The sequence below is a fragment of the Capricornis sumatraensis genome, chromosome 2 (genome assembly GCF_032405125.1).
Source record: "Capricornis sumatraensis isolate serow.1 chromosome 2, serow.2, whole genome shotgun sequence".
Taxonomy (NCBI): domain Eukaryota; kingdom Metazoa; phylum Chordata; class Mammalia; order Artiodactyla; family Bovidae; genus Capricornis; species Capricornis sumatraensis.
The window spans coordinates 66,576,348-66,645,203 of record NC_091070.1 but is presented as its reverse complement, the minus strand read 5'-3'; the positions used below and the strand labels follow the sequence as shown (position 1 = coordinate 66,645,203).

At 52.1% G+C, this 68,856-nt stretch overlaps 3 protein-coding genes across 7 annotated transcripts; all 3 read left to right on the top strand.

Annotated features, from left to right (window-relative positions):
- The first annotated feature begins 10,089 nt into the window (after positions 1-10,089).
- Positions 10,090-21,848, top strand: IVD (isovaleryl-CoA dehydrogenase). 3 transcript variants are annotated; one of them, XM_068963819.1, is made up of 13 exons: positions 10,090-10,242; positions 11,754-11,882; positions 11,915-11,953; positions 12,069-12,120; positions 13,452-13,621; positions 14,210-14,303; positions 15,296-15,432; positions 16,706-16,802; positions 17,805-17,898; positions 18,367-18,448; positions 19,029-19,133; positions 19,238-19,310; positions 19,953-21,848. In XM_068963819.1, exons 1-13 carry the CDS (start codon positions 10,090-10,092, stop codon positions 20,084-20,086), a joined length of 1,359 nt encoding a protein of 452 aa, XP_068819920.1. In that variant the 3' UTR covers positions 20,087-21,848. The 3 variants fall into 3 exon arrangements, with proteins under 3 accessions (XP_068819920.1, XP_068819921.1, XP_068819922.1); XM_068963820.1 differs by lacking the exon at positions 11,915-11,953 and having other exon boundaries at positions 11,754-11,843; XM_068963821.1 differs by lacking the exons at positions 11,754-11,882; positions 11,915-11,953.
- A 17,372-nt stretch (positions 21,849-39,220) lies between these two features.
- Positions 39,221-60,452, top strand: BAHD1 (bromo adjacent homology domain containing 1). 3 transcript variants are annotated; one of them, XM_068964826.1, is made up of 7 exons: positions 39,221-39,311; positions 53,443-54,882; positions 56,826-57,205; positions 58,156-58,315; positions 58,712-58,788; positions 59,539-59,639; positions 60,109-60,452. In XM_068964826.1, exons 2-7 carry the CDS (start codon positions 53,457-53,459, stop codon positions 60,296-60,298), a joined length of 2,334 nt encoding a protein of 777 aa, XP_068820927.1. In that variant the 5' UTR covers positions 39,221-39,311; positions 53,443-53,456; the 3' UTR covers positions 60,299-60,452. The 3 variants fall into 3 exon arrangements, with proteins under 3 accessions (XP_068820927.1, XP_068820928.1, XP_068820926.1); XM_068964827.1 differs by having other exon boundaries at positions 56,823-57,205; positions 59,548-59,639; XM_068964825.1 differs by having other exon boundaries at positions 56,823-57,205.
- Positions 60,453-64,952: 4,500 nt separating this feature from the next.
- On the top strand, positions 64,953-66,789 carry CHST14 (carbohydrate sulfotransferase 14). Its single transcript, XM_068965760.1, has one exon. It carries the CDS (start codon positions 64,953-64,955, stop codon positions 66,081-66,083), a length of 1,131 nt encoding a protein of 376 aa, XP_068821861.1. The 3' UTR covers positions 66,084-66,789.
- The last annotated feature ends 2,067 nt before the right edge of the window (positions 66,790-68,856 follow it).

Genomic DNA, 68,856 nt, shown 5'->3' with positions numbered 1-68,856 from the left:
AATTGGAACTTCCAAGGAGAAAAAACTATGAGAGATTGGGAAAAAAAAAAAAAACACCTTGAGGGAATATCCAGATGAGTCTTGAAGAACTGAGTAGAACACTGATTGGGCTTGGTCAGAGGGTACATGGTGTTACTAGAAGTTTTGAAGAACCTTAAATGCCAAAGCAGGAGGTATAGATTTTTACCACTCAGGCCAGAGGTTTCCAAACTGTCTCAGTTCAGTGTTCCTAGTATCAATATTTTATGACATGCCAAAATAAACATGTAAAAGTTCTATTTTTTCAATATCCAAATAATAAGCCCTTAATGTCTTAACAACTTAATAGATCTTTGAAAAAAAATACACAAAAATCGAAAGGTATTTTTATTTTTAAATAACTGCAGTTATTACTAACAGGATGTTGGGCACCTTAGCTTCTCAGACCTTGGAATCAAACTGGACACCACCACCTTTCTTTCCTGTTTGTTACTGAGAAGAATATTGCATAATCTAATCTTGAAATTGGCCTTCTTCAAGCTAGTAGTTCACATGTTGTCTAACATGTATTACTATGATTTCCCCTAAAGTTTATTCTGTAGCATCCCAGGGAGCTTGCTGCCCAGTGGTGTCATGGATCACAGTCTGGGAACCATGAATCTAGGTTAATAATGACTCACTAATACATTTTGATCAGGTAATCATCATAAAGAATGTTTAGAAAAATTAATCTAGCACTGTATGAAAGATGGATGGCAGGATTAAGAGAATAGGGTCAAAGACATCAGGAAAGAAGGAATCAAATGTATTAGGACCATGACAGCAAAGGTATAAAGAAAGATTTGACCACTATGGAGAACAGCATGGAGGTTCCTTTAAAAACTAAAAATAGAGCTACCACATGATCTAGCAATCCCACTCCTGGGCTTATATCCGGAGAAAACCATAATTCAAAAAGATATATGGACCCAAATGTTCATTGCAGCACTATTTACAATAACCAGGATGTGGACGCTACCTAAGTGTCCATCATTGATACATATCTATAATAGAATATTACTCAGCCATAAAAAAGAATGAAATAATGCCATTTGCAGTGATGTGGACAGACCTAAACATTGTTATACAGAGTGAACTAAACCAGAGAAAGACAAATATATTGCCTATATGTGGAATCTTAAAAAAAGGTATGAATGGATCTATTTACAAAACAGAAATAGAGTCACAGATGTAGAAAACAAAATGATGGTTACCAAGAGAGAGAAAGGGTGGGGAGAGAGGCAGATTGGGGGATTGGGATGGATATATACACACTGCTATATATAAAATAAATAACTAATAACCTACTGTTTAGCACAGAGAACTCTGCTCAGTTCTCTGTAATGACCTACATGGGAATAGAATCTAAAGAGTGAATATATGTATATACATATATAACTGATGTACTTTTCTTATAGCAGAAACTAACAAGATTGTATATCAATTATACTCCAATAAAAATTAATTTAAAAAATTTGAAACACAAGAAAACTACAGGCATTAGTTGATGGCATATGGGTGTGGGGGGAAAAGAATCTACATACATAAAGGTTTTGAGCTAGGGTGACAGAATAAGAATTGGTTATACAATTAGGATGTAAAAACCAGCTTGCAGCCCATTCCCAGCCAGGTAGATCTGGGTTGGAATCCCAGTCTACTCACTAAAAACTGGTCTTTTGCAAATTCTCTCAGTCTAAGTTCTTACCTGTTAAGTAGAGATAATGTCTGTCTGAATGGATTGCTGTGAAAGTAAACTATGGCCAGCACCAAAGTCTGGTAGAGGTACTCAAATCCTGATGATTATTGATAAAGCTCAAAATGTATCTTGGCAAATGATAATCTTCTTAACTTGCCGTTTAACTTTCACTACCGTACACTATATCCTTCTTACTCTCTCTTCTCTCTTCTCTGTCTCTGGCTCTTTCTGCTTAGTTACCTGATTTTACCTTGTATTGGCAAGCCTCCAATACTCAATTTCCCTCTCAACTGGGAACTCTCAACTTTAACTGCGGCTCAAATTACAACCACCTTAAAAAACAAAGCACCCACTTCCATTCCCTCCAAGTTACTACCTACCCTCGATTAACAGTCAAAAGTCTCAAAACAAATAAATGAATATTTTTAAATTAAATTGTTTTATCATTCCAGGACTTTCTTGGCAGTCCAGTGCAAGACTTTGCCTTCTGATGCAGTGGATTTGGGTTCCATCCCACATGCTTCGAGGCCAAAAAAACCTAAACACAAAATAGAAACAGTATTATAACAATTTCAATAAAGACTTAAAAAAATATTCCACATTAAAAATAAAGGGAATTCCCTGGCGGTCCAGTGTTTAAGACTCTGCTCTTCCACTGCAGGAGGCCCAGGTTCCATTCCTGATTAGGAAACTAGGATCCCACAAGCTGTGCCACGCAGCCAAACAAACAAGCAAACAATCTCAAGAACTCACTGTTCTCTTCCCTTCCAATTTGGCTTAAAGGCAAAAACGATTTTATAAGGTACCTAGAGTTGGCAAGTTCAGAGGGACAGAAAGTATACATGTTATAGGTTACCAGGGACAGAGAGGAAAAGTGAAGGAGGAGTTATTTTTAACATACACAGTTTTTGTTTGGCATGATAAAAAAGTTCTGGAAATGGATAGTAGTGATGGCTGCACTATATTGTGAATGTACTTAATGTCACTGAACCGTACACTTAAATACGGCAAATTTTATGTATATTTTACCCTGGCTCAGATGGTAAAGAATCTGCCTGCAGTGCAGATGACCCAGGTTTGATCCCTGGATCAGGAAGATCCTCAGGAGAAAGGAATGGCTACCCACTGCAGTATTCTTGCCTGGAGAATCCCATCGGCTATAGATCAAAGAGTCAGACATGACTGAGTGACTAAGCACCACCACCACTAGAATTTTAAAATAAAATTCAATGAGGCTCAACAAACTGTACCAACTTGAAGCACAAAGGTTGACAAATTACTGCCCCCTCCAGAGATGAGCACCAGTCTGACAGGAAATCACCCTCTATGAGTACTGTCTCTTCTCGAACTTCACATAAATTGATGTGTCCATTTCATCACTGGTAAATAGAACAGAACAAATGTAAATTGCAATTGATCTTTTTTCTTGGTCAGTATTATTAGGGCTTATAATTTTTATGTTGATTTTCTTGTTTATCTATTTCACAATTTCTATTGTTTATTATTCATTTCCATCTATATTTGGGGTTATAATTTACTGTTCTTTTTCTTTTTCTAGGTTCTTAAAATAGAAGGATAGATAAATCCATGTCAACTTTTACCTTTTACAGTATATGCATTGCCAACTATAAACTTCCCTCTAAGGGCCAGGTAGTTGAATCTCGCAAGTTTTGCTAAGTCCTATTTTCATTATTTGTCTTTCCTTTATAAGCGTATTCTAATTTCCATTGTGATTTCATCTTTCTTCTATGGGTAATCTGGCTTCATGTCTCATTACTCTACAAAAGCAGTTTTTGATAAGGTTGTATGAAAGAAAATTTTATGGCAAGACAAGAAAAATTGTATATTTGGCTGAATCACATAGCATGTGGGATCTTAGTTCCCTGGGGCTAGGGCAACCTGGCATTGGAAGCTCAAGAGTCAACCACTGGACTGCCAGAGAAGTCCCAAGATAAGAATAAACAATATTTAAAAAAATGTTCTCTGCCCTTTAGCTTCCTCTCTCTGCTCTATTGTGCATTGTGTATCTGCATTTTGCATCAGCAAAACCTTCCCCATTGGCAGGAATGGGACACCACAGAGGCTGATAACTTAGGGCTCCAAGCACGCAAGACAGTCTAAAGAATGTCCCCGGGAGAAACTGAGACACACAACAGAGACACACTGACCCAAGAGTAATTCCTGCTCAACCACAAACAGCAATGTTCCAGCATCAACAAGACAACTCCTTAAAATAAAATTCCTATGACAGTGGACTGATCTGGATTATGTAAACTGCATAAACTGGATTGTGTAAACACATCATCTAATGATAATGATCTCCAAAGTTTTGGCACCAGGGTCCAGTTTTGTGTAAGACACTTTTTCACAAGAGTAGGGTGGGGGGTGTGTGTGTGTGGTTTTTGGATGATTCAAGTGCATTACATTTATCATGTACTTTATTTCTATTATAATTACATCAACTCCACCTCAGATCATCAGGCATTAGATAATGGAGGTTGGGGACCCCAGATCTAATGTATGGCCCTCTGTCTCAAAAAGTTTATGTAACTGACTTCTCACAGGCAGAACAGTTCTCAGAACCCAAATTTGAGGGTTACAGTCCTCAAATTTGGCTCAAATTTCTTTCATAGATTGACTCTTGATTAATTTTTCATTGATATACACTTGGTATAGTGGGCAGGATACCAGAGACACCCACCAGAAGATACCTGGAAGACACCTCAAATTGGCACTCAGTACCAGCATGGGTATTTTGAGCCTCACTAGCTTCTCAGCATCTCTCACCAGGTGTTCTGGTGAGTTCTCCTCATACATCCAGAGCTCATGTATGCATTGTGATGATCCTGAAAGTTTGATTTGGACTAGTTTTTATTCATCTTAAGGGGCACCCATGCACGTCCTAGGCAGAGTCCCAGGGGGATCTGCAGAGGAAGTCCAGGGAAAACATATGTGGCTGATTTGTGTTAAGTTCAACTTAAACTAAAGAAAAAGGGTAAATTGATACATGGTCTGAACAAAGTTTTTTGTTAGTGAAATGAGAGAGAGTTCTTCAGCTCTGAAGAATAAAGGGACATTTTGCTCCTATCGGCCACAGGCTACCCTCAGATGTGTCAATCCTCACCACGTGCAGTGGTCCTACAAGGGAACCTGCTAGGAACCCGCTATGACCATGAAGTAAATACTGCTCCTCTCGGGGGCACCACAGAGGCTGACAACTTAGTGCTCCAAGCACGCATGACAGTCTCAAGACTGTCACCAGGGGAAACTGAGACGCGACAGAGACGCACTGACCCAAGGGTAACTCCTGGGGAAACTAGTGCACATCCAGTCCATCACACTGTCCTCAGAAAATTGTTCAGCTGGTATCTCACACCTGAACCAGACTACCAAATCAATAATGGGAACTTGTGCCTCAAGGGCCCAGCAGCTCTTGGATGATCAGCCACCTATAGGAACTGCAGCTGGGTTTATGTATAACACCTAAGAAACTGACACTTGCAAGTATGTAACTTAATGGCAATGTCTGACCAAAAATCATTTGTTCCTGAGATGGCTAAAATGGGGCACTTTTGATTTACCTAAGTTGGTTTATTTGCACACTAAATTAGAAAAAGCAGGCTTACAATCAAACAGCTAGAATGGAGACATTTTAATCGGCACCTGGAAGCCTCAAAGTAAGGGAAAGATAAAATGGCTTCACTGCAAGAGACAAATCAGAAATTATCAGAAACAGTGACTAGATTAGAAAAGACCTCATAAGTCATCACTGCTTCTCCTCCTTTCTCTTCTCCTTCTTTGGCTGTTTTGTATCCTCTTTTTTTCTGAGCATCCCTATCCTGATCTCTCTGCTCTTCCACTGTAAGAAGGATCAAAAAGCATTGCTATTAAATATGTAATTTCCTTTATTCCTCTTTGCAATAGGTGGTCTTATTTTCATTTAAAAATGATGAAAGGAGAGACTTGCCTGGCAGTCCAGTGGTTAACATATTGGGCTTTCACTGCAGGGGGCACAGGTTCCTTCCCTGGATGTGGAACTAAAAGTTGCATGCTGCACTGCGGCCAAAAAATAGGGAAAAAAATAGAAAATAAAAAAATTTAAAAAATAAAGACAATGAAAGGGAATTCCCTGGCAGTCCAGTGGTTAGGATTCTGCACTCCCACTGCCAAGGGCACAGGTTGAACCCCTAAACTGTGAACTAAGATTCCACAAGCCGTGTGGCACAGCCAATATATATAGAGATATATACATGTATATAATGAAGTAAAGTCTGAAAAGATCCAAGAAACTTGTCTAAATTCCATATCTAGGTAGCAGGATTGCAACACTGTTCCTGGACTCAGGGCACTAAACTATCTGAGATGAATTGTTCAAGACCATTGACACCATCCCCCACCCCTAAACACACACATGCACACACGTGCACACACACACACACAACAGAAGTGGAACTGCAAAGCAGGGAAAGGGACAGAAGCTGAATTCTATCAGCTCTCCTCTTTCCCCTCATACATGAATCTTCCTTTCTGCCTCCCTGAAATGGAGTGTTGTTGCAGCAAAAACAGAGGTGAGTGAACAGCCTTTGGCACATAACAGCCAAACAGGCCTACAAGACTTAAACAATCTCCATTATTCTTTATCTGTTACAACTAGCAAACACTTGTAGCTGGACTTGTACTGCACAAAGCTAATGAATCTCTGACTCTGTATAGATTGCCCTCTGGACTTGGCATTCTTTCCCCCTACACTCTCTTGTAGCATTCTGCATTTCAGAAAGAAGGTCATGGGCTGATAACCTCAGGGACACAAGATCAGTTGCTAAGTTGTCTGATGCAAGCTGTGGCCATCAGAAACTCTGCAAGAGAAAAAAAATAAAACAAGACCTCCAAGACGATATAAAACCTCTCCCTATTCCCAAAAAGGGGAGCATAGTTCTTGAGGCACTAGTCTGCTGTGTTTCCCTTTTGCCTGGCAAAAATAATAAAGCCACTCTTTTCTGTTTCCTCCAAACCCTGTCTCCATATATCTATTTGGCATTGGTGGACAGGGAGCCAAGATTAGGACTCTGTGATGGGTACAAATCCTTTCTATGTCCCTGTTTCTTATTTGTAGTAAAGAGGCTTCAGCCTCCTAGACCTTCCTTGAGTGCCAAAGGGCAGGTTTAAACAGTTGCTAAACAGAAAAATCACAATAAACTGTGGAAAATTCTGAAAGAGATGGGAATACCAGACCACCTGACCTGCCTCTTGAGAAACCCATATGCAGGTCAGGAAGCAACAGTTAGAACTGGACATGGAACAACAGACTGGTTCCAAATAGGAAAAGGAGTACATCAAGGCTGTATAGTGTCACCCTGCTTATTTAACTTATATGCAGAGTACATCATGAGAAACTCTGGGCTGGAAGACGCCCAAGTTGGAATTAAGATTGCCAGGAGAAATATCAGTAACCTCAGATATGCAGATGACACCACCTTATGGCAGAAAGTGAAGAGGAACTAAAAAGCCTCTTGATGAAAGTGAAAGGGGAGAGTGAAAAAGTTGGCTTAAAGCTCAATATTCAGAGAACTAAGATCATGGCATCTGGTCCCATCACTTCATGGGAAATAGATGGGGAAACAGTGGAAACAGTGTCAGACTTTATTTTGGGGGGCTCCAAAATCACTGCAGATGGTGACTGCAGCCATGAAATTAAAACATGCTTACTCCTTGGAAGAAAAGTTATGACCAACCTAGACAGCATATTCAAAAGCAGAGACATTACTTTGCCAACTAAGGTCTGTTTAGTCAAGGCTATGGTTTTTCCAGTAGTCATGTTTGGATGTGAGAGTTGGACTATAAAGAAAGCTGAGCGCCGAAGAATTGATGCTTTTGAACCGTGGTATTGGAGAAGACTCTTGAGAGTCCCTTGGACTGCAAGCAGATCCAACCAATCCATCCTAAAGGAAATCAGTCCTGGGTGTTCTTTGGAAGGAATGATGTTAAAGCTGAAACTCCAATACTTTGGCCACCTGATGGGAAAAGTTGATTCATTGGAAAAGACTCTGATGCTGGCAGGGATTGGGGGCAGGACGAGAAGGGGACAACAGAGGATGAGATGGCTGGGTGGCATCACTGACTCGATGGACGTGAGTTTAAGTGAACTCCAGGAGATAGTGATGGACAGGGAGGCCTGGCGTGCTGCAGTTCATGGGGTCGCAAAGAGTCGGACATGACTGAGTGACTGAACTGAACTGAAACAGAAAAATGAGGGATGGCAGAAACAAAGGAGCAGTCAAGAAATTATAGTACAATAACAAAGCAGGGGACTGGTCCCTCCTCAAGGAATATACCTAACAATATCTTTGAGCTCTTCTGCTGGAACTAAGGCCACCCTTGTGGAGAACAGTAACTTTAGGCTGAGCACCAGATTTCTGGAATAACCCTGTTACCTCACCACCAACCGTTGAGAAGAAAGTCTGCACATAGTGGAAGATCAGGAAGACTCTGATCCCCATCCCCTGACCCACAGCCCCAAATGGTTAACTGCAGTTAGCTTCCCCGCTCTCTCCCTTTAAAAACATTCAGTTAGTGCAGAATCTTCACAGAGTTGGTTCTTGGACAAGAATCTGCCTTCAACCCAGGTTGCCCTCTGAATAAACCAATCCTTTCTATCCAACCAATGCAAGTCTTTCCAGTGGGGAGCAGCCCAACCTGAGTTGGGTCCACCCCTACCTCACCCCTGTTAAAAATAAGCCCTGACTTCTGTTCTTAGGTACATTAATTTGGAAGCAACTCCTTAACAACCCCTTTCCCATAAAATTATATCAAAGTCAAACTCTGCTACATAATAAAGCAAATTTTCCTGAGTTATAACCAGCATGCACCCTAGAGCAAGGGTTCTTCTCCTAGATTTACTCTGACAATGTATTGCCAAGGACGGGGCATTCTGTGTTTTTCCATTTGCAGTTTTGTTGTGGTTGGTAGGGCAGAAAGTGAAGAACTAAAGAGCCTCTTGATGAAAGTGAAAGAGGAGAGTGAAAAAGTTGGTTTAAAGCTCAACATTCAGAAAACTAAGATCATGGCATCTGGTCCCATCACTTGATGGCAAACAGATAGGGAAACAGTGGCTGACTTAATTTTTCTGGGCTCCAAAATCACTGTAGATGGTGATTGCAGCCATGAAATTAAAAGACACTTACTCCTTGGAAGGAAAGTTATGACCAAGCTAGACAGCATATTAAAAAGCAGAGATATTACTTTGTCAACAAATGTCTGTTTAGTCAAGGCTATGGTTTTTCCAGTGGTCATGTATGGATGTGAGAGTTGGACTATAAAGAAAGCTGAGCGCCGAAGAATTGATGCTTTTGAACTGTGCTGTTGGAGAAGACTCTTGAGAGTCCCTTGGACTGCAAGGAGATCCAACCAGTCCATCCTAAAGTAGATCAGTCCTGGGTGTTCATTGGTAGGACTGATGTTAAAGCTGAAACTCCAATACTTTGGCCACCTCATGTGAAGAGCTGACTCATTTGAAAAGACCCTGATGCTGGGAAAGATTGAGGGCAGAAGGGGACGACAGAGGATGAGATGGTTGGATGGAATCACCAACTCAATGGACATGGGTTTGGGTGGACTTCGGGAGTTGGTGATGGACAGCGAGGCCTGGCGTGCTGCAATTCATAGGGTCGCAAAGAGTCGGACACGACTGAGCGACTGAACTGAACTGAACTGTGGTTGTTAACTGTTTTGGCCCCGCCAGCCTCAAAAGTGAAAAAGTGAGTGTTAGTCGCTCAGTCTTCTCCGACTCTTTGCGACCCTGTGAACTCTAGCCCTCCAGGCTCCTCTGTCCGTGGAATTCTCCAGGCAAGAATACTGGAGAGGGTTACCATTCTCTTCTCCAGGGGACCTTCCCCACCCAGGGATCAAACCTGGGTCTCTGGCGGGCGAGATCCTATTTCTCCCACCAGGAATCGAACCTTCCTCGGTGAGTGAAAGCGTTGAGGGTCGTTCAGCGAATTCCCTGATTATGGTTTTAACAGTTGTTTTCCCACAGATCTCTGCAGTTAGGTACTGCTATTTTTAACGCCGCGGAGATACTGCATCCTCTACTCGAAAAGACTTTCTGCTCTTCCACTTTAAAAAAAAAACAACAACGCAACGCGGACAAGTCGCTGGCAGATCCAGCTTCCCCACAGAGCACAACCACCTCGCCGGGTTTGTGCCTGATTGGCTGGTGCCTGGATAGCTTGTCCTTTGGCAGTCAGCTGAGGATGATTGGCTCCTGGAGACTCCCCACCCCCTCGCCGATTGGGTGGCGGCAGCGAAGCCGGGGATTGGTGGAGCTCGCAGAGCTGGGTCTCAGCTGCCTGGGCTCCCGCTCCAGGGACAAGGCAGAAATGGCGACTGCAGCTTGGTTACTGGGTCGGCGTGTGGCGAGCTGGAGGATACGACCGCCGCTGCAGTCGCTTGCTGGACTGATTACCCAGCGGACCAATTCGCTGTTGCCCGTAGACGATGCAATCAATGGGCTGAACGAGGAGCAGAAGCAGGTAGGGAGGTTCACCCTCCTTCTGCCCCTTACCGTGGTCGGTGGTCACCCGGGCGCTTTTCTGTCTGGCGCTCACCCAGTAGCAATGAATGATCTGGGGACTCTGAGCGCGCCAGCGCGGGGGGTGGCCGCGGGCCCGAGCCTCCCGTCTGTGGAGGTATCAAGGCCTGGTTACGGAAGTTAGGCGAGGAGACAGGAGTGGGGGGAGCATGAGGGGATGTTTTGGTGAATCGGCAGAGGATTACCCTCGTTTGCCAATAGGACCCTCAGTCTCTCTGAAGTCCTCTTACACCTCACCGCTGTCTAAGGCTGTGGTTCTCAAACCTGGTTAGTCACCATTAAATCGTTTTCAAATACACACCTTGGGGTTGAGGGTGGAGTTGAAATGAACAAGGGAGTTTGGCTATTTCTTCGACCTATGGGGTCAAAGTACAAAGCTGAAAAAAACTTGAAAGAGGTTGTTACAAATGAAGCGGAACCAGAGTTATTCCTGGTGGAAGGAGACTGTTCACTTGGACACTGGCTTGAATTTCCAAGAAATGTGATTCTCCTGTGGTCCTCAGCAAGTGCCTAAGCTTGCTGAAGACTCCAAAAATCCAGTTGCATTAGGCAGCAGACCCAGCTTTGAATCATCTCAGGCAGGAAGTGCTCGATCCCAGCTCTCAAGATTTCCTGCCAGAAGGAGTTTCTAATCTCTTTTGTTGTTGTTATCCCTGTCCTTCAATATCTCCTGGAGCTTGCTCAAACTTGTGTCCATTGAGTCGGTGATGCCACCCAACCGTCTCATCCTCTGTCGTCCCCTTCTCCCGCCTTCAATCTTTCCCAGTATCAGGGTCTTTTCCAATGAGTCAGTTCCTTGCATCAGGTGGCCAGAGTATTGGAGCTTCAGCTTCAGCATCAGTCCTTCCAATGAACATATGCTATCTAGGTTTGTCATAGCTTTCCTTCAAAGGAACAAGCTCTACTCTCTTTGTGAATTATCCCTTTTAGTCAAAAGTTGATGAACAAAAAAAAAGCCTGACACGTGCCATGAACTGAAGGGAGCATGTCTGGAGCACAGTGAATGGGAGATGGGAAGGGTACTGGGGAAGGCTAGAAGAGCTGCAGGGCTTACCTCACAGGGCCTTCTGGTCCTGGATAAGGAGTTTGTCTTTTTCTTTTTTTTTTTTTACAATTAAAAATTGAAGTATAGTTAATTTACAACATTGTGTTAGTTTCAGGTGTATGGCAAAGTGATTCCATTATACATGTATAAGGAGTTTGTCTTTTAAAGACCATGGAAGCCCATGGAATGATATACATAGGGGAGTGGCATTTAAAAAATAGTCTTTAAAAAGAGAGGTGAGGATCACCTCTAAGGAAGCATAAACTAGTGGGGCCTCTCAGTTGGATGCTGTTTGGTGAGGCTATTTGTGTCCTGTTTCCCTGAAGGTGTCCTCAGTAGTGGAGACACTGTCCTCAGCGGCAATTATGTACTGTTTCAGCAACATCCATCCACCTCTCTCCCTCTAGCTTCGTCAGACCGTGGCTAAGTTCCTTCAGGAGCATCTAGCCCCCCAGGCCCAGGAGATCGACCAAAGTAATGAGTTCAAGAACCTGCGAGTAAGTTGTGAGGCCCAGACTGAGAGGGACGTGGGTGGGGCAGTCTGGGAGCTGGGCCGGGCTGGGCTGAGAATTGTACTGTTGCCTGGCAAGACTCACACAGTCTTCTGGTGAATAAAAGCCCCTAAGAATGCAACCCCTTTTTGGGAAGCCCCTGCATCTCACTGTTCCAGAGGTGCCTGGCACCTTCTCACAACCCACTGTGCGTCTCTGTTCTGTTGGCAGGAGTTTTGGAAGCAGCTGGGGAACCTGGGAGTCTTGGGCATCACAGCTCCTGGTGAGTGTGGTTTCTTTACGAATAGATAGCTTTTTTTTTTTTTTGCATGCCCTTTAACACATTCCCCAAAGAAGAAGGAAAGGAGAGGAAAGATCTTACTCAGAGTAACCCAGAGTCTCACCCAGACAAGAATGAGCTAGTCTGTTTCTTTAGGCAATGATGTTAAGAAGAGAAAGGATTTAGGTCAGTGTGGTTCACTTGGGTCACCCAGACTCTTGAACTCTGCACACTTAAGAAGTTCCCCCAAATGATCTGGGGAGTTTAGAAAAACCCAGATTGAGCAGTGATCTTAATACCCCAGGCTTACTGCCTCCCCTAGTCCCTAAGTTCTGCCCTACCAGTAGTGTGAAGGCAGACCCGCCCAGGGCAGTGTGTCCCTGTAGGGGATGCCTGTGTGTCCTCTGCCCACAGCTTGGCCCAAGAGCTTATTTGGAAGCAGATTGGGAGGTGTTTGGGAGAGGGACAACCATCTGAGCCTCCATGTGAGGTGGCCAGATGGTATATTTAATAGACTATCCCTTGGCCCGTCCAGAGTCTCCTATAGGCCTACTTGTTTCCAGGAGATGAGGGCAAGGAACTGGTGGGCTTTGTTTCAGATGTTAGCCTCTGATGCAAAGGCCAGCCTGGCTTACAGTGCCCAGTAAAGAGATAAGCCTGCAGCTTCACCAGCCAAAACCTGGATGGCCCACCCTGCTCTGGCCTGCGTTCACTGGGCATTAGAGTAACGGTGGACCACAATATTCTCCTTACACCGCCCCCTCACCACTTGGAGACAATTCTTGGGATTTTAAGCTGATTGTAGAAATTTTACATCATGAGTAATGATGTAATCACTTAAAAATTAACTTAGACTTATGCACTTCTTAAGCTCTCTGAGTAGTGGATGCTCAGGTCTTCTTGTCTTCATTAAGAGATCTGTCTGAAATACGGAATTCCCCAGTGATACACTGGTTAGGACTCCGCGCTTTTACTGCCAAGGGCCTGGGTTCAATCCCTGGTTGGGGAATTAAGATCCCAAAAACTGCATGGTGTGGCCAAATAAATAAATAAAATCATTTTTAAAAAGAGCTCTGTTTGAGATAAAGCAGGAGTTGCAATGACTGTTTTCTGAATCACACCTTAGTTGACCAGAGGCGGCAGAAAAAACTAAAACGAATCCTGTGAGCTTGCAAGCAGGGCCCACAGCCATCAGCCTATTGACTTTGCTAGAGGGAACTTGGAATAGGTGCTGTCACAGTATTCCTCTACAGCATGTAAGACAGTGTCTGCATTTAACCTGGTCTGCCTTTTCCACTCCCCTGCACCCCCCACCCCCCACCCCCCACCCCCAGTTCAGTATGGTGGTTCTGGCCTGGGCTTCCTGGAACACGTGCTGGTGATGGAGGAGATATCCCGAGTGTCTGGAGCAGTGGGGCTCAGTTATGGAGCCCACTCCAACCTCTGTATCAACCAAATTGTGCGGAATGGAAACGAGACCCAGAAGGAGAAGTACCTCCCCAAGGTGAGGAAATGGGGCTGGAGGAACACACTCCTCTCCCACTGGGGAGGTCTGGTCAGACTTGCTTTCTGTAGTGGGCTGCCCTGAATCTGCTAGGGCTAGGAAGGGCTCAGAGATTTGCTTTAAAATGCTTCAGTCAGGGCTTTCCCTGGTGGTCCAGCAGTTAAAACTCTGTGCTCCTACTGTAGGGGGCGCAGGTTCAATCCCTGGTGGGGGAACGAAGATCCCATATGCCCCATGGTATGGCCAAAAAATAAATAAATAAAACTTTTTTAAAAATAAAATAAAAAATAAAATGCTTCAGTCAAAAAAATAAACAGGACCAGAACACCCAAGTCATCACTGAACAACGTTTACTTGAGCATTTTAAGAAACAGAAGCCTCAAACTAGCTTCCCTTGCAAGGGGAATGATGGGAAAAGGAGAGAGAGCTTCAGCCTTGTGGATACAGAGCTTCTCTTCTAGGACTTTTCCTGTACCCGGATCTGAGAGGACTTGTAGGGGTGTCACATGACCAGGCAAGAAGTGGTCCCAATGAGCCCCTACTGGGTACTTCAGGTCATAATGAGGCCCTTTGGGGTTTTTCTTGCAGCTGATAAGTGGTGAATACATCGGAGCCCTGGCCATGAGTGAGCCCAATGCTGGCTCTGATGTTGTCTCCATGAAGCTGAAAGCAGAAAAGAAAGGTGAGGCTGCTCTTGATTTGGGAGCTGAAATGGGCAGAGGGACAGACCTATGGGTTGATTGGAGGTGCCTCTGCTGGGTTTCCAGAAGCATTTGCCAGCTGGACAGTTTTTTTCTCAACAGAAGTGGTGGTGGACTGACTGGCAAAGACAGGCCCACACCACTTGTATAAGTAGCCAACTTCCTCTCCTTCAGTTCAGTTCAGTTCAGTTGCTCAGTTATGTCTGACTTTGCAACCCTATGGTCTGCAGCATGCCATGGTTCCCTGTTCATCACCAACTCCTGGAGCTTGCTTAAATTCATGTCCATCAAGTCGGTGATGCCATCCAACCATCTCATCCTCTGTCGTCCCCTTCTCTTCCCGCCTTCAATCTTTCCCAGCATCAGGGTCTTTCCCAATGAGTCAACTCTTCGCATCAGGTGGCCAGAGTATTAGAGTTTCATCTTCAGCATCAGTCCCTCCAATGAACACCCAGGACTGATCTCCTTTAGGATGGACTGGTTGGCTCTCCTTGCAGTCCAAGGGACTCTCAAGAGTCTTCTCCAACACCACAGTTCAAAAGCATCAATTCTTTGGTGCTCAGCTTTCTTTATAGTCCAACTCTCACATCCATACACAACTGCTGGAAAAACCATAGCTTTGACTAGACGGACATTTGTTGGCAAAGTAATGTCTCTGCTTTTTAATATGCTAAGTTAGTCATAGCTTTTCTTCCCTTAATTTCATGGCTGCAGTCACCATTTGCAGTGATTTTGGAGCCCCCCCCAAAATAAAGTCTCTCACTGTTTCCATTTGTTTCCCCATCTATTTGCCATGAAGTGATGGGACCTGATGTCTTGATCTTAGTTTTTTGAATGTTGAGTTTTAAGCCAACTTTTTCACTCTCTTCTTTCACTTTCACCAAGAGGCTCTTTAGTTCTCTGCTTTCTGCCATAAGGATGGTGTCATCTGCATATCTGAGATTATTGATATTTCTTCCGGCAATCTCCTTAGGAGATCACTATGTCCTGAATGGCAACAAGTTCTGGATCACCAACGGTCCTGATGCAGATGTCCTAGTTGTCTATGCCAAGACTGATGTGACTGTTGTGCCAGCTTCTCGGGGCATCACAGCCTTCATTGTGGAGAAGGTGAATGTGGAGGAGTTATGGTGAGAGGCTGAGAATGGCACCAGAGATGACCTCCTTCAAGTGATTGTACAGACCATCAGTGTGGTGTGCTCTGCCAAGGCTCCCTGCTGGGACAGGGCTGGGGCAAGAGAGGAGACTGAAGGGAGGGTAGCCAAAAAGTGGAGTCTGGGGAGGAGGGGTCAAATCCGAGGACAGTGGAACCGTCCGCAGAGCCAGGTTGTCTGGATGTCCTGAAAGATGAGGGCCATCGGGGTATCAGGGGTGGACCTGGAGCGAGCCGCCCGCAGGATGAGAGCGAGAGGGTGCTGGTGGGGACCAGAGAGTGCACGTTCCAAGAACTGTCAGTAGAGGCACAGGGGAGACAGCAGGAGTTAGAGTGAAAAGTTGGCAGTTTCAGTTGGCTTTTAGGAATGGGAGAAAACTGAACCATTTTTTTTCGGTAAAGAGAAAAACAAAATAGGAGAGAGAGAAAGTGAGATATGTGAGAGCGAGTAAGCAAAGCACAATGGTGAACTGAGGGAGAAGAAGCAAGGCGAGGTAGGGGGCCAGTGTTAGTGGAGGAACCAGCTGCCTAATGGTTCCTAAGGAGGAGGCCAGGGCCCCAGGGAGGGTGGACAGGGGAGTGGACAGTTCCAAGAATGAGTGTTGTAAAGGTTTCTAGTACCCTGCGTGGAGAGAGGGTGGAGATTGTCCAACAGGGACTGGAGAACATGGATGTGGCCGAGACAAGAACTCTCCTGGCTGAGCCGAGGTGTATGTGTCTCCTGGAGGAGAGGGAAGTGCCCTCCTGGAGGGCATTGCTCCACTGGGCACCTGCCTGACCGTTCTGCATCTGATGCGTGCAAAGCACACAGGTGGTTGAGTTGACCCCAGGTGGGGCTCCATGAGGTGCAGGTAGCAGAGGGACAAGGAGGGCAAAGGAACTGAGTGGGCCGGAGCAGTGTCTTAGAAGTGACTTCCCCAGAGGAAAGGAACCACAGCCAGGAAGAGTCAGGAGGCCCCCGGGGATCAGGTATTTAACTGGGAAAAAAACTGCTCCTGTGAGAACTGGGGGAAATGCAGCTAATGGCAGGGAGGCTGGGATAAGGTGTTAGGGCTGGCTTCTCCAGGAATGGGGCAGTCACATACAGAGTAGGGGCCTGGTGAGTAGAACGCTGGTGTATCAGGCAAGGATGGGGACTGGATGGGAAGATGGATGCTTCCCAGGGGTCTTCCCTTTCCTTGGCCCCTGGGGGGTGCTCTGTAATTAGGACCTCCTTTTATTCCCATAAAGGGGATGCCGGGCTTCAGCACCTCCAAGAAGCTGGACAAGCTAGGGATGAGGGGCTCCAACACCTGTGAGCTGGTCTTCGAAGACTGCGAGGTTCCTGGTGAGTCTGAAAATGCGGGAGGCCCTGTCCTGACCCCGTCACACGCTGAGAAAGCCTGACTCTTGGTCAGAGAGCCTCACCAGTGTTAGCTCACCAACCGCATGTGGCCAGTCAGTAGGCCTGCCACTGTGCCCTGGCCCGCTAGCCCAGAGGTGTGGGTCTCAGGCTGGACAGCTGTCCTTCCCGGCCAGAGCCCCTGCAGCTGCATGCCTGACTGTGGCTGCACGGATGGGTGATGCTCCCTGTGTGGACACACACCGTGCCTGGGGCTGGCATTGCAGTCTCTGGGGTCGAAAGGTATGCTCTGCCCTCCCCTACTTGCATCCTTTGGACTGCCTCGTACGTACAGTTGCCCGTGGAGCCAGTGTGAGGTAATCATTAATGATGCTGAAAAGCCGTCTGAATAAATGGGTGGAACTGGACTCAGTGAAGGAAAGGCAGTTCAGTCTATGAGTATTTCTGCCCTGAAGTGAAAATGTGCCATGCTGTGGGAGAGCCAGCAGGCCGTGATGCACTGAGGAGACGGAGGGCACAGACTTGATCGGTTAGGCTGGCTCTGTACCTTAGCCAGAAGCCACCCCTTCCCTGCTGCAGTCCACCATCTGAGAGAAGGCGCTTTGGTGATAAGGTGCATCTAGGGAGGGGCAATCGGTGCAGATGCTCCTCTGTCGGCAAGAAAAAACTCCACTGGTGTTAAGGACGGATCAGGGGTGTCAACCCTTTGCACTCAGCTTCTCGCCCACAGCCCCCCAGGCCACCCAGTGTCCTCACTTCCAGGGTGGGGATGTGCTCAGCAGTTTCCGTCAGCAGCTCCAAACGGCCCATCTCCTGGACAGCTTCATCCATGGACCTCGCTGGGGAGGGAGGAGGGTTGTATTGACCTGAGCCATCTCAACATAACCTGGCTTGTGAGAGAGCCCTGTTACTAAACCCAGCAGCTTTTCTAAAAATGAAGAGGCTGTGGACTGCCCGCTTCCCTCTGACCGGCACTTTTCCCCATAGCTGCCAACATCCTGGGCCACCTAGGTAAGGGCGTCTATGTGCTGATGAGTGGGCTGGACCTGGAGCGGCTGGTGCTGGCCGGTGGGCCCCTTGGGTGAGTGCAAGGCTTGGGGGTGGGGGGGCTCTCACAGCTCCTTGGCAGGCCACCTCCCAGCTGCTGCGCATCCTCTCCCGGAGACAAAAATTTACCTTTCCTGTCATATTTGCTGTCTTCACACTGAAGGCAAATATCATTAGGTGACAGACAAAAAACCTGAGGAGCCATCCTGACTAGTTACTCAGAACTTGAAGCAGCAGGATGCCTGGGTTAGATCTCTGCAGGGTCCCACCACTCCACCTGGTCTCAGGGGAAGGGACACAGGTGCTGGGGCGTCAGTGCGGTGACTGAGCAGGGACGACGAGCGTCCTCAGGCTCCTTACTCCTGCCTCAGACGCCAGCTCTTTGTCTCCCCTGGCTGCCCCCGCCTCAGGTGTTTCCACACTAGCATCCTCCGCCACACACACACAGCCGGCAGTGGGATGAGAGCGAAGCCCCTCCTCAGTGTTTCTCTCCTTCTCGCAGGATCATGCAGGCCGTCCTCGACCACACTATTCCCTACCTGCACATGAGGGAGGCCTTTGGCCAGAAGATAGGCCACTTCCAGGTGAGTGGGATGGTTTTGTGAAGATGTACTCATTCTCTGGTTTCAGGTTTTAACAAATGAGCAAATGGGGCCTGTGCTGTGGGCATTTACTCTTCTTTGTCCAAAAATGAGCTTGAAGGAGTTCCCTGAGCAAGCCTCGGCAAGATCCGGCAAGCCTTGAGGTGTGGCCAAAAAAAAAAACAGAACAAAAATGAATTTAAATACTTGGGGCCCTGGTTTCCTCAGCCTGCTACCCGGCTTTGGAAGCTGTCAGGCAGTCCGTCTCCTGTCGCCTCCCTGCTTGTTTGAGGTGAATAACCCAGGAAGGTTGGAGGGTGAAGCCCAGTTGGTCATGGGGAGGGAGTTATTCCAAGGCACGCTTTCTGGTCTGTGAGTGGACGACCAGGTCTGCGATTCAGCGGTGGCTCTCTGGCCTGAACTCCAGGCCCGCTGCCGTGTCACCCTCCTAGGCAAGTCCCCTCGCCTCTCTGTGCCTGACGGCCCCCAGTCCTGGCTGTCGGGTTGCTACTGCGGACAAAGGAGCGATTCTGAGAGGAGCTTGTCTCCGGCACACTGACCTGTGGCCTGCTTTTGGGCACAGCTGATGCAGGGGAAGATGGCAGACATGTACACCCGTCTCATGGCCTGCCGTCAGTACGTCTACAACGTTGCCAAGGCCTGTGATGAGGGCCACTGCACTGCCAAGGTGAGGGCCGGCCCCAGGGGATGGCACACACCAGGGGAGGGGCGGGGTGGGCCCCCTCCGCGCAGTCCTGGCTGACCCTGCTGACCCGGAGCCTCCGCCCGCAGGACTGTGCAGGGGTGATTCTTTACTCGGCCGAGTGTGCCACACAGGTAGCCCTGGACGGCATCCAGTGTTTGGGTGAGTGCCCCTCCCGCTCCCTACTCCCAGAGCCTGTGGCTGCCTCCAGGAAGAGGCTCCCCTCCACTCCTCACTCTGTGCTGTAGCTGAACTGTACTTTTAGTACAGTTACCGGGAGGACATGGAAAAGCAAATGGGAAACCACCAGAGGCCGCAGATTGCTACTGTCCTCTCATCTCCCCAGCCTGGTCCTGTCACCAGGAAATGGGGGAAAGGAGACACTTCAGAGGTGGAACAGCCTCAGTTCACTGCTGCACAGTGGTTAAGAGCGCAGGCTTGGGCCAGATGGCTGGGTTCAAGTCCTGGCTCCACCACTGACTGGCTTTGTGGCTGGTGCAGATTACTTCCCCTCTCTGGGCCTGGCACCCAATAAGCACTATGCAGTAGTTTCTTCCCCCTGCCTTCTCCATGTCTGCCAGTGGTTCCCCTGCCTCTGCCTGGCGTCCTCAGCACTCTTGAGTGGCCTTCCGGCCACCCCCCATCCCCGTCCACCCTCCCTCTCACCACCTTTTGCTGCTTCTCTTCAATCAGTCTCTCCTCCTGGCCCATTTCTAGATGCTTGATCTTGTTTGCTTCCCTTGCTTTGCCCACTGCCTATCACTTTTCCCATTGTCTTTTTCTCTGCCCCATCCATGGCTGCAGGTGGCAATGGCTACATCAATGATTTTCCCATGGGCCGCTTTCTGAGAGATGCCAAGCTATATGAGATCGGGGCTGGGACCAGTGAAGTGAGGCGGCTCGTCATTGGCAGAGCTTTCAATGCAGACTTCCGCTAACCCCTAGACCCTTCACCCTTCTTCCCAGCACCTTGAGGCCTTTCTCTGGAAGGACAGCTGCCGCAGCTCTCCTCCCAGCAGGCCCCACCCACCGGCTCAGAAGTGTGCAGTGACTTAACAAGGAGTCCTCAGGAAACAGGCTGGCTTCTCTGGGGCTTTGGTGACTGTGCCCTTGGTCTCTAACTTCCAAGCCTGGTGCTCCCCCTTCCAGGAGGGGCACCTTTTCCTTGGATGAGCCTGTGTCAGGGAACCCTCTGCTCAAGTACACCAGAAGTATTACCAAGTTCATTAATTTGAACTTGGTAGTCTCTTTTCTTTATGGGGAAAAATACCCACAAAACCCAGCCTTTGTTTCTATCAGTTTCTATGAGCCATTAACTTTCATCAGTGTGTGAGTGGGAACTCCCACTGCAGCCTCCTCCGTCCCTCATTTTTTAGAGCTGGAATTCCATCACTCTGGGGCAGAGCTCTAGGAACAGGCATTTCAGAACACCTGTGCCACCCAGAATCCACAGTGGGCAGAGGTCTGCATGCTCGTGAAGGCTGGGCTCGATGCCTCCAGCACTACCCTGCCAGTGCCACTGTCCATTCCTGGCCATGTGACAGCCCCCAGCTGACTGGGCAGCAGGCCTGGGTTGGCTGGCCCGACTCCAGCCAAGGCTGCCTCCACACATGTCTCTGGACACCCTGTGGCTATTTGTTACCACTCTACAGTGGCTGCTGCCATTTTGTATTAGACATACCATGAAGCAAACCCATCTGCTTCTAAACTGGTGTTTTGGGAGAGAAGCAGTCTACTTGTTCCTGCCTTCTGTCTGGCTGCAGCCCTGTGTCCTTGGAGCACAGCTGATCCAGGCCCTGCTTCTGGCCTGCTCACTGGTGATGGGAGACAGGGGTGGAATCAACCCACAAGAGAGAGGAGTACTCAGTCCCCCTTTTCCAGATCTTGCAGTGATTTTTAAAGAAAGGAGGGATCCCAGAGTGGAAGAAGTCTTGGAGCCAGAAGGAAACTTACAAATTGCCAGAAACTATCCCCATGTTTTTTTTAAAAGACCAAGACAATTTGGTTTTCCCCAAATCAGAACTGGAGTTAGAATCCAGATCAGCAGAAATAGGGGTTCTGAGAATGCCAGCATGGAGCCCCACTTGAGGCTTGGCCAAGCGGCCATCCAGCATGGCCGCTTGGATGGAGCACAGTCAGGGTGTGACAGTTTTGGGTTGTTCCACCCCATCTGAGCTCCCTAAAAGACCTGGTTTTCTTGGTCCGCAGCCCAGCGGTGCCTGTTCTGACTTTTGGTCCTGGCCTGTAGCCAGGAGCTGTTCCCAGCCTGATGCTTGTGACAGGTGCTATCTAGGTTCCTTGCCAACCCCAGCCCAGACCTATGCTGAGAGGCTTGTGGCCCTGTCCCTTTAGTTTCCCACCCCGCTCCCTACTGTGCTGGAGATGAATGTGGCTAAAATGGTGGTCTTGCTGGGCTTAAAATGTAACTGGGGACTTCCCTGGCAATCCAGTGGTTAAGACTCTGTGCTTGCAATGCAGTGGGTGCAAGTTTAATCCCTGGTTGGAGAATTAAGATCCCACATGCCGCATGGTGCAGGCAGAAAATAAATAATAATAAATTTTTCAAAATAATAAAGTGTGGCTGGAAGCCCAAAGACATCAGAATGGGGTATTTCAGCCAGTCAGTGAGGATAATGTAGCTCTGCCTCCAGCGTGGGGAGAACAATGATTTTCTAGATGCTGTATGTGAAATAAAAATATTTTAAAGTAAAGCCAAAAAAGTGAAGTCAGAGTCGTGAACAATGGGAAAGCAGGGGCCACGCGGTTCTTGGAGTGTGGGGTTGATTACATGCATTGTGCAACTCTGCAGCACTAGCTGCCAGCACCACTCCTTCCTGGGGCTGCCTCCTTCCACTCCAGTTTTAGGCAGGTCACTATCAGCCCAGTTCCCGTGCTGACGACCATCCTGTTCTTCGTTTTCCTACTTGCCTGTCTGTCCTGATGGCAACAGAAGCTAAGGGAATGGTTTTCCAAGTGTGATCTGGGCACACACCCTTTATCAAAACTTGGCAACCTGTTAAAAAAAAAAAAGGATTCCCATATGGGCCCCAGCGGAGAAGGCAATGGCACCCCACTCCAGTACTCTTGCCTGGAAAATCCCATGGATGGAGGAGCCTGGTAGGCTGCAGTTCATGGGGTCGCTAAGAGTTGGACACGACTGAGCGACTTTACTTTCACTTTTCACTTTCATGCATTGGAGAAGGAAATGGCAACCCACTCCAATATTCTTGCCTGGAGAACCCCAGGGACGGGGGAGCCTGGCGGGCTGCCGTCTATGGGGTCGCACAGAGTCGGACACGACTGAAGCGACTTAGCAGCAGCAGCAGCATATGGACCCCAGACCTAATCACACCTCCAGGGATAATGAGGAGGTACAGGCAACCTTTTAGAACAGCTGAGCTGGGGCCTAGAGGACATGCTTCCAGCAGCCTGAGTCCCAAACTCATAACCTGGTAATGATGCTTCTTCACCTATATAAATATTTCAAGTCTCATTTTGACATACTAACTCCTTGATCATGACAGTCCTATGCAAGACACAAAGTTGGCGCTGGGCCCGCTTCCGGAAGACGGGTGAGTTGCCCACCGTAGGCGAAAAAACCGTAGGTGAACCGGCCACTCCCAGACGTGGAGCCACGGCTGGTGTCAGCCAAGCGTGGGGGACTGAGAAAGGAGCGCCTCTTTTTGATTTGGGGACGGACGCCCAGTCCACGTCCGCCTGACGGAACCGAGACCCGGGACCCTCAGTCGAGAACCCCAGGCTAGGGCAGGTCCAGGGTCCAGGGTCCAGGGCCCTCCCTCTGCCAGATCGTCTCACCCGAGGCGTCGCGCGCACCACGGAGCTCGGCTCTGGCTCGCGAGCTCGGGCTCGGGCGCGGCTCCACCAGCCCTGCGTGGAGCTCTCCTGACCCCTGTCGGCCGCTCGCCACAACTGCAGGGTGCTTGCGACTGGCGGCTCCCAGCCTCGTATCTCAAGATGCATAGGGCTCAACGACCGCCTACTATTCTCTATCTTGTATCGCTTCATACAAGAAAGGCCACTTTTTATCCATTTAAAAAGAACATAAATTCAGAACAAAGGCCGGTTTGGGCGGGGGTGGGGGTTATTTGTTTTATGTGAATGGTGTTTGAACTATGATAATTTAAAGAAACAAAAACTGCAAACCCTCCCCTCCACCCACTTCCACGGTGAAACTCCTTTTGAATCTTTAAGAGCTTTCGGTTGGTAATTCACTTCATGCTTTTAAGCGATATGGCTACTTTACTGGTTTGATTGCAGATAGATCTTTAAAGTGCACACGTTTGACTGATGAGAAGTTCACTACCTGCCTCATGTCCACAGGCCAGCATGTGGGGCCCTGGGATTAGATGATTCAAAGCCCCATCCACATTTCTGGCTGTCCCTGCCTCTGCCCACACTAGTCCCAGAGGGGAGCCCTGTGTGACACACCTGGTCACTCTGGCAAGGAGCTGTTCCTGAAAATGGCCTCTCCTGCACCCACCACCCACTCTCAGACACAGCTAGCCTGTCAGAATAGTTCTTTGATCCACATCAACCTGACAACTTGCCTGTCTTCTTCCAATTCATACACCTCAACCCTTCCTCTGTATTGAGCTATTGTAACTATCAAGCCCCCCTAAAGCCTCCAGTGGCTCCCAGCACTTATAAGATCTAAGGTTTGCAAGGCAAATGTGACCCTGATCTGCCTCGGCCATCCCTTCCAGCTGCTCTCTCCCATCCCTGCTGAGTACTTGTATTCTGGCTGGAAACAGTCCTCCTGACACTGTTTCTTACCCTGTACCTTTGCTCCAGCTTATCCCTCTGCGGAGGATGTCCTAGCTCTTCATCTTGGTCTTGTTTCCTCATCCCTGAAGCTTCAGTTCAGGGACTGCCTCCTTCAGGAAGGCCTTCCTTCTCCAACCTTTCCTAGTCTTCTGTCCCCATCTCACCCATTCTGAGTGGGGCCTCTTCCTGCTTCTCCTGGGCATCTCTACATCAGGGGCTTTCCCCACTGTCGTATGTATCTCATCTGTGTCTGTTCCCATGCATTAGACTAAGAACTTAAGGGTCAAGGTTGTGATTGAACTGCCTTTTTATGTTCACTATCCAGCACAGTTTCTAGCACATAATAGGTGTTCAATAAACATTTACTGAAAGTGCAAATGAGAAGTCATGTGATACTTAGCTCACATTTTGCCTGTATTGATATCATAGTTATTTGTATATGTGATTACCTCTGTATATGGTACAGATCTTTGAGGTCAAAGACCATTTCTCACTTATCTGAACCCTCCCAACAGCACCCAGTACTCACAGTAAGTGCTCAGTGGCTATGTTCATGCTGAATGAGTGAAATAACAGGTGGGCCAGAGCCCTGGCCTAATCCCCAGAGTTGGCAGAGACAGCAGAGCCAGCCGGCCTCGCCTGGCCCTGCTTCCCCCAGGCCTTCCCACTCTGGAGTAGCAGGGCCCAGCTGCAGAGGGAAGGCCCTCACCTCCCATAGTCCTCTGACCCCCTCAGAAACAGAAAGGAACTGTGATGAGGGACCCTGGCCCCATCTCTGCCAGCTGAAGACAAGCGTAGAGATTGGATATGAAAAGAGGGCAGAGTCAGGGCACACACCATCCTTTTTTTTTTTTCTTAAATAAAACATATAGTATTGAATATATACAGAAAAGTATATAACATGTATGTATGCAGTGTGAAAAACAATAAACTCCTTTGTACCCAGCACCCAGGCCAATGAAGAGAACATTCTGAGTATTTTAGGAGCCTGTGTGCCTCATGATCCTGAATTTAGTGACAGTCCTCTCCTCACTTTTATGATTTCCTCCCTCTGTTTGTCTCCCTTAACAGTATTATTTTGATCATCTGTTTAAGCTTTGTGCAATGGGACTCATACTAAATATATTCTTCTGTCTTGCTTCTCTGGCTCATCATTGTGTAGTTTTTAAAGATTCATTCCCGTTAATGAGTGGAGCTTTAATTTGGTCACTTTTGCCCTGTATCATATTTCATTGTGTGAAAATACTACAATTTAATTATCCATTCTTGTGTTGATGGACACTTGGGTGGGTTCCAGTTTGGGGCTATTCTAAAATATTCTGTATGTGTCTCCCGGTTTACGTGTACAAGTCTCCAGGTACATTCCCAGCAATGGGATTTCTATGTTGTAGGTATACGTGATCACCTTTATTAGGTAATTCCAAATTGTTTTCCAAAGCTGTTGTATGCCTATATTTTTTACAGTGATGCCACCAGAAGTGACCCAAGGTACAGGTGGCACACCAGCCCCGTGGCCAATACCATGAGCTTCTTTTCAGCAAAAGGAATAGTCAGATAACAAAAGAGTGTGCATCACTGCTTTCCTGCCCAGGCCTATAAGCCATAGTCAACAAACCTTTATGGACAAGCTGAGAATCATGCCCTGGACCAGCACTGAATTAGCACAGACCAGCCTCAGAGAGGGACAGTTTTATTTCCACTTACTCTGCCAGGCAGCCTGATGTAGCTTTACCCTGGAAGACATGGAAGAGTACAGGCTAAACAGGTAAGTGGGAGTTGTCTTGGAGAGAGGAATGATATTCCAGGCCCAGGGATATCTCAGCACAGGCAATATCTTCCCTCTGCAGAGGACAGGGGCTCAATGGAGGAAGTACAGAGGGCTTCCCTCACCAGCAATAGACCGAGGGACAAGAAGAGAGAAAAGTAGGGCCATGCAGGGAGCCCCAGAGATAGGCCCATCTCCATCCAAACACACCTGTGCTCTTGTGCCCACTGGGCAAACATGCATGCATACGTACAGACGCTCACATGGCTGCACTCACCAAGAGACAGGCTGTTAGACGTGCCACAGGAACGGAGGCAAGGAGCGTGAGCTGGCAGCTGCCCGAGGGAGATAAGCCCTGCAATGGGGGCCACTTGCCTGGCCTGCCTTGAGAGTCCCTGGGGTGCATCTGCCTGGGTTTCAGGAGGCAGCCTCTGCAAAGTTGAGTATTTTCAGGGCAACCAGGACCCACCCCAAATGCTGGTTCTATTTATGGGAACAGAGTAGCAAAGTTTCTGTCCATACCTGTGTACCTTGCCTGATACTGCCAGGTTGGGCAAGGCTGGGTATACGTTAAGTCCTTTTACTTGCTAAAATAAAATGATTTACTTAAATGTACTGTAAGATGAATTAAGATCTAAATTCTAAGATCTAAATCAGGGGAGGAGGAATTGGAAATGAGAAGAGGCTAGGGATGTGAGACCTTACATCCTTCCTAACTGGCCTGCAGCCTACCCAGCCCTTTCTTTCTTTCCAGAATCCTGCTGTTGGCCCAGAGTGGAAGGGTGAGGTTGGGGCCATTGCAAGGTTGTTCAGGAAGACTGCAGGGATGTGAATTTTGTATGACCGCACTGGCTGGGGAGAGCAGAGATCTGCTCTCCAATACTGAGACTATTTCAAGGTCCAGAGCTAGCAGTTAACAGTTTCAGTTAAAGAATCATCACCTAGATGTGTAGATCCAGCAAGAGCTGGCCCCTCTCACTACCTCTTCGTGCCCCCACCTCCTGGGTGCCTCTGGGCACAGTACACCTTGTGGTAGGTCCTGCAAGGCTGAGAAGAGGGTCGTTGGGATCTCCACCTGCCTGCACACCCTCCTTTCCTGGGAGACTGCCTGGCTCCAGAGAGAAGGAAGATGAAGTCCTCACTGGAAAGCAACTGGGACCTCTCGTCTTCTCCTATGCAGGATGCCCTGGTGCTTGAAACCCTGCCACATATACTCCTAAACCCCATTCACTGATTCCTAGGGTTCTTTCAGAGTTTCATGCTGCAATTTTTTGGCCCTCCCTGCCTGATCACCCAAACTTCCAAGTGGACTAGAGACTCATATCCTGGACTCCTGAGCCCTGAAGATGCCCTGGAGATGCCTCAGAGTATCCCATATTTGGGACTTCCCTGCTAGTTCAGTGGCTAAGATTCTGCTTGCAAGGCAGAGGGCCCGAGTTCAATCCCTGGTCAGGGAACTAGATCCCACATCCCACAACCAAGAGTTTGCACTCTACAACTCTAAAGATCCCACGTCCTGGAACTACGACTAGGCACAGACAGGGAGGCCTGGCATGCTGCGATTCATGGGGTCGCAAAGAGTCGGACATGACTGAGTGACTGAACTGAACTGAAAAAAAGAAAAAGTATCCCATATTCTGCATTCCTTAAACTTCCATGTTCCCCTCTGCTCTGAGGATGGGAGCCCCAAGTGGCTCAGCCATTTTTCTTCTCCACTAGATTCTCTGATCTGCCCCTGCCCACCACTCCCTGCCACCCCAGCCAGCCCCAGTCACCAGGAAAAGCCAGTCAACTCATTTCCCTGCAGCCTCATGGAAACTCCATCACTCTGCACCTCAGAGTCTTGCAAGGGTTTCCTGGGGTCCACCACCCAGTCCCAACATCTGTTGGTGGATGGACCAGCTTACCCAGTCTCGTCCTGCCCCTCAGCCTGGCACCCTAGGCTCAGGACACTTGAGTGACCCACCTCTCCATCCCCCCAGTCTCCAGGTCAATGAAGAACAACCTTCGTTTAGGGGTGCCAGGATTCAAAGGCAAGGAACAGTTATGGGGCCAAAGGAGTTTGCAGTCTACTTGGGGAGATAGATATGAAAACACTGATAAGCACTTAATCACCCCAATTAGGTCTTTTTCAAAGCATATTTTATTTTATTTTTTATCATTATTATTTTTGGCAGCACTCTTAGTTGCTGCTTGCGGGCTTTCTCCAGTTGTGGTGAGCAGGTGCTATTCCCTAGCTGCACTGCTCAGGTTTCTCATTTCAGTGGCATCTCTAGTTGCAAAGCACAGGCTCTAGCCACGTTGGCTTCAGTAGTTACAGCACACTGGTTTAGTTGCTTCACAGCACGTGGGGCAGTCCCAGTCCAGGGATCAAACCTGTGTCCCCCAGACTGGCAGGCAGACTCTTAACCACTGGACCACCAGGGAAGTCCCCACAGTGGGTTCTACTGTTATCCATTCCTTAAGACCCAGCATGAGCACTGCTCATCCAAATATTACGCATCTGGCTTGCTGCTGAATCCCCAGCATTGAGCCTAGCTTAACAGAGATACCCACCATTAAATACTTGCATAATGAATGCCTTCCTTGGGGGGCTGCAGGAGGGGACCACCTCTCTTTCTGTCAACCTCCACCAAGCTCATTTAAATAAAGTCACATTTAACTAAAACATCCAGAGTGGACTTGCAGGGGGAGGGGCAGAAGAGGGCAGGGGAATCCCAAGGCTTTGCCTTGAACTGAGTTCTCCAATCTTTTCAGTAGCAGCTAAAAGAACAGGATTCTGGGGCCACAGATTCTAACTTCTCTGCGAAGCCATCCGGACTGCCAAAGCCAGCACCGTAATGTTTTTGTCTCCAGATTTCAAAGAGTCTTCCCTGTGGAACCCACAGGTATTGTAATCCAAGCGCTGAATTATCATCAGAAAATTTTATAGGAAGAATATACACAAATCATAAAACCCACATACGTTGGAAACTTAGAGGCCAAGGTAACATCACAATTGCTCCCGCATACAGGAAACCGGGCTGGGAGGAGAGAGTGTAAGGCCAGCAGCAGGGCCTGGCACACAGTGTGGCTACAGGAGAGAGTTTTCTAAGCCGATATGAAAGTCCAGCACTGTGACCCCTGTCACGGCAGGCAGACCACAGAGCTGCTGCTGCAGTCTTTTTCTGCCAGTCAGTCATTTATTCATTCATCATTCAGTAACTGCTACTGAGAACTAGTGTGTGCAGGTACCCTGCCAAGCTGTGGGGAAACAGTAAGACCCAGTGCAGGCACGGTCTTCACCCCAGGCCTTACCCTCAGTGGCCCAGCAAGCCTTGGTGGTGGGGGAGCACTGCCGGCTCAGGGGTGCAGCTGGAAGAGGTATGGGGGTAGGGATCAGAGAGCGTCCCAGCTGGAGCAGCCTCACTTTTCTGTTCCAGATTCGGATTTTATCCTGACAGCTAGCAGGAACCATAGAAGAGTTTAAGCAGGAGAAGGAGGCGATGTGATCCGTTTGGAAAGATCCCTCCAGCTGCTGCGTGGAGAACAGGCTGCGGGATTGGGTGGGGGGATGGGGTTGGTCTGAGCAGATGCCATGGCTGCTGTCACTGGGGTGGGGAGGCGGTGCAAGGAGTAGAGGTAAATGACAATCAGGTTGCGGTGATGGATTAGACATGGATGGTGGCTGAGAAGGGAGAGGGAGGTGCCAAGGATGACTCGCAGGTTCCTGAAACCCTGAGAGACTGCTGGCTGGGTTTGCCTGTAGTTGGAAGCTGGTTAAGGTGTATCTGATGTCCTTGAAAGACTACATTATTTCAATGTCAAAATGAGTGCAGAGGGCAAGGAAAGGGTATTTTTGATAAGGCTTTGCAAAAGGAATATTCTTGTTATAAAGAAATATGATAATACACTCACAACATTTTGCCTTCCAGTCTAATAGTGAGATGAATGTTGCTCACGGCAGCTTCGTGTGTAAAATTCAAACTAGTTGCTAACAGACATTTGGAAAACACAAGAATAGGGAATTGTTGGGAAAAGCTCTTTTAGGAACAAGAGATGAAGGAACAATTAAAAGTGACAAGGCTGGGATTTGACTCCTGACTCTGCTACTTATTAACTGTGTGACTCTGGGCAAGCTATCAAACCTCTCTGCCTCAGTTTCTTCATCAGTAAAATGGGAATAATATCTTCCTGTTTCATAAGACTGGCTGAAGATTGCAAGAGAGTATATAAAGAACTTAGCTCATGGAATCTCTCTGAAAATGTTATCTGTCACTACAGAACACCCTCCAACAGAGAGAAACAAATGAAAATGAAAGTTACTGACTTCCCCATATGCATTTCAGTAAAGAAGAGTTGCCCATATAACCAGTCATGATTTTTGCAAATCTCCTCATAAGATGTTTAAAAATTAGGATAGTATTCCCAAATCAGGGGAAGTGCTCGTCAGACCTCATGCCTGAGTCTGTCACCTGCCCCGCTACTTACTCACTGGCTCAGTCTCGCTTGGGTCATGTGCTCAGCTGGATTCTTCAGTTTCAGAGGGACTCTTCTTTGCTGCGTGGAGGGGAGGCTGTCCAAGTCAGACATGATATAATTGCCATCACGTTCCAGGTCCACTGGTGCCAAGTATCAGTGGTGCTGTGGTTGGTCAGCATTGCCCTTATGGCCCAGACTTTAGTTTGGGGACTTCTCCAGGAGCTGTCTCTGCTGGGAGGAGCTGATTCTGGGCTCCCGTGCGTTCACTGAGGTTAAAGGAAGATGGCAATTAGCCACCAGTGATTCTGCCTCTGCTCTAGGTTTCAGAAGACTGGCGAGGAGGGATCCGTGGCTATGGCTAAGAGCCTATAGGAGAAGGAGGCTTGGGGGATGTGATCAGCAATGCCATGGAAAATCTTTCCAAATGCAGAAGAAGATGGCTGTAATCATGGAGACTGCTCTGGTGTTGGGAGGGTAAAGTGGGAAAGCCACAGGGAAAGCAGCTGGCTCCTCCCCCAGATGCAGCAGAGAGGCACCCAGCCACCTGAGACCAGAGTGGGACATGCTGCAGTAGGGCAGACAGAACACAGCCATGGGCACCATGTAGTAGGGGCTCCCCACGTGGGACCGGTGTGGGGGCGAGGCTGGGGGTGGGAGGGGGCAAACAGAGGTTGCAGGACTGCATTCCAGTACCAATACAGAAACAGGGCAGATGGCAGGATGGGGGAATGATGAAGTCGATTCGTAACTGCTAGTGCTTTGAGGGGATTCACTGAGGGTCAGGCACTGTTCTAAGTACTTCTCATGTTTTAAAAAGCTGTAGAGCCAGGACTCCAACTCAAGGAATCTGGCTAAAAAAGTCTGTATACTTTAATTGCTACACTATGTGAAATGTGGAAAGAGTAAAGGTTTTAGACCCACAAAGGGTGAAACCTCTCTCTGTTAAACCTTTATGCTAAGTGCTATACTTAAAAAAGCAAAGGTTTGGAACCACTCCAAGTCTGTGTGCTCCTGAGCTGTTACTTAAGACTCTACAGGTCTCAGTGTCCTTATTCATTTGTAAATTTGAGAATAATATTAACTAAAAAGGTTAAAGAAAGAAATGCATGCTGAGTGTCTACCGACACCTTCAGTAAGTTTCCTGGCTTTGGAGGACATGGTCCATTCCAGATCTGTGTTTTCTCATTGTCCTAGGGGTCTGCAGGTGATTCAAGGAATCACAGTGGGTACACCCCTGCATTTCCAGTTCACAGTCTTCTGGTTCCTCATAAGTGGGCTCCCCTTAACATACTCCCATTTGACATCTGAGTGGATGAGGGTCCTGATCTGATAGCAGTGACCCTGAGGAAGCTGAGGTCCCAAGTGACCCAGATTGTCACAGACATTTCACGTTTCTTGGAATCATTCCATTAATTTATTCAGTTCCCATTTACTATCTAACTCATCAAACATTATTAGGCACCTACTATTTGCCAAGCATTACACCATGTTCTTCAAAGTAGTCACCAGAGGAGTCCACACACTCTGGACCACATTGAAATTATCTTTTCATCTGCAGCCTGGGTCCATGGGTCTTAGAGTGTGCTTAGTAAACAACAATAAAGGTATTATGAGAAACAGGCTGTCTGGATGTAATGAGGCTCTCCCAGCAGGGCCCAGAGAGGCAGACACTCCAGAGGCCTAGAGCATGACACCCACCTCTGTCTCTGTAGTCATAATGCAAGGATCACAACCTGAAGACTTTCAAGGATCAGCCACACAGAAATACTGGAAGAGAGCAAGGTGGAACCATGGCACACTGGAGCACACCTGCCCTGTAAAGATGGCATTTGCTACTTGGCACTAGCCTATTGTTGCAAGTGGAAATAGGGGCCAAAGGTGGCCAGATCTTCTGATTTTCCAAGTGAGTGAGTGAGTGAGTGAAGTCGCTCAGTCATGTCCGACTCTTTGCGACCCCATGGACTGTAGCCTATCAGGCTCCTCCGTCCATGAGATTTTCCAGGCAAGAGTGCTGGAGTGGATTGCCATTTCCTTCTCCGGGAGATCTTCCCGACCCAGGAATAGAACCCGGGTCTCCCGCATTGCAGGTAGACGCTTTACAGAGGAACTGTAAATCTGGATTTTTATTTGAAATCTCCAAACATTTCAGCATTGATTCCTAATTTTAATCTTTTTTAAAAGGCTTGTGAGAAAGAAAAAGCTTGTCAAAAGGAACTTTCCTGCCTGCTAAAATCTGCTCAAAGGTTGCCAAATTGGGGCCCCTGAGTGGATCCGTTCAAGGGGAAAGGTCAAGGGCTGTACTGGAGCTAGGTTCTGAGGGACCTAGAATGCCATTCTTCCTTGAATCCAAAGGTGTGCAAGACACACAGGATACCATAAAGGGGAAGTCAAAGCCACAGTGCTGCCTTCCAGGGGCTTACAGTCTCAACACTGAGACCCAGGCAAAGAGGCAGACGGTCAGGAAGGCATAGCAGGAGGCAATGTGGGGCCCCTGGGAGTCCAGGACATTATGGAGCAAGGTATTCCTAAGCTTTGGGAGAACTTCACCTGAGCTTCAGAAGATACTTCCAGGAAGTCAGGCTTGAGACTCTGAGGATAAGGATTCGAGAGGTAGAGAGCCCGGGGAGATCTAGGAACAAACTTTTCTGGAGACTCTAAAGAAAAGCCCTGTGAAGTTTGATTCCAGATGTCATGGGGAAAGGCTGGCTAGAAAGTGCAGGGCTATAGTACGAAGCTTCACTGATACCTCCCTCCCTGTCCAACTCTATCTGGCAATACCAGCAATGGTCTTGGTCCAAAGGGGCACACAGCTCACATGGCTGTCCAGACTCACAGAAAGCAGTGCTGTGGTCTGCTTCCAGGGGACCCAACCCTGACCTGAAAGTCGGGCAAACTGGGGTATAAGTCTCACCTGTGCCACTTGAGACAGGCATTAACTGCTTTAAGCCTCAGTTTTCTAATCTGTGAAATGGTGCCAGTGATCATGCCTGTCTCCTGGGATTGGGATGGGATGCAACCAGCTCAATAGGGTTTTTATCATCAATGTCCACTGCCTGAGAGTTCCAGTCCCTAGTGGCAAGCAGGAGGGTAAAGGCGGTCTCCCTGCTTGCCGACATCTCTCCTGCCGCTGCTCCAGGAAATGGCAGGACTGCTTTGAATGCGTGAGGGAGGAGATGGAGGCATTGGACACTCCCCATCCCTTTCGGATAGAACCTGTGCTGGGCGGTGGGAGCCGCGTTGAGAGAGGACTCTTCCCCAAGGACAGACCAACCCGTGCTGGGCGGTGAGAGCCGCGTTGAGAGAGGACTCTTCCCCAAGGGCAGACCTTTTCCTCCCAGTGCTTCTGGAAGGGAGCCGGGAGATCCGAGGTAAAACATCCCTCTGAGAAGCCAGCGCTGGGGGGAAACAGAGGGACAATATCACACCACTCCAACCCCCAACCTGCTCTGCGCGATGCTTTGGGAGGAAGCCCACTGGCAGGGCTTACAAACCCGCGTGGCTCTTGCCACTTCTCTGACCTCAACTTCCGACTCACCCCCTACTTCACAGCTCTGCGCCTTTGCTCAAGCCAGAACCCCTGCCCGGGGCGTCCTTAACTTTGCCCCTACAGAAGGCAGGTCTGAGTGGAGAATGCCTGCTCCTTCATAAAGACGTTGCTCACGGCTTAGCCCCTTCTCGAACGTTCTCGCACCTCACCCCAGCGCCACACCAGGGGATACCTTGGCACCTCTCCTTTGGCTTCCTCAGCAGCCACTGCGTGTTCCAGTCAACAAATTGTTTGTCAAGCTGTTTTCTGCCTACTTGTCCTTCTACCCCGAACACATCTCAGCCCCCGACTGAAAGCTTCTCGAGAGCAGAAAAATTAAAAAAAAAAAAATCGGTCTAGTTATTCGTGGTAACCCAAGGGCTAGCCCTTTGGGTAGGGGCATTCTGGCCCCTCAAGAATCCCTCAAGGGGTGGACGGCTGGGCAGAGGCGAGGGCGAGTGGGTGGCTAGATGGAAGAACTAGAACGACGGATGGGGCCGCTTCTGCAGAACCGGCGGGGTGGGGGTGGATGAGGTGAGTCCTTGACCCTCTGCAGTCTGCGCCCGCAGAACCCAGCCCACCAAGCCCCGCTCCCTTTCTCGCTCCCGGGGCTGGTGCCCACTGGGCCAGGTGATCTCGAACCTTCTCCCTCTCACACCCCAACAACAAACAACCCTCGCGCTCTCCCTCCGGAGAAAGGAGGTGGAGCCTGACCTCAGCCGGAGGCTGCAGCAGCTGCGGGAGGTGCGGGGGGGCGGTGGGGAGGGCTCGCAGCTCCGGTCCTTGGGGGAGCCTCTCCTTCAGGGAGTGGCACGGGTGGGGGCCTAGGCGGGTCCTAGGAGCCCGGGAAGCCCTCAGGCGGCAGCCTCGACCCTCCGCGGGCGAAGGGAGGAGGGGCAAAGGGGTGGCTTCTTTGGGAGCCTGCTTCCGACTCTCCCTCTCGGTCTGGAGTACCCTCGGAACCCCCTCCCCCCGTCATATCCACCCTTCTCGAACCCCAAGGGCCCGGTGGGACTAGGTGCAGAGTAAGCGGGGTGGGGAGAGGATGCCGCTCGGCTGGGCTCCGAAGAGCCGAGATCTGCCCATCCCCCACCCCCTTGGCTGGGAGTGGGGTTGGAGGGCGCACAGGGGTGACACGAACCCCCGGGACTCGGCGACAAGAACAGGAAAGAACCTGAAATGGGGTTTGATCTGCAATTGTTGGGGCTTTGGTGGAGGCAATTAGGATAAGGGGCAGAAAGGGCACCCCAAGGGGAAGGCCTGGGGCCCTAAAGAGGGTGGGAGTCGGGAGTTGTGAGAAGGAAGGAGAATGAAGAAACAGCTTTTTCGGGGGCGGGAGGGCAACCTGCAAAGACTTCCCCTGGCCAGCAATCTGGAGACTAGCACTGGACAGATGGGGGTTTTGGACACCGCGCCATGGACGTGTTCCCCAAGGTCTGGTGCAGGAAGCCCTCCCCCCGCCCCCGGCCCCCCTTGTTCCTTGTGCAGAGACTGGGCCCACACGGGCCGCTGCCTCACCTTGACCTTCCCCTCATCCTGTGGCAGTGGGTGCCATTAGAGGAAACAGAGGTCCTCTTCCTAGCTAGGCACTCAACACCTGGCTCTTTGGCGGCGCGGGGGAGGCTTTGCCCCTCCAGCTCAGAGTCACAGGGAGAGCACTACGGTCTCCCCTATCCCTAGGGGAAGGGGCCTCACCAGGTAAAGACCAAACAGACGGCAGCACGTGGATTTGCCTGGGGGCAAATAATTTCTGGAGATCCCTTTAAGGAGGGGGTTTCGATCCCTTTAAGAGGGAGTGGGTCAGATAAAAAGGACTATAAAAGTCCAGCTTCCTTTATTTCCCAACACCCACCCCCCATGATGGGGGAGGGGGGCAAGTGCTGCGGCCGCTTTTAAATGATGTGCTGGTATCCCTGCCCCAAGGCACCTTGACCTCCAGTTTGTCCAGTGGGGCTGAGGGACTAGGTAGCTCAGTTAGTGATCCTGACTCCTAGAGTTCAGGCATTCTTGGGCGGGGGGAGGGAGGTGAAGGGGGAATGCAAGGGAGCTGCTGCCCCACTCTCAGGAAAGATGGGACCAGGGCGTGGAATGGAGGGGAAAGTGGTTACCGCCACCACTGCAATGACTGCGCTGCCCCGGTGGGGTGCCTTGTCCGGTGCCAGGTGGTTGGAACTGAGGGCAGGCGGTCTGCAGGGACTGCGGCGGGCAGTGGGGGAGGTGCCTGGCGGCTGGACTGGAGATGACGGAGCAGCCAGTCTGTCCCGGCTGTCAGTCTGGTCGTACGTGGTGGGGGAGGGGTGTGCAGCGTGTTTTCTCTCAGCCCTGGATGTTTTCCCTCTCGCATCTCCCTCACTGCTCTCCCGTTCTGAGGCAGTTAACCCTTCGTGATGAGTCTGAAGGGGCAGGGAGAGTCCCTGCCTCCAGGCTCCAGGCTCTGGAGACCTGATGAATCCAGTCCTCTCTCCAGATGAAGCAACAAATCCTTTTCAGTGGGGGACCCCTTGGGCTGCTGGGTGTGCCAGGGTGAGGAAAGGTGAGGGTTCCCCCTGGCTTTGGCACAGCCTTGGTGGAATGGGGTGGGGGCAGCATTCATTCAGGAAAGGTTTAGCGGAAGAGGTGGAGCCCTTCTACACCTGGGACTGGAAAGGAAGGAAGCCCAGGTGAAGAGGTCCTTGGAAGTGGGGTGAAGGAGAAGGAAGACCAAAAGGTCCCTTGGGGAACAGGCATGGTGTGCAGCCCCTGGCTTCTTGGCTGGCTTGTTGACCAGCACTGACAAAGGGGATGCGGAACAGAGGTAGATTGGGGGCTGACATAGGAGGAACATGAAGTGCCTTTCACCAGCTTGTCTCCAAACCATAGCTCACTCGGAGCCTCCTGGGGCAAAGGAGACAGCCACCCACATGGGGGAGGCTCTGAGAGTAGAATTCCTCCGGCTGCTGGGCAGGCTGGGCAGGCTAGGTAGGCTGGAATGGGCTCTCATGACCACTCTGCCTCCTCTCCAATCATTGGTCCCTTTTATTCCTTCCACCAGGGCCCCAAATAAAGACAACTCTTTCCCCACTATCCCAGCCCAGGGCCATTAGATCTTCACTCCTAGATGCTGGGGAAAAGTCCAGTCCTCCATCTTCACCCTGCAACTACTTCTTAGGCCGAGCTCGGGCTTCCTGCCACTTGGGTCTCCTTCCCTTTGACTAGGTACATTTTTCTGAACCTCTTGGCCTCGATCTCTGCCCATTAGTGGGCATGAAGCCAAGGTCACCATAGGCTGAGCTGCTGACAGGGGTCCCTTCCCCTCTTCTGCCTTGGTTCTAGGCTGCCAGCATGGCGTGGCTTAGCTCCAGCGGTCACCTCTGCTGTTACCCTCTACCACTGGGCTCTTATGAGGGGTGGGGGGGTGTCATCCTAAAGGACAGACTGTGACAGGGGGATGGGGTATTTTGTGATGTGAGGGTAGGGCTGGCCTGATGGTAATGGGGAGACCACTGGGAATCTTTGTCCTGGGAGGCTCAGAGAGGGGGAAAATCCCTTAGTGTTGTTCTACTTTTATAGGTTTAGAGACATTGCTTTCCATAAGGGTGTGAAGTAGGAGAAGTAGGGGACAGTTGTCTGAGAAGGACCTGGCCCTTTGAGAAGAGGCTGTGCCACTGTCTTAGCTTTCAGCTTCCATTCACACCCTGTTCAGTGGCCTCCTTCTTTAAACATGTCCCACAACACAGCAAAGACAGTCTGGGCCCCATCGATAGCTCTACAGGCAAACAACAATTTCCCAGCCACAGGGGCTGGCCGCCCTGATCTTCAATAGAGAGCTGAGTCTCAGGGTCTAGGAAAAGCTAGGCACAATGTGCGGTGCAGGAGAAACACGCCAAGGCTGGGTTTCTCCTCTTGCCTAGGAGCCCCAGCACTGGGGTCCTTCTCTCTTGTCAGAGGTGTTCCTCCACCCAGTCTCTCCCTGGGCTACTCCCAGGCTCTAGTGACTCGATACTACCCTTTTTGCTGCGCCTCCTTTTACCTCCTAAAGCTCCCCTCCCCCGCCTGAATTTGGAATGAGGCTTTGTTCTAGGGTGGACTCAGCATTACTCAAGAACCTACTATGTGCGCATCCAGGGCTTGCTGAAGTGAAGCCGTTTGCCGGCTCTGGCACTACAAGGTGCCCAAGACACAGTCCCTTCCCGCACCTCCCAGGGACTCCCACACCTCCATGTGACCTCAGCCTGCTGTGCCCACCCACCCCGCTGACCCCGCGGAGCGTGCTCGGGCTTGGAAAGGCACGTCTGTGGGTGTGAGACGGAGCCACAGCATTCGGTGACTAGGGGGAAGCCAGGTAAGTGTCCACACTTGGTCCCATCCTCGCTTGGGGACGCGAGGGAGGGAGTCCAGCCTGGGCTGTCAGGCTGCCCGCCCCCACCTCCCTCCCCCGGAGAGCTCGGATGTTCCCCGCGGTAGTGGAAGAGGGTGTGTGGGTGTCAAGGACTCACAGACCAGGCTCTGCTGTCGGCTGCAAATGGATGAGGGTTCCACACTCTGCTTCTAAGAAGGGTGAATTAGGAGCTGGAATCGGGGGTGGTAGGTGAAGGGGAGAAAGAGAAAAAAGAGATGCGGGTGAGGGGTTACCAAGCCAGGACCGACCTTGCTTGAAAGGAAAGGAGACGTGGCAGGCAGGGAAGTCGGAAAGATGAGGCAAGGGCGGGAGGGGCTTCTCAGCAGTCGGGGCCCTTTCGTTGGAGTCTGGGGCCCTTTCTGCAGGAAAGGGGGGTTGTCCTCGCTTGATTTTCAGCTGGTCTTCCCGAAGCTTTGCCCTAGGGGCAGCAGCCGCTGGCGAGCGTGGGGGTGGTCCTCGGCCCGCAGTTTTCTCTCGAGGGTGTCGGAGAGGAGAAGGGGGACGAGGGATGTAGAGAGGTGACCGCCAGGGGGGGTGAGATTAGATTTCGGGGTGGGGGGTATCAGCTAGGGGATTGGGGCTCCAGGGTCGGGTCACCATGGGATACTGGCTCATGTTCCGGAGATGAGAAAATCCAAGAAGCCGGCAAAGAAAACCACCTTCCTCCACCACCCTTGGCACCGTACCCCTCCCCCCAGGCCCCACCACTCCCCGCACCGCCTCCCCCGGCCGCCTCGTGCTGCCCCCTGCGTTGGGACGACCGACCCACGGTTCTGATTGGTTGGAGACCGGGAGGGGGAGCCGAGGGCCGGATTGGCTGGCGGGGCCAGCGCAGGGCGGGGCGGCTGATTGGCGGAGCTGGCAGAGGGGCGCGCTGCTGATTGGCTGGGGACGAGGAAGCAGGAAGGAGGGCGGCGGAGGCTCAGCTCTCGGGGAGTTTGTGGGGGAACCGCGAGCGGCGTAGCGGATCCCGGAGCCCGGCCCCCGCCGCCCGCCCGTCCGGCTGCCTGCCCCGCCCGTCCGGCCCCCGCCGTCCGCCCGCCCCGGCCAGGCGCGCCCGCCCCCCCGACGGCCCCGCCCGGCTGCGGCCCCCGCTCCGCCCGCCCGGCCCCGGCCCCCAGGAGGAGGCGCTGACGCAGCAGCGTGGAGCCCGGGAATTGAGCGCCCCCGGGGGGTTCCAGCCGCCGGATTCCAGCCCGGCCGGGGCCTGCGGGCGCCCAGAGCCGCGCCGTCCGCGCCGCCGTCCCGGTGAGCTAGGGGCCTCGGTCGAGGAGGGGGGAAGGGGCGAGCGGGCGGGCGGGAGCAAACGAGGGAGGCAGACGAGTGAAGGAGAGAGGACCGGTCGCCCGTCAGCGCGCCCCACCGAGCGCGCAGCGCCGCCGCCCCCGCCAGCCCGGGAAGGGACGGACGGACGGACGACGCGAAGCAGGTGCGGCCGCTCGCTCGCTCGCGCCGCCTCTCTCCCCCGGGTCCGGCGCCACGGTCCCGCCATCGGGGAGCGCGGAGCGCCTCGAGGTGACAGCCCCCGGGGGCCGCCCGCTTCGCAGGCCGGGGGCGGGGTGGGTGGCGGCCGCCGGGTGGCAGCTTGGCCGGGTGGCGGCGGCGCGGGCGTCCCGGGCCGCGGAGGGCGGGAGGACGCCGGTCGTTTCTTGGCCTCGGAGGAGCCGGCTCGCCTCCGAGTGCGCGGGCGGCGAGGCCCCCGCCCCCCCGTGCCCCCTCCCCCCATCGCGGTCCCCGAGGCAAGGGGCCGCGGCCGGGGGCGGCGCCGCGGGATCTCCCGCACAGGGTGGGGGGCGCCCTCCCGCGCTGGGAGCTGACCGGTTATTGCTGGATGGGGGGCAGGGGGTGGGGGCCACGCCAGGGCGGGGGTAGTATAGACTCGACCTGATCGGACTGGGAGGAAGGGAGGCGCCGAAGAAGGAAAGGAACCGGTTCGAGAAGCGAGTGTGGGCCGCGAGAGGCCCGTGCGGAGCGGCGGCCGAGTCCGAGGTGGGGCGGGGGGATCGAAGTTGTCAGACCGCCTCCAAGTGACAGCGGGACCTAGTGCTCGCGGCCGGGCCTGGCCCTGCCCTGCCCGCCTCGCCGCCTCTTCTCCGGGGCCGGGGGCCGGGTCAGGTCGGGCCCGAGGGGCCCGCTTGGCGGCGAAGCGCCGGACAAAGGCGGCGCCGGAGCGGGCGCAGGTGGTGGCGTCGGGGAGGGGAGCGGGTCCGAGCCACCCACCCCGAGGGGCGGGCGACCGGGCCGGACTCTGCCCCGGGGATTGCGGGGGCCGGGGCGACCGCCGGGAGGAGCTGCGGCACTGGCTCATGATTCCAGCCTCGGATCGACTTGCTGTTCTGGAAAGAGTGGGGTCGAGCCAGTGGGGCAGAGGTGGGGGTGTGCACGCAGTGGGCTTGGCCAGTGGTTACCCGGTTGCTGGACTTGCCCAAGAGACAGTTCAGTGAGGAGCTCTAGAGCCTGCCAGGAATGAGGTGTTTCGGCGAGAAGAGTCTGCCCAAAAGGTTAATCCCACCTGGGACATCTCCTAGTCTCCCGTTGTCACTGGTCTTAAGAGGGCAGAAGACCAGCTGGACTGGGGACTAGGAGATACCTCCCAGAAGTGCTCCTGGACAACCGTCTTAAGCACTTTTCTTTAGCGAAAGAAGGTGCTCACAGAGAGAAAGGAGAAGCTGAGTTGAGGGAGGAATTTAATGATTAAGTTTAAAAGGTTTCCTATTCCCTGAGAGACTTTCCTCCCACTCTTTCCACGGCCGTGCCTTCTGAAAAAGAGCGAAAAGGGCCCCAGAGAGACCGTGTGTTCTGGAGGAACACCACTGTCCTTGACCAACTAGAGGACATTTGGGAACCAGTGGCTTAAGCCGTGAGCCCCTCTTACCCCACCAGTGACCAAGCTGGGTGCTGGTTTTCCAGTTGTAAAAACCCACTCAGTGTTCCGGTGCTCTATCCTGTGATCCCATGCTTAATGGAAGAGTTGGGACCACAAAAACAGACTCAGGGTGTTTAGAGTGTAGACTTTTGTTAAAAATCCAGGTCCCACCTGGGGAAGGTTTTGATGATGAGCTGCTCCCAGCTGTGGTTGAGTATAATCCCTCTTTGGGAAAGCAGCCTGTCACCCCTGTTAGTCTGAGCATGGAGTTAATTCATGGCCGCCCTCTGTCCCTCTCCCCAGGAGGGTCTAGACCCCAGCCTGGGTGGAGTTGAGGCTTGTGGGAAAGAAAGGGAGGTATTACCTCATGCAGGAGACTTAAAGTTTTTTTCTGAGGGAATTTAATTGTATGTCTAAGGTCCAGAGGATGATGAAGCATCTCAAGGTCTTTGTATCTTCTGCGGGGCTACCCAGTGTGCATGTGATTCTTTTGGGGGCATCAGAAGGGGGTGACCTGGTCTGGCCACCAGAACTGAAAGGAGAATGGCCAAAACAATGGTTCCCTCTTTGGCTCTCACCTGGCAGGAGACTCATGCAAGTCAGATCAAGTAGTTAAGAGTTTGCTCTGTAGAGTTTAGCCAGTGAAGAGTTTCTCTTCTTTCTATCTCCCTCTCTTTCTTCCTTTCTGTTGCCCTGCTGTTCCCATGTCAGGCCTATGTTGTTGTCATGGCCTTCCTTTCCCTCTTGTTTGTACTGGCCCTTCTGATCCATTTCCATACACAGCTGCTAGATCATTCATAAAGCACTCCTTCCCCTATGTCACTCCCCTACCCACAAACTTACAGTGACTCCCCGTTTCCTGCAGTCTCATCCTGGACAGTGTCCCTTAAGGCTTTCCCCTAGCCCCGATGTGCTGAACAGGTTTATCACCCTGCCTCTTTGCTCCTCTTGACTTCCCCAGTTGTCCCCAGTTAAGAGTCCCTTGCCGCCTCCTTCTCCTGCCTGAACCCTACTCATTCTTCATTTCAGACCACTCCAGGCCAGCGTTGCTTGCCTCTGAGATTGTGACCCTGGGTTTTATAACATGGCACCCTCTTGAGTGCTTTTGTTCTTTGGAAGTTTCTTAAGGATAAGGACAGTATGAGTATTAAACCTGTGTGTGCCTGAGTATTCCAGGATTTGTGATACAGTGCTGTGGATGTCATTTTTATTGAATGAATAAAAGCAGTTGACTGCTTAGTTGAGTGGGAGCAGAGGGGAAACCTGCCCTTCTGTTTCGCCAGAACTCCAGATAATATGGAGTCCTCGGTGGTTTCCGACCTTTTCTGCCTAAGGCACATACATAGGGCGTGTTTGGGGTGCTTTAGCGTGGGGAGCAAATGATTGCTTCTGATTTTCCAGCTGGTGAAGAGTCTGTCTTGTGGATTGCTCACATGACACCATATAGACATGAATTGGAAAAGGGCTGTAATCCTGTTTTCCTCCTACCTCACCAGGCCATTCTCCCCACCCGGCTTTGCTGCTCTTATGCAATTTTCCTTGTTGTCCATGCTAAATGAATCCATATGTTTTATCTCTTCTCAATCCTGGGTGTAAATATGGGAGAAAACGCGGTGCTGAGAGCAGAAGAGAAAGATTCCTGTTCTGGCCTGTGAATGGGGCTTTGGGGACTGATGTTGGAGGAGATGTTTATAGGGGCATCGCTGACATGGGAGGCATGATCAGCCCCACACTGGACCCATCAGAAAGGACAGCTTATGATCCCAGCTCTCTCGGAACTTCCATTTTTTGTTTACTACCAACCCTGGACCATGGGGAGATGGGAGAGAGGGCTGGTGACTGGTTTGAGTCTAAACAGTGGAAAAAATAAATTCTGCATCCACCCCCTTTCCCCCAAACCTCCCCTTTGTGCCCCAGTTTGATGATTAATGGACCAGCATTTCCCTTCTAAGCGGGAAAGCCACCCCTCACAGTTGCCATGGCAATGCAGACCGCTCCCCCGTCAATTAAAAAAAAAAAATCTGTACTAGTTCTCTCCTCCTTGCTTCTACAGTAGCAGGAGACAGGCTACCTCTGAATGAATATCCTGGCCTCTCTTCTCAGCTGCCCAGGCTGTTTTCTCTGTGTGTCCTAAAACACAGCCCTTCCTCTTTTCTGAGGTTCATCTGAGTTTCTTCACTCTGAACAAATCGTGCCCCTCTTAGATCCAGCAGCCCATGGAACACTGTTACAAAGAAGCAGAGAAATTTTCTGCCTTTTTATTCATCCACAATGTAGATTAAAAACCAGAAAGAACCTTCTTCTATCTTTTCCTTTGGGCTTAAAAAAAAAAAGTCCCTCCACACCATCTCTGGTTTGTAGAGGCTTAAGTTCGGGAGCATTCTGACATCCTTAAAGGAAGTTTCAGTAAACCTGGAAGGGATTCAACCTTCAACATGAGTAGTTCACATTGGAGTTCTATGGGGATTTTCGATTTATTTTCATTCCTCCCCACCTCTCTGTCCCAGCACTCAGGAGGACTTGTGTGTTTTCATTTTTATCTGTTCTTACTCCTCTTGGCCTTGCTCCGGCAACATCTGGCCTGAGCGCCCTGTCGCAAGGTGAGTCATTAAAGAGGGGGAAAAAAAATCTTAAGGGGAAAAAGTTGAGAGGCAGCCTGTGTCGAACTAAGGCTGCCAGTTGAAGCTGCCGGGTTTATGGAGCATTATACGAACAGCCCCAACATTAAAGGGCCTCCGTTTTATGAATGGGTTGTGAGGAATGTAAATAAAGCAGCATCTCTCAATGGGGAAGCATTTTACATAAGCAGTACTACCCTGGCCCAAGCATTTATGGGAATTTGCTAGCATAGTCTGGCAGGACTCACTTCCTTTGTGAACTTGCCATTGTGCTGGGGACTTTGGAGGGACAAGAAGAGTGCGCTTGGACACAGAAGGCAGCCCCAGCACTCTGCTCTGCGGGTCCCCAGCCTTGATGGGCCAGCTCACCCTGAGAAGATGGAGTCAAGAGCCTGTAGTGATTAGAAGCGTAGGCTCCCGGGGCCTGGGGTCCTGAGATTCTGCAGGTTCCCGCTTCACCTTCAGGCTGCTTCGACCTCCAAGGAACAAGGGACAGGGAGGTCCTGGGTGATGAAATCCTGCCCGGTTTTATGGGAGGCACCTAACTGGAGTAAAATAGACTGGTTTGAATTTCAGCTCCTTTGTTTCCCTTGCCCACCTCCTGGTTCTGCCACTAATGAGCAGTAAACCAGCTAATAGGGAGAAGGGACGAAGAGCAGCAGCAGTCGGGGGTGCTGCAGGCTGCCTGCTCAGGGCCAGACAAGTGCCCTTCGCTCCACTGAGCTGGCTTTGCAGAGCGGCTGAGCACTAGCCTGGCCCTGGGTTCCAACGGAGGGATTGCTGTCCTGCCCTAGGCAACTTGGTCTAGAAGCTGAGGGTCTGAGGATTGTGGGTTTGGTGAGCAGGCCTCAGGGCAAAGTCATGTCCAGGAGTTTGTATCATGTCCTAAGAAGGATTTTCATCCAGATTCCATTTTTCCCAGTGAGAAACACCTGCAAAGTTGGGTGGTTATTAACCTGACTCAGCCTCCCACCAAATAATAATAATAATAATACCCTTGAGATAGATCCTCTGCAAGCATCAGGAGTAAAAGAATGGCTTTTTCTCTCAGCCTCCCTGAGGTTTTGAAACGGGAACTTATTTCTGAGGCACCATAATAACCAAGTTACCAGGACAAAAAAATGACAGTAACTCGTCTTAGTTAACGGGATCAAGCCAAGCAGACACTCAGGGCCTACGTTTTTTGGTGTGTTGCTGTCTCTTGTGACCCCCAGGCCTCATCTGGAGTGGTGCTGGCCCCAGCGGGAGATTTGCTTCTGGCCTGGGTACTGTGGAGTCTGAGAAGGGGAGGGTCTGCCGGAGACTTAGCCCAGAGCTCCACTGTCCCTTCCATTCTCAATGCCTGTTCCAAGCCTTCACCCTCCTTAGATGCAGCTCTTTCAGTTTCCTGCGTGAAGAGGAGAGGGGTGGCCCACACTCAAGCCCTTCTCCAACTGCAGCTGCATGTCTAAAAGTGTCTGGAGAAAATTCAGTTTGTTAATCATGTTTTCATCTGGTCAGATGGTTTAGAGGTGTATTGTTATTGGCCATGCCATGTGACTTTAGTCCTCCAACCAGGATTTGAACCCCAGCCCGGCAGTGGAAGCATCACATCCTAAGTGCTGGACTGCCAGGGAATGCCCTAGAGTTGAATTATTAGTTTTTAGAGGACCTTTGTAGATATCACAGGAAAGGTATTAGGGTGCTGCTTGATGCCAGGATATTGTGATGTGTATATCAGAATGGAAGATGGAGTCAGGTTTGGCAAGCCTGTCTCAGTATTGGGGGCAGAGCTGTTCTCTGCCTGGAGGGGTTCACACAGTTTGGACAGAGTGTAGAAAAAATTGTAAAATGGATAAAATGACTGCAAGAGATGATCATCAGGGAGAATTGGAAGGACTTGAATTTATTCAGCCCAAAGAGGTAGCCAAGAGGTCAGGTAATACGTCTTTGAATATTAAGATGACTGATTGGAGTGTGTTGACCGAATTTCAGTCTTCATTGCAGTTCGTGCTGGAGATTTCATCTGATTCAAGAGACGTGGTTAGGATGGCGGGGGGCGGGGAGTGGACTATAGATTCTTTTCCTAGATTTTTCCTGTAAAATCAAGAAAACCTGTCTTTGCAGCCCCTATCCTTTTCAAAGATATAAAATGGGTTTGTTTTAGAAGTACATCTAAGAACATACTGGGAACTTTGAGTAGACTCTTCTGTAGAAACAGTCTGTAAAACTATGTATATGTTCCCTGGCCAGTATATAGATGCCATTTAATCGTAGTACATCTTCAATTCCTTTGTGGTGAAAAATCAAGAAAAACTAATAATGTGTTAATGCCAATACTTAAAACAGCTCAGAAAAGCAAAATCGCACATGCAGGATTATTGGCCTGTGACTCAGCCAGCAGCCATCCTGTGTTGCGGTTCGGGGCGTGGACTTGGGGACTGACACCAGCTGCCCTGCCTCTGCCCTTGATGGTGCGGGAGTGTGGGCAAGTTCTCTTACCTCTCTGTGCTTCTGTTTTCTCCTTGTTAGGATGAGATGATAACAGCCCCCAGGGGGTGGGGAGTGGCAAGGATGAATGAGAGTGATGGTGACTGTAAGATGTGGAATGAGAGAAATATTCTCCCGAGATAGCTGAGCAGGTTGGGAGGGAGAAGGATGGTAGTGGAAGAAGGTTGTGCTGTGTAACATGAGAGAATTCCTAAAGTAGCCCATTGAACTGTGGATTACACTAAAGAGGCATGGTGGACTCCTAGGGATGAGGGAGAGCTTTGAGGTCAGAGTTTCTTGTCCTGGGCTCCAAGTGGTGCCATCAGCCTAGGGTAGAAATGTTATATGAAGGGGAGCAGGTGGGCAGCCAGATCTTCATTTGTTCAGCAAGCTCTTCACAAGCCCTGTGGATGAGATTTACTGGTAAGGAAGGCAGACCCCGCCTGTCCTGGTAGAGCTTGCATAATGGGAGTGGCACTAAACACTTAGTCAGTTAGTGAGATATTCAGGTTAGGTGCCTGTAACTCTAGTAGGGGTTGCCTGTGGTTCTGTTTGTGCTGGCGGAATGTTGGGAAAGCCTGGTCTTGGGTCTTGTTCCCCATGGCTGTTTCATTCAGGGAGGTCAGCACTTCGCTGGGAAGGCCGAGGGCAGAGCTCCCATGTTGGCCTGGCTGGCCAGTTTCTTCATTCAAGACACTAGATAGCACCTCTGGTCTTGGCAAGCCATCTTAGACATCTAAGTTATTGGTTCCTGGAGTGTCCTGGTGGTTGAACCAGCCACATACCCTTTGCCATTCTTTGGCAAGTGCCTGGAGCAGGCTGGTGAGCTGATGTGTTTTTTGGAGAACAGGGCATCAGTCCTTGAGGCTTCCTCCTGGTGGGCCTGTTGCTGAGCCTTGAGGCTCCGTGGCCCTGTTCCTGCTGTTTCTCTTCCGCACTTTCACTGCCAGGAACAAATAGGTCCTGCCCCAGCAGGAGATTTGCTTCTGGCCTGGGCACTGTGGAGTCTGAGAAGGGGAGGGTCTGCCGGAGACTTAGCCCAGAGCTCCACTGTCCCTCAGCCTGGAGTAATTCTGTATGGAGCCAGTGGTGGGCAGTCTGGGGAAAGTTGCCTTCGTCTCCTGCCCTTTCCAAATGTTTGTGAAGCAAATTTTCTAGGGTGCTACCCATTTCCCACTGGGCTTGGTACACCTGGCATGAAGTAGACCCTCAGGAAGAAGCTGGAAGTTGCGGCTCGGGTGTGCCCTCTGGGAAGCTGCTTTGGAGCTAAGTTCTCTCCACCAAGCTCTGAGCATTCTGCCACAGCCCTCTTACAGACTCTTGTCCTCTATCTTCCTAACAGCTCAAGCTCCAGTTGCCCAGTCTGTTTTGCACTTTCCCTCAGCTCTTAGCCTGATAACTTGATATGTAGGGGGCAAGAATGAGCTTGTGTTGATTGCCTGTTGTATACCATTCTTATTTAATCGGGTGCTCACAACTCTGCTGTGTCGATCAGGAAACCAAGGTTCAGGAAGTTCAAGCTGTTCGTTGATCGAGCCCACTTGGGATTAATGGCAACATAAAGTGGCTTCCAGCCCTGTGTGGGTCTCACCTCGCTGAGTTGTGGCGAGGGGCCAGCAAAATGTTGGCCGAATGAGCAAAGGTCACAAGAGGTGCCGTGTGCCCGGGCGTGAGTGGCGGGCACTCTGGCTTAGCTAGACCGACGCCTGCCCTGAGAGGTCTGCCTGGTGCACACTGGAGCAGGGCCCCTGAAAGAAACTAGGGGAGGCAAGTCACCTTTGGCAAGGACTTGTGCCTTTAAAAGAAAGCCTCTAAAGACTAGTTTTGTATTGCATGTGATTACCTTCTAATTTGTCAGATTTGAGTTTCTTAGAGCAGAGCACTGCAATATGACTAAAATACAATGCTCTCTGCCCACTGTCCCAGCTCAGGGGGCTGTGTGTATAGATTGATTCTAGATCCAAGGGGTAGATCTTGTCTGCCTTACTCTCAGCCCCTTCCCTGCAGGAGGGGCCTTGCCCTGAGACTAGGAACTGACTGTTTCCAGTGAGAAAGAGGAGATTCCACCTATTCTACTGTCCTTGTATTCCTGTGTGCGCATGCTAAGTCGCTCAGTCACATCTGACTCTTTTGAAACCCTATGGACTGTAGCCTGCCAGGCTTCTCTGCCCATGGGATTCTCCAGGCAAGAACACTGGAATGGGTTGCCATGCTCTTCTCCAGGGAAATCATCCCAACCCATGGATTGAACCATCGTCTCTTACATATCCTGCATTGACAGGCGGGTTCTTTACCAGTCGGATACAGATCAACTTAGCACACACGTGCATGACATCTGACTTTGTGTCCAGAGCCAGAAGTTCATGGAGGTTCTAGACACCTGTGTGTCTGGGCGCTCCTGCAGGGAGGGTCAGAGTGGACAGGAGTAGCCAACGCTGGGGCTGTGGGACTGGGCTGGTTGGCACCCTGGACCTTGTGTCAGGTAGGGGTGGACCTTTCCTGTACCACTGCTCCCACCTCTCTGGGCTTTTGGGAGCCCCCAGTGTGAAGTGTGAGGAGCAGGTGGTCTGACAGACAAGAGATAGGCTTGGTGCCTCCAGGGCAGGTGAACCCAGCTCCTCAGATGGCCGCCAGACCCCGGGGCAGCCTGTAAAACCAGCCTCATCCAGACGGGGCAGGCCAGTTCTCTTTGGTCGGCCACGGCGCTTCCTGCCCAGGAGTTTGTAGGAGCCCAGCCTGACTGCAGAGTGAATCGAGTACCCACAGCAAGTGAGGCTGAATGGGCACCAGGGAGGCCTTCTCTCCTCAGGGGCAGAACCCTGGGGCTTGAGCTCTGCGCTGCCAGAGCTAAGACTCCTGCTCTCTCGGTGCCTGTGCTGAAGCCACAGTCAGATGGTGGCAGCAGGCAGTGCATGCTCTCTGTCCCATCCCCCAGGTCTTGAGCATCTGAAGATCTCGCCTTTCTTGTTTCTTGGAGGCCTGGAGCTGTTGTTCAGGGTCTGTGGGATACAGTTTCTGCCCCTGCCCTCTGGCTGCATTGTAAACGGAGCCCCTCACCGTCACCTCGCACTGGGTCCCTCTCGGGAAAGCAGTGGCGCTGCCGAGTTCCCCGGGGTGGACTCTTGGGTGTTTTCAGTGGAACAGTTGCAGGGCAGGGTTCAGATGTAGGCTCCGTTTTCAGAGTTCTCACCCCCCGCCCCCCGGCTCTGGCCTCCTAGTGTGGGGATTTGAGGGCCACGGTTGGGCTGCCCTCCCCTGTCTGTGGATCTGAAAGAGGGGGATCCCCGGGATGTTGGCCTGCTTGGCTCCTGCATGGTGACTAGTATCATTCTCACCACCACTCTTAAGTAAGCTTCCTTCTGATGTGTCTCTTTGGGATGAGGAATCTGATGTTCAGCAAATTTAAGTAAGTTATTCATGATGGGCAGACTTGGCGTTTAAATCCAGGTCTGCCTGACTTAAAGCTTTGGTTTTTTCCATTTTACCAGCTCTGGGGGATTCAAGAGATACCAGCCGCATCTTTACTTGGCTTTATCACAAGAATTTCGGCAGCTTCACCTTTCTGTTTTTCCATGAAGTAATATCAACTGAGTTTAAAAGAACAGTAGCTTGCCTTTGTGCTCTTGCTGCTTTTCTTCTCTGATAGAAGCTTCAAGAAACTCAGTGTCCATTTGAAAGTATTACTCCTTTGAGAGGTGGGGATTATTCCAAAAGAGATTGCAGAGGTGGGCAGTGCTTAGCTTGGTGCCAGCTGCCTGGCTTTAGGTGTAATTGTAGGGAGGTGGCTTGGGGCAGGGCCTTTCTTGACCCTCACCCAAGGGGCCACCTGGGTCAGCTCTTGCCTAACTAAGACACCCCCTCCAAGTACTCCCTCCCATTAAGAATAAACCAAAAAGCTAGAATTTAAAGTGCAGTGGTAAGAGAAGTTTTAGGAAGAGCATTGGGGTGGGGGTGGGGTGGGGTGGGGCATGGGTCCTGAACCCCTAAGGGTGAGGTGGGGGCGTGGTCTAGAGCCGGGTAATTTAGGGAGACCCCCTGGCAGGGCTAAGGGCCGCTTTCCAGCCTAGTGCAGCCTCTGCAGGAGTGAAGCAGACTTGACCTGCTCACTCAGGCCCCCACCCCACTCCTTTCCCCTCTGGTGCCAGTGGCCCATCTCCTCCAGGCCTTTGACCTGCTCTCACACACAGTACCTTGGGGTGTGCTCCACCTGGCCTAGTGGGTGGTGGGGGCTGGGTACAAGGTGCTGCTACAGTTTGAGGGTAAACTCTCCTTTTTCTGTTTCTGTGGAGATAACTTCACACAGCCAGGCAGACTTGTGATTTTGGATTCAGCTTGTGATTCAATGGGTCTTCAGCTCTGAGGACCACCAAACAGCCACTATGCTTCATGGCAGCTGTCAGACTGGTTTTCTTCAGTAAGAGCTTGCTTGACATGGTCTCGGCAAGCTGTAATATGCCCTGGGGAGTCTCTCCTAGGAACCTTCTCCCAAGGGGGCCCAGACTACCTGTCCCTGGGAAGACAGGGCTTCCCAAAGAAAAGGAAGGTAGTCCGAGAACCTAGGCACCCTGGTGGTGTGTTGGCAGTGGTAGGAAGTTCCTGGTTGAGCTAGTCTGTAAGTGGGAGAGACAGATGGAGGAGCTTGGCAGAGCTGGAAGGGAAACCAAGCTTTCCTGGTTCAATGGGATCTTCCCTCATTGAGCTAGGCCCCCCTGCAGGTTAGAGAGGCCCTGGCAGGCTGGGCAGGGAAAAGTTGCTGCCGAAGTTCTCACACGTCCATCTGGCTTCAAAGCATGACTCACTCTCTTCAGCCTGGAGTGAGTGCAGTAGGCAGCAGAGACCCCAGCCTCTTCTGGGAGGTTGTTGGGGGGGTGCCGTGGCTGCCTTAGGCACCACATGAGAGCTGGGAGTTGTTCTGCGGGTGACGAGATTTGGCAGATTCAGGGGAGGCTCGCAGGAGGCCTTTATGCTTGATTTGGAAATGTGACTTGCACCCTGTGATTTACTAGGCTTCCCTGGAGCGTTAGCCTCAGGGATAGTGAGTGTCCCTGAGGGACTGGAGGGCTGAGAGGGAGATGCAAGAGTGAGATCCTCTGCAGGAAACAAGTTCTCAGGTTCTGGGGACAGCTCCCGAAAGTGGAAGGCTCCCCTCCTAATCTTCCATGTTGAGAGGGAAAGACTGAGTGGGACCAAGTATCCCAGAATCCCTGGGCCATCCACGCATGTGGCCAGTCTACCAGCCAACTAGGGGTGGAGAACAGACCAAGTCCTTCCTCGGTCTAAGAATTCTTCATTGACCAGACTTGAAAACACCTCCCTCTGTTTGCTTTCCATTTCCCATCTACCCCTCCTTATTCTGCACTTGGTGTCCATGTCCTTAAAGGCCAGGTGACCTCAGCCTTGGCCACCAGCCATTTCCAGGCTGATTGCTGTAGTCACTTGGGGCCTGTTGAGGGGCTCTGGCCCCTGCTCAGCTGTGTGGTCTGTTCACTGTTCTCCAGGCATTCTGGGAGTGGAGGAGGCCTGGGTGCGGACTTCCCCAGGAAATAGATGTCCTTCTCCTTGTCCTTGCTCCTTCACCTCCGGCACAGGGGTGCCCTGCCAGTGAGGGAAGGGCCTGGGGTTGTAAGCACCTGGGATGCTTTTGAAGGTGAAATGAGGCATTGCTAATAAGCGTGCTGAGCAATCAGGGATGGGTGGTCCCCCTGATGAGAAGCAAGAAAGAGTCTTGGGGAGCCTAGCAGATGCCTGGAATTTTTCAGGAGCACTGCAGTCTGTGCTTCAGGAATGAATGGATTTGCCTTCTGTGACTCTCTGTCCTGCCTGGGGCCTGGTCTCTGGATATGCAGGTCCCCGCACGTGGCCAGAGCAATGCCTGGCATGCTGCCTCCCTTTTCCAGTTTTCCAAGTTCTTTCTCAGGGCTGAGGGAAACCCACGCTGCCCTCAGCCTGGTTTTTGAAGCACTGTTTCTCACCTAGTCTGGTTTATCTCTGGAGAGAAGAGACCCAGTGATCCCAGACACTGGCCCAAGGCCACAGGAGCTACTGGAAGGGCTCTGGACTCCCTGGGAGCCCTCAGGCTTGGGACTTTAAGGGTTAAATCCTGGCCCTGCAGGGACTGCTCCCAGCTCCTCTGGTGGAGTGAGAGTGAATAACAATAGCAGTAGGGAAATTAAATTGAAAAGCCAGAGGGGGGTCGCAGAATGCTGGCGAGGGCAGAGCCCAGTCTGACATCTTACTTGGCATCACCTGGCTTTGTTGGAGTATAGGTAGAAAGTGAACAGACCACCACCCGGGGAAGGGCCGGGGAGGGAGCCTCCCACCCTGCCCCTCAATTCTTCATTGCCTATGCCATGCCAGCTTCCTGCACACAGCCTACTTTGGCCTTTTTCATTTAGGAGGAGACTCAGGGGGCCCCAGGTATGTGGGAGGTAGGGGTATCTGCCATGCACATTTAGGGGGTGATGTCTGGTCATGGGCATTATCCTGGGGCTCTAGGTTTCCTGTGATTCTCTCTTCCATCCTGCCCCTTTCTGGCATCTTGCCTACCTGGAGGGAGTCCTGATAAAAAAGGCTGGACTAACATGGCTGAGCGGCTTTGTCCCGAGTCAGTTCTTCCCTTTGGTACTTTCTTTTCCCAGCTCTTGGTGGCTGGTGGACTTTCAAGGCTGTACCACAGGTCTAGAGTGTGGTCCGTGGGTCTCCTACCTGGGACACTGGCCCAAAGCTTACTGCCATCCCTCCCCCAGGTACTGGGCTGTTTGGAATCTGAACTAAGGTGGGGCTGGCTCCAGGGCCTGGGTTATACCTCCCCTCACAGGCTCCTCACATCCTTCAGGGGGCTTTGCAGCAATACCCAGGTTATGGCTGTCCACTGTACTTGCCAGGCAGGTGTCCTCACAGACTAGACTTGGCCTTCTCCACAGCCCAGCAGGCAGGTTCCTCATCTCAGCTTGTCACTGTCCATCTCCTTGTCCTCCTTGGCCAATCTCAGAGGGCCCAGGAAAGGGGAGGATTGATCATGTCTTTGAGGGACTAGATGGACTCCCACCACCCAAGCCTCTATCCTGTCTCAGTGTCCTCAGAGTCTCTTCCTGTCCTGTGATGAATATCCAGTGGGAGAAAAACAGGTGGAAACAGCTGCAAATTTTGTCCCCAGCCTTTCTGTCTTCTGATTCTAGGTTTGCATTGCGCCATAGGCTCCCCAGGTGCTCGGTTCAGAGGAGAGTGGGGTAGCCAGTCCAGGCACAGCTGCTGGTAGCCTGACCCCACTAGACTTTTGCACTCTGGAAGAGGGGTCCTAAGAAAATCCAGGCTGGGAATTAAGTGAGGGTAGGCCAGAGTTATTGCAGCAGGTGCTGGAAGGGCTTCAGTTGGGGAGAAGGCAGACCAGGACAGACTTTTCTCATTGCCTGCTTCCGTCCTGCAGGTTGGAGATACTCCATGACACACACTCGGAGGAAGTCTCTGCCCATGCTGAGTTCGGGCCCCACAGGCCACCAGGAGCCTCTGCAAATGGAAGGCAGCAGTGTGGAGCAGCGGGGAGAGGGCGTGGAGCCCGGACCTCCTGAGAGCACAGAGCACCTTACAGGGCGCCGCAAGAACTACCCACTGCGGAAGCGCCCATTAGTTCCCGAGAAGCCCAAGGCCTGCAAAGTGCTGCTGACCCGCCTGGAGAACGTAGCCGGTCCACAGAGTGCAGATGAGGCTGATGAGCTACCCCCCGACCTGCCCAAGCCCCCTAGCCCAACCCCATCCAGCGAGGACACTGGCCTCTCACAGCCCCGCAAGCGGCGCCTGGCCTCCCTCAACGCCGAGGCCCTCAATAACCTGCTGCTGGAGCGGGAGGAGACCGGCAGCCTGGTGGGCACCCGCCGCAGCCGAGGGGGAGACCCCCACCGCAGCCGGGACCGTGACCGGGCCGCTGGAGGCTGGGCCTCCTCTAAGAAGCGGCCCCGGCTTGGGAACCTCGGAGAAGGAAGTCGGGACCTGTCTCCAGAGCTGGCACCAGATGAAGGGGCCCGCAGAGATGGTGATCCAACTCCCAAGAGACTGGCCAGCCTGAATGCAGCTGCCTTCCTGAAGCTGAGCCAGGAGCGGGAGCTCCCCCTGCGCCCGCCTCGTGCCCACCCTGAAGCAGATGGGCACTCTGCGGAGCCACCAGCACCCAAGGGCCTGAGGCCTAAGTGGGCCAAGGTCAATGGCAAGAACTATCCCAAGGCCCGACAGGGGGCTGGCTCTGGGGAGGCTGCAGGCCCACCTAGCTGGCAAGGGTGCCCCGAGGAGTCTTGGCCATCTGCTCCCCATCGTGGGCCAGCCAGCCAGCCACCTTACCAGCCCCTGAGCAAGGCTCTGGAGAGCCCCTTGGGGCTGCGGCCACAGCTGCCCCTGCTGATGGGGGGCCAGGCAGCCCTGAAGCCGGAGCCTGGGCGCCCAGGGGAGGAGTCACCTGCCCCCAAGCAGGAACTGCACCAGCCCTCGTTCCCCACACCACAACTCTCCCCACTCCCGATGCCTGGCAACCCTGCTGACTACAATGGCCTGTATGGTCGGCCTGAGCTCACCGCATTGGGCAACTTCTATCTGTACTGCAGCCAAGACGGGCTGCAGTGTGGGGGCTACTCTTCCTGCCCCATGCTCCCCGAGGGCAAGCTGTCCCCAGTGGCTGCACCTAATGAGGGGCTTCTCTTGGCTCCAAGCTCAGTGCCTGCAGGCACCCCTTTCCAGCACCCTCCATGGGGTTCTCGCTATTGCTCCGACGAGGATACTGGAGCGAATGGCTACAGCATCTGTGAAATGTTGTCCACGTCTCTTACCCACTTCGGCACTACCTGTGGCGGCTGCCCCTACAAAATGCCTTTTGCAGCAGGTATGCCTTCCTAGAGGTGGGGTATCCCAGGGCATCTCTGAGATGCGGTGTCCCAGGAGGGTGGGCCGTGGACTGGGGTGGGGTGCCTTGGCATCTACAACTGCATGGGAAGGCTAGGGGTTTTGAGAAGGGCGGATTCCCCTGATTTTGTGTGATCCGCCTAGGAAATTCCAGGAAAGAGGCCCATGTTTAGTTCTCAGCAGCCCTGCTGTGTCCCTGCCGTCTGTAGAGGTTTCTAGACTTGGCAGTTGGCAGCACTGTGGTGGTAGAAAGGGCAAGGACAGTCTCTCCTGCCTCCCCTCTGGGATACCCATTCTTAGACTTTGAGTAGCAAGTTAGATGTTGAAATTAGCGCTTGTGCCATGTTGTTCCCATGTCCCTTTTGCCTTCCTTGAGGAAAACTAGAATTCCTTACTTCCCAGGAACCCAGATCATCTGCTTGCCAACCAAGTGCAGTATCCATGGGAGGGATGGTGGATACCAGGCCTGGTAGGTGGTGCCAGCTGTATCAGGATAGTTTCATCCTGGCCGTACAGGCCTTGAAAGAGAAGTAATGCTCACACTTAGCATCGCCTTGCTAGGTGTGGACCAGGTGGGCACACCCGGAGAACAGACAGGCTGCTGTTGGGGCCTGTGGCTTTGGTGTGTACCTTCCCAGCAAGATCAGACACCTGAGAGTCTCATGCTGTAGCTGATGAGACAGCCCTAAGTGATCTCTCTGCCCCCACACTGGCAGGAGTGTCTTCACATGCCTCTCCAGGCTCCCTTCCGGGCGGAAATGACACAACCAGAGCCATGCTGGCCAGCACGTCTGCCGTGCTGCTGGTGAAGTGAGGGGCCATGCCTTCTCAGGGCTTTCTGCCTTCTCCTCCACAGCCTTTCTCTAAGGGGTCTATAAAACAACTTAATAGACCGCTTGACTCTCGCCAGACTTGTTGTTTCAGGTTCTGGCGTGAGTAGGAGCTCTGGAGAAATGAGAACAAGCTTTTATTTCTCTTCTGTACCACTCCCTAAGTTTAGTCACCTAACCCGTGGGACCCTAGACCCTTAGCCCTTTGCCCTGGGACACCAGTAAGCACCATGTGCCAGGTGCTTGTTCTTGGTGCTTTATATATGGGAGGCCATACGGCATGTTAATTGAGCACAGAGTTTGTGGCCAGACTGAAATGTTCTCCCCAACCACGTGATTGATTGTGTGACAAACCAGTAAGCGCTCTGTGTCTCAGTTTCCTTAATTGTAAAATGAGAGTAGTGGTACCCACCTCATGGGCTTGTTGTAAGGATGAGATGAATTGATAGAAAAATACTTAGGACATACTACATGATACTTGAAACTACTGCTTCTGTGGCAAGGCACTGAGAGGTAAAGGGACTTGCCTGAGGTCACACAGCTGGCGAGTGGCAGATCAGGGACTCACATCCTCATCTAGCTTCAGATCCCCTGCTCCCAAGCACTGTGGAGGCCTTTAGAAAAGGAATATTAAGTCAGAGCTAGAGATGCTGTTCCCATTCTCCTTCTTTCAGGCTAGAAGAGGAGGTGGAGATGTCTGTGGGCCGGTCTCCCAAGGTCAAGGAACACCCTTGGCAGTCACTGATCATCTACCTTAAGGGCCTCTGACCCCACCCGCCACTGCATTGACCTTTGGGTTCACACTTAGAATTAAGATGGAAGCAGGTTTCCCTGATAGCTCAGTTGGTAAAGAATACGCCTGCAATGCCGGAGACCTGGGTTCAGTCCCTGGGTTGGGAAGATCCCCTGGAGAAGGGAAAGGCTATCCACTCCAGTATTCTGGCCTGGGGAATTCCACGGACTGTATGTTCCATGGGGTCGCAGAGTCGGACACGACTGAGCGACTTTCACTCTCAGACTCTGAAAGCAGATGTGCTGGGGATTCACTGCTTGTCCTTACCTGCCTTGATTCCCTCTCTCATTTTCCCAGAAGGCTGCAGATCCCTGGGCCAGCTGGAATTTCCTCTCCCGGCAGCCGGCCACCCTGCCTCACCTGCCCACCCCCTCCTGGGGTGCCCTGTGCCCAGCGTGCCACCTGCAGCAGAGCCCGTCCCCCATCTTCAGACACCCACCTCGGAGCCCCAGACAGTAGCCCGCGCGTGCCCTCAGAGCGCCAAGCCTCCTAGTGGCTCCAAGTCAGGTCTGCGCACGGGCTCCAGCTGTAGGCACACTGCGCGGAGCAAGGCCGCCCGCAGGCCCAGCCACCCTAAGCAGCCTCGTGTCCAGCGCCCACGCCCCCGCCGCCGTCGCCGCCGCCGCACTAATGGCTGGGTGCCCGTCGGGGCTGCCTGCGAGAAGGCCGTCTATGTCTTGGTGAGCGCCAGCTCCCAGCCGATGGGGAGAAGGGAGGGTGGTGGCAGGGACACAGGACCTGCAGCGAGGTGGATCCCAGGAACCCCATCTCTGGCCACTCTGAGAGGTGACAAGGGGTTCCAGCTCAGTTTTACCCTGGGGAGGTGATCACGCTGCCCCAGCCTGCTCCCCCAGCCCCTCCTGATCCGGTGTCCTGTGCCTTGGGGAGTCAGGGAATACATAGTCAGTCACAGCTGGTGGCTGCCATCTCCATCACTGACTCTCAGAGAGGCCTCCTGATGAGTCTTCACCTCTCATCCTGGATTGTAAAGTAGAGGACTTCCCTGGAGACTTTTTGGACAAATATGTACAGGGGAAATGGGGATAAGCATAGGAAATTAGTGACACAGGAATGTCTGGGATGATGAGAAGAATGTCGGCTAAAATGTATCGAGCACTTCTGAGGGGCCAGAACTGAGTGAAATTTTTGCATGCATTATCTGCTTTCATCCCCGCCACTGCCCTGTGAGGTACGCCGCACCCTGTGGTCCTGTAACTACCCTCATTTGAAGACAGGCTTAGCAGTAGATTAAGTAATTTGCCCAAGGCTTCGCCACTTACCGTGGTGGTTTTAAGAGTCAAAATCAGACTGTCCATTAGGAAACTTGAGGACTTCCCGGTGCTGGGGGCTTGGAGTGTGAAAGCCGGCTATCAGGGGTGAGGTATTCAGACACAGCCCCAGAAGTTTTGAGTCACTCTCTTAGCTCTGCTCTCATTTATCGCCCTTTGTCCCACTCTGTCCCAAAAGCCAGGCTCAGGGAGGAGGGGACAGAGCGCTCACCGCTTTTGTAGTCTGCTGTCCACAGTGGTTTGACTGCTCTGAGGAGATCACAGAGGGAAACAACATCACTCCCTCCCCATGCTGAGTGTGGCCCCACAAGCCTTGTTTGTGTCACTGGTTTGTTGCTCAGGATGAACCGGAACCAGCCATTCGAAAGAGCTACCAGGCAGTGGAGCGGCATGGAGAGACCATCCGAGTCCGGGACACTGTCCTGCTCAAGTCAGGCCCTCGAAAGACGTCCACACCTTATGTGGCCAAGATCTCTGCCCTCTGGGAGAACCCCGAATCAGGTACCCCCTGCCTAGAGTCCAACTGGGCATTAGTGTCCCGCGTTCTTAGCAGAGTCTGCCTCCCTCTAAGCCAACGTCTGTCTGTTGCTCAGGGAGACAGCCTTGGGCTGGGCTTGGATCAGCTCATTAATCTTTCCGGCTATCAGGGGCTGGGCACCCATCACCCTGCCTCACCTGTCAGTGCCTTTTTCTCCTTCTTCCTCCACACCTAACAGCATTCTTGGCCACTGAGTTACCAGACTTGGCCCAAGCCAGGGGATGGGGTGGCCGGAGCTCGCAGGATTGGCCCAGGCTTTGAAGTTGGATGAGCCTCCAGGGCAGGTGGCTAGCCCGCCTGCCCATCTCAGTCATTCTGGAGTTGCCAGCTCAAGCCCTGATTGCTTCTGTTTCCCTCAGGAGAGCTGATGATGAGCCTCTTGTGGTATTACAGACCAGAGCACTTACAGGGTGGCCGCAGTCCCAGCATGCACGAGGTGAGATGCCTGGCGGCGGGAGGCAGGGGCATGGAGAGCATGGTGTGGAGCAGCAGCCTGGCTGGTCTGGCCCCTGAACTTGTCACCTGGGCCACCAGAGAACCTGGGGAGGGGCCAGAGTTGTAGCCTCTTTTCCTAAGACTGCCCAGTTCATGTGTCAGTGGGTCTTTTGTCCTAAAAGGCGGGGCAGAAAGGGGCCTCTCAGGCAGGGGGTGCCAGAATGGGAACAAGTATATACGTCCTCCTGGTGACAGGAAGGGGGAGTGCACACTTTTAGTGTCATGCGATGTGAGAGGGAGGGGAGGAAAGACTCTCCTGACACACCCGGGTATCTTCCAAGCTCTGCACTTGGAGAGGTGATGCCATCTGGGTGTGGTTGCTCCACCCCCAGACTGGACTCCCTTTTGCTCTTTTTCCCCTTGCTGGGACCTTTTTCCTCTAACCGGGAGGATGTGCACCAGCTCCTCTCTTCTCCCCTGGGCTGGGGTGGGGGTCAGGAGGCTGATCTTAGTCAGGGGCTAGAGCAGGCACCTGGCTCCTCCTGAGAAGGACAGGACCTAGGAGGAATGCCCTGGGCTGTTTGATGGGATCAGTTAGGCTGAAATTCCAGGAAAGCTCCTTGGCTTCCTGGGCGCTAGCTGGAGTTAGTCTATTTTGGGTCAGGAGTCCCAGCAGAGTTCATGTCCATCTTGCTCTTGGAGTTAGGTGCTTCCCACCCTGGTAGCCAACCTCCTTCTGTCTCCCCTTGAGCCTTTGCAGAATGAAGTTTTTGCATCACGACATCAAGACCAGAACAGTGTAGCCTGCATCGAAGAGAAGTGCTACGTGCTGACCTTTGCCGAGTACTGCAGGTGGGTGGCGCCCTGTACCCCTGGCTTGCCTCTCCCCTCAGACTCCCCAGACTATTCGTGGGTTGCCTGTGATCCCCAAGGGGATTTGACTCATTGGACCTGACCTCCTAGAACTTTTTTCCAGTCTGCTTCCATCATCTGATTTTTATAGGAAAAAAAATAAAATCGTTCCCTTTCTGAGGCAGAGTGAATTGGGACAGAGTTTCAGGGGTGGGGATGGTTACAGTACTGCTGTCAGAAGGCAATCAAGGAGAATTGGCAGGTGTTTGGTAGGGAGGTTCAGTAGGTGTGGGTCCCCAGTGACCAAGAAGATGGAGTGGTGGTTGGCAGAGAGGGCATAAGCCCCAGGACAGGAATGGAGGCAGCAGCTGCCCTTGGGGAGGCTGGAGGGGATGTCCAGCTCTCTGGGCAGGGTGGGGAAGGAACTGGTCTTCCTGCTAAGACAGCTGTGAATGGTGTGTCACTGCAGATTCTGTGCCATGGCCAAGCGCCGGGGCGAGGGGCTTCCTAGCCGAAAGACAGCACTGGTGCCCCCATCTGCGGACTACTCCACCCCGCCACACCGCACAGTGCCCGAGGACACGGACCCTGAACTGGTGTTTCTTTGCCGCCATGTTTATGACTTCCGCCATGGCCGCATCCTCAAGAACCCCCAGTAGCCTCCTCACACCCATGCTGGGGCTGCCCACGGGCAAATGGGGCTCAGGGCAGGGGGCACTGCTTGAAGCACAGCACTTGGTTAAGGGGCCACAGGAGCTCAAGGTGGCTGGCCTGTGGTTCTCTTGTGGGGGAGGGCAGGGGGCCCTGTGGGATTGGGCCCCGTGGGAGGGAAGGGGAGGCCAGGGTATAAGAAAAGCATCAGAACCCTCAGCTTGGCCCAGGGTGCCTCTCTGGGGTCCATGGGCAGAGGCTCCTAAAGAAGCAGTCTTCCCTGAGGCTGGGCCAAGCCTGAGGGGCATGGGCCCTGGAGGGACTGGGGGAAGGTCCTTCAGGAACCGTGCCCTTCTTGATCCTCCCCTGGGCCCTTCAGGGGGGCATGGGAGCCAGCTTTACCTCACCCACTGTGACCCGCTGCCTCCCCATTAGCCTGGGACCAGGCTCTCCCAGATTCTAGCACAGCTCGGAGCCCATTCCTTTGAGGCCTGGAGAGCCAGTGTCTGGCTCCCAGAGCGTTGACTTTCTCTTCCTGGACTTGGGGCCTTTTTCTGGCATTCCTCCTTTGCCCTTGCAGTAGCCCTTGGTGCTGGGACAAGTTACCAGCCCTCACAGTCATGGGTGTGGCCCCCTCGTGGGAGTCAGCTTCCTGTCCACCTCCTGGTGAAGGCCACCCAGCAGGTCTGGCTTCCCAGAAGTTAACTGATTAACGCGGGCTTTGTCATGTCTGGGAGAGCAGAAGAGAGCTGGGAGGGGGTGGGGGCAGGGGGCAAGGAAAATTGCTACCTGATTTATTGAAGACTTCTCCTCTTGCCTTACACTTGGAGGTTCTAGGAAACCTCTTGCAGAACTTCACACATGACTCTTCAAGCCACACCCACCTGAAATCAAACCAAAGGAGTGCTGTGGCTCTCTTTGCCCCCGACACCCCTTTCCCTAGTCTTTTGTAGATTGCACTAATTTACATCCCAGCAAGAATCAACACTGTATCAGTCCACAGACCTGCTGAGCTGCAGCCACTCACTCTAGGAGCTAAGGACCTGCATTTTTAGTTTGTTCCTGTTGCCAAGGGGCCCTGTTCTCACCTCATGCCACTCCCCAGAGTAGATTAGGAGGCTCAGCCCCCTGCTGTCCTTGCCAGGAGTAGGCCCTGGCCCTGGGGCACTCTGTGGGGGCTGGAGCAGCCTGGTTCTTTCCTATTTGTACCAAAGAGGAGCCTGACGGGGAGAGGGAGCGTGGCTTGGGCCTGGTGCTGGGCGCATGCTCAGCAATTCTGCAGGGTACCACCTTGGGGACAGGAGCCAAGCAGGGCAGGACTGGGTCCCCCTCCCCTAGAGAGGGGCGGACACAGACCCCACAGGCTGAGGAGGTTGCAGTGGGTGAGGACAGTTGGGCAGGAGCTGGAGAGGCAGGTGGGAGCAAACCCTGAGGGCACACCCAGCAGTCCCCAGCCCTGCCCTGTCCCTGCGCAGACGGCTCCTCCTGGACCATTCAGAGGTGAATTCACACATGGGAAACCCAGTCTCAAATCCCAAGGGAAGAAACTTGGGTCCCTTACTGAATAAGCTGTTTGGAGGAAGACATCAGTCAAGGAGGGTGGGGCAGTAAGAGAGGGTGGCAGAGTGGGAGCTGCTAAGGAGCCCAGCCTCACCCAGCAGGAGGAGCTCAGGCCTCCTCCAGGGAGGTGGGGTCCACTGCCCAGAACTTAAATGCTTTTGAAATCTCTTAGATGTGGAAATATTTTTTGAACCTGAAAATGCAGCTGGTAGAATTTCAGTGGAAGCATAATTCATGTAAAATATATTTTAGTTGATATTTTGTAAAATGCACTTTTTGTGTGTGTCGACCCTGGTTTCTCAGATCTGTATTTCAGTGTTTACAAGGGAGGGAGGGCCTTTCCTCACCTCCCTTTTGACAGAGATTAGAAGTACTTCTTTAAGAAAAAAATAAATTTGAGAAATTGTATTGATTTAGAAAAGGACCATTTTCTGCGTGTCCTGTCATCTTTTTGTGTGTGGGCTCACACCTCTTTATTTTGGAGGGGCTCCTTCTTAACTATTGCAGTGCAAGGACTCACTGAGGCCAGTAAGCCAAGAGCACAGGAAAGGGGAGGGCGGGTGGAGAGCAGCAGCAGGAGAGGACACAGGGAATGGCAACTTGGCGTTGATTTCTTCGCATCGTGGTAGCTGAAGCCACCTGCCTGGGCTGAGGGAAATGCTCGGGTCACCAGTTCTCACCTGGCTGGTGACCTGGGAACTCGCCTCCAATTGGTTGCATGGTGAAGATACTATTTCATCACCTTCGGTCATGCCCCTGGAGAACTGGTCAGCAGAAACTGAGGGCCTTGGCATCTTGCACCTGTCACTCACAAGGAATTGAAGGCCACATCATGAGGCAGGGACTCAAACCTGGACCATTGGTTCAGTCAATCCAGCCCTCGCCCCAAAGCCTCAGTGTTGACTGTGTCCAAGGTGGGACGTCGTCTAAGGCTGGGGGTGTTCCTTGGAGGCAGTTAATGCTGCTCAGCTGTCCCTTGCATTTTGGAAGCACGTCTGGGTAGGTGCATTTCCATAGGGGTTACTGGTGACACAAACACCACCATGGACGTACTGTAGCACTGACATCAGTGTGCTGCCCACGAGAGTCCCATGAGATGGGTGGTATCCTGTCATTTTACAGACAGGAAACTGGTGTGGAGACAAGTATTTCGTCTAGAGACTCCTTTAGAGTAAGTGGCTGTTCCTGTATTCAGACTGCCTCACTGTGACTGCTAACAGAAAACTGCTCAGAGAAATGAACGCATGTGACCCATTTAGCAAAAACTTTCTCAAAGTTGTTTTCTCCTCTCCTGGTATAAAAGATGTTCAGTCACTTTAGTCGTGTCTGACTTTGCGACCGCATAGACTAGCCCGCCAGGCTCCTCTGTCCATGGGATTTCCTAGACAAGACTACCGGAGTGGGTTGCCATTTCCTTCTCCAGTGGATCTTCCCAACCCAGGGATCGAACCTGCGTCTCCTGCATTGGCAGGCAGATTCTTTACCACTGAGCCACCTGGAAAGCCCATAAAAGATGTACTTACTGTTTTCTTCTTTTTTCAAAAAGACTTCAGTAGAAATAATCCCACTACCATAAATCTACCTTCGGTGCTCTTGGAAACAAGGAGCAGTTTAGTGATGCTAACTTCTAAATCAGTGAATGGTGCAGCCTGAGACACACTCTAGCATTCAGACTGGGAGTAGTGAGTCTGCTCTGAGGAGCTGAAGGCCTCCAGGCTTCCCATTCCTGAGGACTCCTCCTCCTCTGAATTGTTTTCATCACTCACTAAACTCAGAGCCTCTGGCATCTTCTTTGCCATTGCCCCCTCAGTACTGTGTGATCTGGGGTCAGCTGCTTTCTCCCTCCACATTTGTGCTCCATTAATCTCAGGATTGTGATTGGGAATTTAGGTTTTAGAATCAGAGCAATCCATGTAGAGTCTCAGCTTCCCTGAGCCTCTCTTGTTTCTTGAGCTACTCAATGGGAATGCGCAGCGTGGCTGTGACAACTAGAAAGAATGAATACAAAACACTGACGACACCCGTCTCAACAACTGTGGACACCGCTCTGTTTCAGAGCCTCGCTGGCTGCCTGCTTGTAAGAGTGAAGTGTGGATACAGTTCAGATCAATACAAACTGTCCACTGACATCCAAGTCTTTCCCTGTCTCTGCCTCTAGTCTACATGGCTAGCCTGGTGGGGTTGAACACAGTTTGGCTCCAGGCAAGGAAGTTGCTACTCAATGGCCCCAGCTCCTCACCCTTCACATGTGTGCTGATCACACCAGGAGTCATGAGGTACCAACTTGTCACTGGCCCCTCACAAGAGAGTGTCCCAGCTCTTCAGGCCTGGAGGAGGGAAGACAGGAGAGGAGATTCCATTTCAAGACATCCATTGGATAAATGGATAAACACTAACCAGGTGCTGTTTTAAATCCCAGGGGTCACTGCCTGACAGTTTAGTTGGAGTAGCCCGACACAGCAGATAGGGGAGCACACTGGGACCTCCAGAAATTTGGAAGAAGAGTGCAGCGGCCCCTTGCCTCCAGACCTGTTGGAGTAAGGGCTCTGCCAGGTCATAGGGTGCGGCGGCCAAGCATTGTGTTCAGGTTCTGTCCATCCAGCTTCCTGGGCACGCGCTGCGCGGGAGAGGGAACCGCGGCCTCGGTGTTTTCTGCCTTTGGGGCCTCGGCAGCTCTTGTGCCCGAAGGCCAGAGGACCAGAGCGACCCTGGCTCAGGCAGTCCTTTCCAGGGTAGGGGTCCGCACACGCCCTCCCAGCCCGCTCACTGCAGGGGGGCCCGCCCCTCTCCCCGCCCCTGGCCTGGGCCCGCCCCCGCGCCTGTGTCACCGCGGGGCCGGGGGAGGAGAGCGGCCGGGCGGGACATCCGGCCCAGGTCCCTCGCCGCGCCCGCGCGCTGCCCGCTGCCCGCCGACCGCTTCGGCGCCGCATCCCGGGAGTGGGCCACCCCGCGCGCGCCGGGGGCCTCCAGCCAGCGTAGCTCTCCCCGATCCCTTTCCGGGCTCGCGGGTCCAAGCCCCCGGGCCCGCCCCCAGCCCGAGCCCGCCTCCCAGACAGCCCTCGGATCAGCCTGGCCCACGCAGGCCCCCGCCCCGGGAGCACGATGTTCCCCCGCCCGCTGACCCCGCTGGCGGCCCCAAATGGCGCCGAGCCCCTGGGCCGGGCGCTGAGGCGGGCGCCCCTGGGCAGGGCCCGGGCTGGGCTGGGCGGGCCGCCCCTGCTGCTGCCGTCCATGCTGATGTTCGCGGTGATCGTGGCTTCCAGCGGGCTGCTGCTCATGATCGAGCGGGGCATCCTGGCCGAGATGAAGCCCCTTCCCCTGCACCCTCCCAACCGCGAGGACGCGGTCTGGCGCGGGACGATCCCCAGGCCTGGGAGGCTGTCCCTGGATGCGGGGGACTCGGACCTGCAGGTGAGGCAGGACGTCCGGAACCGGACCTTGCGGGCAGTGTGCGGACAACCGGGCATGCCCCGGGACCCCTGGGACTTGCCGGTGGGGCAGCGGCGCACCCTGCTGCGCCACATCCTCGTGAGTGACCGCTACCGCTTCCTCTACTGCTACGTGCCCAAGGTGGCCTGCTCCAACTGGAAGCGGGTTCTGAAGGTGCTGGCGGGCGTCCTGGACAACGTGGACGTCCGCCTCAAGATGGACCACCGCAGCGACCTGGTGTTCCTGGCCGACCTGCGGCCTGACGAGATTCGCTACCGCCTCCAGCACTACTTCAAGTTCCTGTTTGTGCGGGACCCCTTGGAGCGCCTTCTCTCTGCTTACCGCAACAAGTTTGGCGAGATCCGAGAGTACCAGCAGCGCTACGGAGTTGAGATCGTGAAGCGGTACAGGGCTGGAGCGGGGCCCAGCCCTGCGGGGGACGATGTCACCTTCCCCGAGTTCCTGAGATACCTGGCGGATGAGGACCCCGAGCGCATGAACGAGCATTGGATGCCCGTGTACCACCTGTGCCAGCCTTGTGCGGTGCGCTATGACTTTGTGGGCTCCTATGAGCGGCTGGAGGCAGATGCCAACCAGGTGCTGGAGTGGGTGCGGGCACCGCCCCATGTCCGATTCCCAGCTCGCCAGGCCTGGTACAGGCCAGCCAGCCCTGAAAGCCTGCACTACCACCTGTGCAGTGCCCCACGGGCCCTGCTGCAGGACGTCCTGCCCAAGTATATCCTGGACTTCTCCCTCTTCGCCTACCCATTGCCTAATGTCACCAGAGAGGCCTGTCACCAGTGACCATCGGTGTGGGCCAGCAGTTGTTGGGGACTGGTTTTGACAATGCCAGCTTCTGTGTTGCCGTACAGTGAAACCTGGGCTCCAGCGTTTCTCTTTGTCTAAATGCCTAGCTGGAAAGGACTGCCCTTGGAAGTTCCTTGTCCAGGGCGGGTGCCCACAGTGGCTCAGACGACAAGGTTGGACAGGTGGCCTGGTGCTCTCCATAGGGGCGTTTCTTGGGAGCCAGTGTGATCCTTCTTGCCCTGGCAGGGCAAGATACCAGTTTTTCTAGTGAGGCAATACATCTCTTCTCAAGACCGGCTCCATGGCCCTGCCTGCAGGGATTTTACTGTCCACTTGATCAACCTTAATTTAACCTGTAGCCAAGCCCAGAGGTGGTGCCAACCAGGAGCATGACCAGAGCTGGGGGCCATGTGGCTCTGATCTCCCGTTCATCCACTTCATGTGCCTTAGGGCTGGAGTCAGTTGTGCCTTATAAATGACTTCTGTATCGTTCTGCTTCAGACTTACAATTTCCTATGCTTGCCAGGTTCTTTCCATTTTTCCCAAGGAAAGGAAAACTGAAAGAGCCCCTGCCTGATAGCTCCAGTACCTGGCCCTACAGCATCCAAAGACCCCTGTGCCCAGCCTCTTCTTGGGACTCTGGGCACTTTCTCCCATCCCCCAGGGTTGTGACTGTGGCTGATGTATGTGGCTGCCACTTTTCTGATGCATTTATTTAAAATTTGTACTTTTTTATAGAACCTTTGAGAAGGCTTTGTTTTCCTAATAACTGAATTTTTTAATAAAGCCATTTTGTATACAAGGTCAGTATCTCTGATTCTCCCTCTGAGCTCCTGTGTGTCCACCAAGTCCCCTTGATGTCCCTCTCCCCAGAACAGGAGAGAGAGCTTGCAGGTAGAGAAAGTTGTCACTTGCTAGGGCTATTCATCATACCATGGAGCCTTTGAGAGCTTCCTATAAGCCATACCAATCACTGACTCAGTTTCTGGGGCGCCACCATTAAGAAAGGCCCCAGGCCTAGAGCACATCTACATGATTATTCCCTGAAGGTAAGTAAAGATATTTCTCCTCTTAGGCAGGAACACTTCTTGACCGAGGAGGCCCTCAGTTGAAAAGCAGGATCATTGCATGAGCCGGGGGAGGTTATTCCTGGCATTGAGAATTATAAGGAAGGCAAGGAGGAGAATTATAAGGAAGGTTGAGTGGAGGGGCCAGCTTTTGCTGACTTAGATTCAGAGGAGGTTGTGAGCAATGTGGGAGGAGTACTATCAGGGTAGTAGAGGACAGGCCTCAGTGTGACTCATTCAGCTTCTCTCCAGAGACCCCCAGACCTGAAGAACAGGAGGCAGGGCCTGCTAAGCCCCTGGGAGAGAGTCACGGCCAGAGCTGGCCCTAGTCCTAGTTCATAAGTCCCCCATGGGAACTGCTGTACTTCAGGGACCTGGGGCTGTGGTGAGAGGTGATGCCTGAGGGAGGGAGGGAGGTGGGAAGGGCCTCCTTGCAGATGTCACTTTTACCTGGCCTTGCTACTGGCCTGACTGGAGAAGTAAACTAACCACATTTGGGGGAAGGGGCTTCTTTGGGCACTCGTGTTTCTTTGCCATGACTCAGCAGGAGGCCTTAACTGATCCCCTGTGTGGGATCCTCAGCTCCTGGAGGTTCCACCTCAGATAGCTCCTACCATGCTCACCGTATCTGCCCAGTTACTTGTCAGTCTCTCCCACGGAGAATGTGAATTGCATGAAGGTGAGACTGAATCTTTCCTGTTCACATGACATTCCCAGGACCTAGCCCAAGGGACCAGCAGGAGGTAGATGGCCTTAGCAGAACCAAGGTGGTCATCTTGACGCAGGACAGAGAGTACTGTGCTTGCAGTCACCTAGATTGATTGATTGAGTCCCACCTCTGCTCCTCACCAGCTGCCCAACCATCTCTCTGACCCTCCATATGTTCCTCTGTATCATGGGAATAATAATGCTTATCTTACACGTAGATCGCTGTGAGGAGTGACGAAGACAAAATGAGTCAAAGGCCCAACCCAGCACCTGGTTTGATAGATGTTCTCTGAAATGCTAATTGAACACCTGATCCCTTGGAGGCCTATGGGGACAGGGAGAACCCAGGACACTGTGTCCACTCACTTCCTCTGCCAACCGGTCAGATCTTCTCTGAGCTTCCGGCCCTTCAGGACCTCCCACCCCTACCCCCACCCTCATCCCCACTCTGTCCCCAGTCTCTTGCTCCTTGGCTGGGAACTGCAGCCTCAGATCCAAGGCAGCTCCTCAGTCTTCCTCCCAAGGCCCTGCAGCATCGAGCCCAGCTGCTGTGTTTGCCTTGTCTCCCACAACAGCCGGGTGCTACAGGTTTTAGCCTGTTCTACAGATGCAGAACCTGGCACAGAGAGAGTTAAGTATCCCGAGTGAAGTCCCTCTAATTTGGACCTCCCAAACTGTAGGGGCATGGGTGTGCAGAGTGACAAAGGGAGAGATGGTAGAAGGTGAGGGTGTAGAGAGAAGAGGGGATGGGAAGGTTAAGGGAGATGAAGGAGGGTTGGGGGTGGGGATGTGAGTGGATTTAGGGGCATTCACACACATTCTACCTCCGCAGTTCTTTCATTCCTTCATTTGCAGAGAACCCAGTTCAGCCCAGCTGACATTTGCCATTCCCTGCCCTGGAGGAGATGCCGTCCTTGATGTGGTTAGCTTATTGGCTACTCTCGACTAGACAGAGAAGGGTGCCAGGCCACAGAGCATCCTGACAGCCAGAACCA

Coding starts and splice junctions, on each gene's coding strand:
- CHST14 (XM_068965760.1), top strand. CDS start 64,953: ATGTTCCCCCGCCCGCTGACCCCGCTGGCGGCCCCAAATGGCGCCGAG.
- IVD (XM_068963819.1), top strand. CDS start 10,090: ATGGCGACTGCAGCTTGGTTACTGGGTCGGCGTGTGGCGAGCTGGAGG. Junction 11,883..11,914: donor CTGAGAGGGACGTGGGTGGG/GCAGTCTGGGAG, acceptor GGCTGGGCTGAG/AATTGTACTGTTGCCTGGCA. Junction 15,433..16,705: donor CAGCCTTCATTGTGGAGAAG/GTGAATGTGGAG, acceptor ATTCCCATAAAG/GGGATGCCGGGCTTCAGCAC.
- BAHD1 (XM_068964825.1), top strand. CDS start 53,457: ATGACACACACTCGGAGGAAGTCTCTGCCCATGCTGAGTTCGGGCCCC. Junction 54,883..56,822: donor CAAAATGCCTTTTGCAGCAG/GTATGCCTTCCT, acceptor TCATTTTCCCAG/AAGGCTGCAGATCCCTGGGC. Junction 58,789..59,538: donor GCAGTCCCAGCATGCACGAG/GTGAGATGCCTG, acceptor TCTCCCCTTGAG/CCTTTGCAGAATGAAGTTTT.